This window comes from Lycium barbarum, chromosome 8 (genome assembly GCF_019175385.1).
Source record: "Lycium barbarum isolate Lr01 chromosome 8, ASM1917538v2, whole genome shotgun sequence".
NCBI lineage: Eukaryota > Viridiplantae > Streptophyta > Magnoliopsida > Solanales > Solanaceae > Lycium > Lycium barbarum.
The window spans coordinates 42,036,339-42,108,427 of NC_083344.1; positions in this window are offsets into that span (position 1 = coordinate 42,036,339).

Here is a 72,089-nt window from a genome sequence, read left to right on the forward strand (position 1 = left end):
GCCGTGTGGTGTTGTAATGGAGGGGAATGAACAATTTCAATTTATTATGTTAATTGTCTTGTAATGGCCTTTTGAATGCAAATGGAAGAATTTTAGTTTAAGTTAGTATGCAAAATTTGTGGTTAAGTTGTTGTTGGAAAGTATGTGATTTTATTATAAATTATGTAATTGAGGAAACGAAGTTGTAAGACGCAAATGGTGATGGTTGTAAGTGAAATTGGAAGAGAAAAATGTGTTGCGGATGATTATGTTGATAATTGGAGGCTTCGGATGAATTATGGTTTTGGTGGAATTCTTGTATATTTTGCAAATATTTGGTATAATGATATGGAATACTTCCGGATTGTGTTGGAACGATTTTGATTAGTAAATGAATATAGAAATGTTGATATTAGCTTGGAATTGTGAAGTTACAATGGAAGTTGTCGCCTTACGTAGAAAAGAAGACTATTTACGTTATAGTGTGTTTTGTGACGATTGTTGATGTTGTTGGTATTGTTGTGTTGTTGTTGTTGATATTCTGGGCCGAGTTAAATTCTCGGGGCGTTGTATTTACAGGGGAGGTGCTGCTGAAATTTCGGTAGACAAGTACTAATTCAAGATTGAATACCAAAAGCCTTATAGTTAACATTTGGTAAAAATGACCATTTGTAGATTCTGGGCGAAACGGGAATTGAATCTGGACGAGCGTAGGGCGCAACTAAGGTCTGTAAGGCTTACCCTCTCTTTTTCTTGGCATGTCCTAGATGTGATAGGCTATGATTTGAGCCTCGGGGATGACTCCACTCTTTGAAGTTCGAGCTTATATTTGACCCTTTTTCATTCAGTATCATTGAATTGATTATCTTATGTTTAGTTGAAAAGGTAGTTTGAACATACGCAACTTCCACCAACGGAACCGAATTACCCTGAACCTTTCGTAGATGACTTTCTAAGACCAAATGTTTATAATTTACGTATGTCGCCTCGACTTAACCCGAGGTGGGCCCACAACCCCTGAAACCTATTTGTATTGTTTTATTTGCCTTATTTCCGTATGATAATTAAGAGAAACTTTGGCTAATGTTCCGAGTTTGCTATAAGTACCTAGTAACTCAGATATAAGTATTCTGACTCGACTATTCTGATATAAACTGTTATAGCCCGTATCTTGTACATTTTGAAATCCCAAAGTCGTCGTGGGAAGTTAAGGACGAGATCATTTTCAAAAGTTATTCTAATAGACGAGTTGGTTATAAATATTATTTATGAATATTATTGCATGGAAATATTGAGAAAGGTTAAGGGTAAAAAGGGGAATTCGCAAAATGACCGATGGAAATAATGTGGAAGCCTAGAGGCAAAATGGTAATTTTACAAAGTTCAAGAAAAATTCATGAAGGGGCCATGTTGGTCGTGCACTATATGCCCTTATTTTAATTAAAGGGGGCTATTTGTAAACTATAAAAATAAGGTAGGGACCAAAACTTGTTTAAGAAGACATTAGTCTTCTTTTAAATTCAAGCAAATCCTAGAGAAAAAGAGAAGAATTCTCTAGAGAAGTGAAGAGGGGCATGTGCCCCTCACATGCTCATAATATATATATATATATATATATATATATGACTAAGTCATGAAAGGAAGGCCAATTCATTATTTGCCAAGTCTAGAAAAATTAAGAGAGATGAAAAACAAAGAGAGAAGGCAACCGGCCAAGAGGGCTGGCCGAAACTTGCCCCTCAATTTTGATCATGAAAAATTCTTTTCTTTTAGTTTTCATACTAATTGGGAGACCCTCATCGACGTGGAGTAGTTGTTGGAACAAGAAAATCACTCGTTGTTGCTATGACCACTTCTAGCCGAGAAGGGGAATTGAAAGGAAAAGGTAAGGATTCCATCTTCTTTCATGTGTTGTGGGTAATTGGTACATGTTTTGATATGTAGAAATGAATGAAAAATATGGAAATGTTGTGTGTTTGTGTTGGCCGAATGCATGGGTGTTGTGTAGAAAGATGAAATGATTTTTATTTAGTAGTTTTATTGTTGTTGTGTGTAGGGTAGAGAAATGGATGAAATATATGGAAGTATATATATAGATAGTTGTGGCCGTGTGGTTGTGGTATGGTGTGGAAGAGGTGAGACTTGATCTTTTCTTTATGCGTTGTAGATGGGTTGTGAGGGTTGTAATGTGTAAAGGTGAATAAAAATTCATGAAAATATGATATGGTTGTGTTGGCCGTGTAGGGGCTGCTTGGTATGCAAGAAATGAATCAATGTTCCTTATTATTTTAGTCGTCATTGCTAAGAATTATGTGATGAAAATGGAAATTATGAAATCATCCATGTTGAAGTTGTAGTTGTATATACATGGTGTTGGCCGTGTGTGTGAGTTGTGTCATGTGGAAAGCGGAGGAGTGAATTTCATGTAGCATGTTGTTGTTGTTGTAATGAGTAGAGATGGATGAAATTGTATGAAAAATGTGTAAGAAGTCATTGTGGTCAAGAATGGTGCTGTTTGGTAAGTTAAGGTAAATTGATGTAATTGGATATTCTAGTTGTTGCCGTTATGAATTATGTGATATCGAATAAAGGGTGTGGTTGAAGTAAATGTATACTAATGATAAGTAAATGTATGGTTGAGGTTGAAGTTGAAGGTCTCGGAATAAATAGTATGTTGATTAAGTTGTTGGAACATTGTGTGAATTGAATTGAATTGAATTGAATCAAGTTGAATTGAATTGAATGTTGGAATATTGCTAGGATGAATTGTTAGCATTGTTGTTGGTTTGGCCGGGTTAAATTCCCGGATGGTTGTTGTTGATTTGGGGCCGAGCCGTATTCTCGGGGTTGGTATATTTACAGGGGAGGTGCTGCCGAAATTCCGGCAGAATATAAGTGAATGTGTTTGGAAGAATAAGGCAAGTATATGATAATGAAACTAATGAATGGATGAATTCTCTTGCATGTAGACAAACAAGTTGGATGCATAAGCGTAGCTGGTAAGGCGCGGCACAGGTATGTAAGGCTTACCCTTTCTTTCTTTTGGCATGTCTTAGAGCCAAGTAAGGTATGATATTGATATGTTGGGACTATTCCATTCTGTGATTCCGAGTATGTTTATGATTTGTATGTCCTCCCTAGTTTAAGTATCTAATAATCCTGATAGGCGGATCCTGACTTAAGTATTCTGACATCTGTAATTTGACATAAGTGTTCTGGTCTGAAAATTCTGATATAAATAGTCTGATGTAAGTATATGGCATAAGTGTTCTGATATGAAAAGATCTGCTATAAATAAGTATTCCGAAGTAAGTATTCTGACATAAGTATGGTGAGATAAGTATGCTGACATAAGCAATCTGATATAAGAATTCTGGTATAAGTAATCTGTTAGGAGTAATCTGTTACGGATATTCGGATAATACGTTAGGTTAATCCCTTGAGTCTTGATTATGTGCATTTAGTTTCTCATTTTCTGCTCGTGCATAGAGTCTGCTTCCTTCACCGAGTCCCGGGCCGGTTTATATCGTGCGCACGGTTCCCGAGTTCCTCGCCTGAGGGCCGGGCGCCGTATATGAATTCCGAAGTATGATGTGTTACGAAGTATGATGTGTTTGGTTCGCTGAACCGCCTGTATGCATATGTACATTCTGATATTATGATGTGTGTCGGAGACAGGAGCAAATCTTCTGAAGTATGATATGTGTGGTGCCTAAGGCCAGGAGGCGCCACGTTTTCCCCGGGTCCTGTAAAGGACCGGATACCGTTCTTGGCATGCATGGTCTGTGTTCCAATAAGCTATTTCTACTATTTTGTATATCATCTGTATATCTGAGTCTGATTATGATTCCGTCTGTTATACTTCTGTACTTTTGATTCTGATTATGATTCTGTTTGCTGTACTTCTTGCCTTACATACTCAGTACATATTCCGTACTGACCCCCTTTCTTCGGGGGCTGCGTTTCATGCCACGCAGGTACACCCAGATGAGCAGAAGACTATGCTAGGAGATGTGTCAGCGGGATTGGCGAGCTCCACCGTCCTCCGGAGTGTCGCTGAGTCCGAGCGTATATAAGTTGTTATTTCTGATCTGTGTTAGAGACTTTGCAGACAGAGTCGTGGGTACAAATAGTCAGTTCGTAAGATGCTTCATATGTCTACAGATTCTGTTTGGTCTGATCTAAGATTTGTGTCCTAAGCGGCCTTGTCTGCTATGATGGCCTAAACGGCCCATATGTTTGGTATATGTGTATGTGTTCAAGCGATGTACATTCCGCCTGCCTACTGATTTTGATACGATATGTCTGGTATGTTCGATACATGTGGCCGCTTAAGACAATGTCGGTTCACAACTTTTGTTATAAGTCTTATTGTATGTTTCGTGTGATCAGATTCTGGAAATTTGGAAAGAGTATGTGTGAAATCAGAGTCTGAGGGTTCGCTCGGCTCCGTATGTGGAGTCGGGTGCCCATCACACCCTAATAAGGTTAGGGTGTGACAAAGTGGTATCAGAGCAAGGTCTGTCCGTGGGGTTGTCTGCAAAGTCGTGTCCAGTAGAGTCCTGTTTATGGTGTGAAGCCGGCCACATCTATAAACAGGAAGCTACAGGGCATTTGGGGATTGTCGACCTTCCTTCTGTCCTAGATCGTGCGATAGAGCCAAGCCGTAGGAACTGAAATCCTTATGTAAGCCTTACATATGACGGAAGAGGTAAGTGGTGACACGGAAAGTCACAGGGGTAAGTATTGACGTATTTGACCTGCTACCTGGAATTGGCAGTCCCGGATGGCCAGAATATGATATGGCGGTATGCTCTGTAAGGTGTTGTTGATATTTGTTGTGTACAGGGGAAATGGTACAAGAGCAACAAGGTCTGATGGAGGGCTCAGAAAGTTTACAATTAATTTTGCTACAGATTATTATGTAAAGGCAGTAAGTAGGAAATTCGAACGGACTGATATCAGGGCATCCATAAATAATAGCAACGAAGGTGTATCTGTTATCATCAGGGGTCTGGGGACCTAGGATGAAAAGTAGTTACACACGAAAGTGAAAGGTGAGCACTGAGGGCCGAAAAGGGTAAAATGGTAATTGTGGAAGAAAAGACGTGTCACGAAGGTGACCCGGGACCTGTAAGACCTCGACTAGTCCCGAATCATGTAGTAAAGGTCATGCGCGGAAGCGGACCTGAAAATATCAACATTAAGGCATCGGATTCCACTAAAGTTTCAAGGTTAAGCGTGCTCAGGTGGGAGCAATCCTAGGATGGGTGACCCCCTGGGAAGTTTACAAGGAATTCTACATATTCTGACATAAAAGACAAATGGAAAACTAGAATAGCCTGAGTGAAACCAGATTATATGGGATGGTTGGAAACCTTAAGAATACGCATAGAACGAGGCAAATTAGCTCGGTAAAGAGACAAAGAGTGCGCCACAGCTCGGGAATCAATACAGGCTTGAATAGCGTTCGGAGATATTTTGTGGGTTAGTTGATAGTAAAAATATATATGGGTATATGTGAATGTGTGGGATATTCCACATATGATGACATCGATGGCGTATGTGCCCTAGCAACCGGAGCTATGGTAAAAGAAGGCATTGATCGTGTAAGGGTACCGCAGTTCGAGGGACGGCAAGAGTAAATGGTACAAGTGTGGCGAAGTAAGATGTTATTATGTTACCATAGGGCAAGGTTGGGAGTTCCAGTATAATGGTGTTTGAAGAAGGAAGAGAGTGAGCAGATAGGAAACAGAGAGATCGGAATATCGGAAGGAGGTTCGAGGACCAATGTGGATAAGTGAGGATAAAGGAATAGTGAATAAGGATAGGGGGATACGAAAGAGGAATGCTTAGGTCTGTAATAATGATAAGATGAGAGATTCATAGAAGAACAAGTATGTAGCTATGATGATGTATAAGTAAGGATAAAGAGAGTAAGGATTCTGTGCCGAGGGCAAGAATAGCGGAACGCCGGAGAAATATGGATGTACAGTTATAGCACAAAAGCGCAATTAAGGAAGAATCACGGGTAGGTGGACCAAGCAAGTAAAAGGACGAGTTGTGGATGGAAAAGTATACGAAATGTGGACAAAATGACGACGTAGACAGAAAGCAAAGGAAGAATGTACGATAAGAAGTTTTCGATATGCAGGCATAAAGTTGGAGGAAGGTAAGGGATAATGTATAAATGGAGACTTCATGAGAGGACTGTTGGCGTATGAGGAACCCCTTAAAGGGGTGGAGACCATATCATCTTAAGACAACAAGGGGTCGAAATATTTTCAAGTACTAGAAAAAGAGACCCATAACATGGAATGAGGACTCGTGTAAGGATTCAGGGGTTTGATAATGAGGAAAGTAGGATAAAAAGATATGGAATGGGCATGAAGAAAAGGGCAACTATAAAGGAACCCCCTCCCGAAGTGCTACAAGACCCCATAAGGACAGTTGAACATTCGAGGACGAATGTTCTAAAGGGGGGGAGGATGTTATAGCCCGTATCTTGTACATTTGGAAATCCCAAAGTCGTCGTGGGAAGTCAAGGACGAGATCATTTTCAAAAGTTATTCTAATAGACGAGTTGGTTATAAATATTATTTATGAATATTATTGCATGGAAATATTGAGAAAGGTTAAGGGTAAAAAGGGGAATTCGCAAAATGACCGATGGAAATAATGTGGAAGCCTAGAGGCAAAATGGTAATTTTAAAAAGTTCAAGAAAAATTCATGAAGGGGCCATGTTGGCCGTGCACTATATGCCCTTATTTTAATTAAAGGGGGCTATTTGTAAACTATAAAAATAAGGTAGGGACCAAAACTTGTTTAAGACGACATTAGTCTTCTTTTAAATTCATGAAAATCCTAGAGAAAAAGAGAAGAATTCTCTAGAGAAGTGAAGAGGGGCATGTGCCCCTCACATGCTCATAATATATATATATATATGACTAAGTCATGAAAGGAAGACCAATTCATTATTTGCCAAGTCTAGAAAAATTAAGAGAGATGAAAAACAAAGAGAGAAGGCAACCGGCCAAGAGGGCTGGCCGAAACTTGCCCCTCAATTTTGATCATGAAAAAATCTTTTCTTTTAGTTTTCATACTAATTGGGAGACCCTCGTCGACGTGGAGTAGTTGTTGGAACAAGAAAATCACTCGTTGTTGCTATGACCACTTCTAGCCGAGAAGGGGAATTGAAAGGAAAAGGTAAGGATTCCATCTTCTATCATGTGTTGTGGGTAATTGGTACATGTTTTGATGTGTAGAAATGAATGAAAAATATGGAAATGTTGTGTGTTTGTGTTGGCCGAATGCATGGGTGTTGTGTAGAAAGATGAAATGATTTTTATTTAGTAGTTTGATTGTTGTTGTGTGTAGGGTAGAGAAATGGATGAAATATATGGAAGTATATATATAGATAGTTGTGGCCGTGTGGTTGTGGTATGGTGTGGAAGAGGTGAGACTTGATCTTTTCTTTATGTGTTGTAGATGGGTTGTGAAGGGTTGTAATGTGTAAAGGTGAATAAAAATTCATGAAAATATGATATGGTTGTGTTGGCCGTGTAGGGGCTGCTTGGTATGCAAGAAATGAATCAATGTTCCTTATTATTTTAGTCGTCATTGCTAAGAATTATGTGATGAAAATGGAAATTATGAAATCATCCATGTTGAAGTTGTAGTTGTATATACATGGTGTTGGCCGTGTGTGTGAGTTGTGTCATGTGGAAAGCGGAGGAGTGAATTTCATGTAGCATGTTGTTGTTGTAATGTGTAGAGATGGATGAAATTGTATGAAAAATGTGTAAGAAGTCATTGTGGTCAAGAATGGTGCTGTTTGGTAAGTTAAGGTAAATTGATGTAATTGGATATTCTAGTTGTTGCCGTTATGAATTATGTGATATCAAATAAAGGGTGTGGTTGAAGTAAATGTATACTAATGATAAGTAAATGTATGGTTGAGGTTGAAGTTGAAGGTCTCGGAAGAAATAGTATGTTGATTAAGTTGTTGGAACATTGTGTGAATTGAATTGAATTGAATTGAATCAAGTTGAATTGAATTGAATGTTGGAATATTGCTAGGATGAATTGTTAGCATTGTTGTTGGGTTGGCCGGGTTAAATTCTCGGATGGTTGTTGTTGATTTGGGGCCGAGCCGTATTCTCGGGGTTGGTATATTTACAGGGGAGGTGCTGCCGAAATTCCGGCAGAATATAAGTGAATGTGTTTGGAAGGTTAAGGCAAGTATATGATAATGAAACTAATGGATGGATGAATTCTCTTGCATGTAGACAAACAAGTTGGATGCATAAGCGTAGCTGGTAAGGCGCGGCACAGGTATGTAAGGCTTCCCCTTTCTTTCTTTTGGCATGTCTTAGAGCCAAGTAAGGTATGATATTGATATGTTGGGACTATTCCATTCTGTGATTCCGAGTCTGTTTATGATTTGTATGTCCTCCCTAGTTTAAGTATCTAATAATCCTGATAGGCGGATCCTGACTTAAGTATTCTGACATCCGTAATTTGACATAAGTGTTCTGGTCTGAAAATTCTGATATAAATAGTCTGATGTAAGTATATGGCATAAGCGTTCTGATATGAAAAGCTCTGCTATAAATAAGTATTCCGAAGTAAGTATTCTGACATAAGTATGGTGAGATAAGTATGCTGACATAAGCAATCTGATATAAGAATTCTGGTATAAGTAATCTGTTAGGAGTAATCTGTTACGGATATTCGGATAATACGTTAGGTTAATCCCTTGAGTCTTGATTATGTGCATTTAGTTTCTCATTTTCTGCTCGTGCATAGAGTCTGCTTCCTTCACCGAGTCCCAAGCCGGTTTATATCGTGCGCACGGTTCCCGAGTTCCTCGCCTGAGGGCCGGGCGCCGTATATGAATTCCGAAGTATGATGTGTTACGAAGTATGATGTGTTTGGTTCGCTGAACCGCCTGTATGCATATGTACATTCTGATATTATGATGTGTGTCGGAGACAGGAGCAAATCTTCTGAAGTATGATGTGTGTGGTGCCTAAGGCCGGGAGGCGCCACGTTTTCCCCGGGTCCTGTAAAGGACCGGATACCGTTCTTGGCATGCACGGTCTGTGTTCCAGTAAGCTATTTCTACTATTTTGTATATCATCTGTATATCTGAGTCTGATTATGATTCCGTCTGTTATACTTCTGTACTTTTGATTTTGATTATGATTCTGTTTACTGTACTTCTTGCCTTACATACTCAGTACATATTCCGTACTGACCCCCTTTCTTCGGGGGCTGCGTTTCATGCCACGCAGGTACACCCAGATGAGCAGAAGACTATGCTAGGAGATGTGTCAGCGGGATTGGCGAGCTCCACCCTCCTCCGGAGTGTCGCTGAGTCAGAGCGTATATAAGTTGTTATTTCTGATCTGTGTTAGAGACTTTGCCGACAGAGTCGTGGGTACAAAGAGTCAGTTCGTCAGATGCTTCATATGTCTACAGATTCTGTTTGGTCTGATCTAAGATTTGTGTCCTAAGCGGCCTTGTCTGCTATGATGGCCTAAACGGCCCATATGTTTGGTATATGTGTATGTGTTCAAGCGATGTACATTCCGCCTGCCTACTGATTTTGATACGATATGTCTGGTATGTTCGATACATGTGGCCGCTTAAGACAATGTCGGTTCACAACTTTTGTTATAAGTCTTATTGTATGTTTCGTGTGATCAGATTCTGGAAATTTGGAAAGAGTATGTGTGAAATCAGAGTCTGAGGGTTCGCTCGGCTCCGTATGTGGGGTCGGGTTCCCATCACACCCTAATAAGGTTAGGGTGTGACATAAACACTCCGAGACGAACGATCTGATTCGAATATTATGATATAAGCATTCTGATGTAAATATTCCGACATAACTATTTTGATATAAGCATTCTGATGTAAATATTCCGACATAAGTATTTTGATATAAGCATTCCTATATAAATAATCCGATATAAATATTTTGATATAAGTATTCTGAGTTAGGTATACTGGTACGAGTGTCTAGTATAAGTGTTCTGATACGGGTATTCCAATATGTGTGTTCCGATATAAGTATTCGGCTAAGAAATCTGGATATGAGACTTCTGACCCGAGTATTCTGACATGAGTATCCTCTGTAAGCCTTAATGTTCTCTATGTACGATCTCGGATCGCTTAAAAGTCCGAAGAGGTTTCTGTATTTCAAATGCTCATAACTTCCCGATACTAACTTGGAAGAACCCGAAACTCGTTTCTGAACCTTCGAATGTCGGCAAGTGTAACTATCCATCGAGTCTGGATTTATGTGCATATGGTTTCTCATGACTCTGCTCGTGCATGACTCAATGTCTCTTTCACTGCGTCCCGGGCCAGGTTCTATTATCGTGCCCTTCTTCTGCTTTGTTCACTGCGTCCCGGGCCAGGTTCTGTTATCGTGCATTTCCTCTGCATTGTTCACCGCGCCCCTCGGTGGGAGAGCCGGGTTCTGTTATCTGTATATGATGATATGGGGATGGCGGCCAGGATGGCATATGATTCTGTTCACCGCGTCTCTTCCCAGAGGCCCGGGTTCTGTTACTGCGCCCCTCGCTATGAGGGCCGGGATCTGTTATCAGCTATCTGCATATGCATATATTGACACATGATTTTGACATATGATGATTCTGTTTACCGCGTCCCTTATCACAGGGCCGGTATCTGTTATCTGTGGAAATATTATATGATTCCGATATGCATAATTTGTGTCCGGAAAGTAAGCATTCTGGTATTTTGTATGTTCTGTATTCCGTCCGATATATGACATCATCTGAGCATTTTGTACGTTCTGTATTCTGTCCGATATATGACGTCATCTGAGCATTTTGTACGTTCTGTACCCCGTCTGGCGTGTGACATCACTTCTGTACGTTATGTACTCCGTTCTGTACTCCGTATTGTCTGCACCTCTTCGGACATGCGATCTGTAATTGTAAAATAAGCATTTTGGTACTCTGGTTAACACACTTACTTTCTGTATATTCACTGATATGTGAGACAGGTATGTATGCTTTGTGTCTGAAAAGTAGTAAGCGTCTGGTACTCTGAATACCGTACTTGGTTGTTAGTTCTGTCTGTTTCAGTTATGGTTCTGATTCTTGGTGATGCATGCTTTACATACTCAGTACATATTCCGTACTGACCCCCTTTCTTCGGGGGCTGCGTTTCATGCCGCGCAGGTACTCCCAGATGAGCTGAAGATCTTATAGAAGATGTTCCAGAGGAGATGGCACGCCCCATTCTCTTGAAGAGCTGCCAAGTCTGAGTTTGTTTGTTATGATTTCTGGATTTGTTTTAGAGACTTTGCAGACAGCGTCGTGGGTACTGGTTGTCAGTCTGTAAGCGGCTCCGTAAGCCGATCTTTCGGTCTGTGTTATGTACCGAATTTTGTATGACTATAGATTTGTTCGGCTTGAAAGCTACGAGAAAGAATACTTCTGAAAAAAAAATTAATATGTGCTTTATCTTATTTGTTTTAAAAAGTTTGACGTGGCTTTAAGTGCAGTAAGAGTCTGAGGGTTCGCTCGGCCCCAAGTAAGGGTCGGGTGCCCATCACACCCTAGCAAGGCCGGGGTGTGACAAAATGGTATCAGAGCAGGTTTGTCCTAGGAGTTGTCTGCAAAGTCGTGTCCGGTAGAGTCCTGTTTATGGTGTGTAGCGCGCCACACCTATAAGCAGGAGGCTACAGGGCATCTAGGGATTGTTGACCTTCTTTCTGTCATAAGATCGTGCGATAGATCCAAGTCATAGGACATGAGATTCCTTATATGCAAGCCTTACATACTACGAAAGAAGATGGGAAATGATACGGAAAGGTCACAAGGGCAAGTCTGGAAATATGCATTCTGTTACCTGAAACAGAAAGTTCTGGGCGGCTAGGATGAGATATATATAGCCGTATGCTCTGTAAGGTATTGTTGGTATTTGCTGCGTACAGATTTCAAATGATAAGAATTTGTAAAGGTGGTATGGAAGACCAAAAAGGGTAAAATAGTAATTGCACAAGAAAGGACGTGTTACGAATATGTCTCGGAATCTGTAAAACCTTGACTTGCTCCAGATTATGTAGTAAAGGACATATGAGAAAGCGGACGCGATTATATCGGCATTAAGGCACTGAATTCCACCAAAGTTTCGAGGTTAAGCGTGCTAAGCCGGGAGCAATTTCAAGATGGGTGACCCCCTGGGAAGTATGCAAGAATTCCATATATTCTGCTACAAGAGACAAATGAAAGGTTAGAATAGTCTGAGTGAAACTAGACTATACGAGATGATTGGAAACCACAAAAGCCTACGCAGCACGTGACAGGCTCGATTAAAGAAGAAATGGAAAGTATGTCACGATTCTAAAATTTGGATAGGCTTGAATAGTGTCTGGAAGTATTTTGTGGACTAGTTAATATTAATTATGTATATGCATATGAATGTGTATGACGTCTCATCTGTGATTGTATTAGTGGACACGTGTGCCCCAGCGACCGGTGCTACGATATGGGAGGAATCAATTGAATAAGGATACCGAACTCCAAGAAACAACAAAGGTAAATGGTGCAAATGTTATAAGGTAAGTATTTGGAACGAAGGATTAAAGAGGGACCCTCCCGGAGTATTATAACACCCCATAAGGTCAGTTGAACATTCGAGGACGAATGTTCTAAAGGGGAGAAAAATGTTATGTCCCGTGTTTTTTGCGCATTCGAAAAATTTTGAAATAAATTTTTATTTGTAAGAAATAAGGTCACATGTTGACCTTAATTTACATATGTGTGATGCTCATGAAATGGTGATGAGGAAATATGGAGAAAGGCCGAGGGCAAAAATTTGAAATTTCGAAAATTAGTTTCGGGAACTACAAAATTAACCAAAACCAATTGGGCTCAAAAAAAAAGGGGAAAACAAAGGCCCAAAATGAAGGGGGTGGCCAGCCATAGCTCCATATGGACCAAGCCCATGTTGAATTAAACCCATGTGAATAAATAAGATGACCACCCCTAGTTTTCTTCATAATTCAAGAACCTTCAAGAAAGAACTTGGAGGAGAAAGACCAAGCCATATTCGGCTATGGCTATGAAAATTCCAAGTCTTCCAATCTTGTCCCAAAAATTTATTTCTTGTTATATTCCTACTAATTCAAAGGTCCTCTACAACGTGGTGTAATTATTTCGGAAGATAAGTCGTTCGTTTCATCAATTTAACATTTGAGCCAAGTGAAGAAGTTGGGAGAAAAAGGTATGATTCAATCCCTTTTTATATGTTATAAAGGTCTTGTTGATGTTGTAGAATGTAGAAAGGAGTAGACTTGGTGGAAATATGGAAGTTGCATGAATATATATATATATATATATATATATATATATATATATATATATATATATATATATATATATATATATATGTGTGTGTGTGTGTGTGTGTGTGTGTGTGTGTATCTAGTCGTGTGGTGTTGTAATGGAGGGGAATGAACAATTTCAATTTATTATGTTAATTGTCTTGTAATGGCCTTTTGAATGCAAATGGAAGAATTTTAGTTTAAGTTAGTATGCAAAATTTGTGGTTAAGTTGTTGTTGGAAAGTATGTGATTTTATTATAAATTATGTAATTGAGGAAATGAAGTTGTAAGACGCAAATGGTGATGGTTGTAAGTGAAATTGGAAGAGAAAAAATGTGTTGCGGATGATTATGTTGATAATTGGAGGTTTCGGATGAATTATGGTTTTGGTGGAATTCTTGTATATTTTGCAAATATTTGGTATAATGATATGGAATACTTTCGGATTGTGTTGGAACGATTTTGATTAGTAAATGAATATAGAAATGTTGATATTAGCTTGGAATTGTGAAGTTACAATGGAAGTTGTCGCCTTACGTAGAAAAGAAGACTATTTACGTTATAGTGTGTTTTGTGACGATTGTTGATGTTGTTGGTATTGTTGTGTTGTTGTTGTTGATATTCTGGGCCGAGTTAAATTCTCGGGGCGTTGTATTTACAGGGGAGGTGCTGCCGAAATTTCGGTAGACAAGTACTAATTCAAGATTGAATACCAAAAGCCTTATAGTTAACATTTGGTAAAAATGACCATTTGTAGATTCCGGGCGAAACGGGAATTGAATCTGGACGAGCGTAGGGCGCAACTAAGGTCTGTAAGGCTTACCCTCTCTTTTTCTTGGCATGTCCTAGATGTGATAGGCTATGATTTGAGCCTCGGAGATGACTCCACTCTTTGAAGTTCGAGCTTATATTTGACCCTTTTTCATTCAGTATCATTGAATTGATTATCTTATGTTTAGTTGAAAAGGTAGTTTGAACATACGCAACTTCCACCAACGGAACCGAATTACCATGAACCTTTCGTAGATGACTTTATAAGACCAAATGTTTATAATTTACGTATGCCGCCTCGACTTAACCCGAGGTGGGCCCACAACCCCTGAAACCTATTTGTATTGTTTTATTTGCCTTATTTCCGTATGATAATTAAGAGAAACTTTGGCTAATGTTCCGAGTTTGCTATAAGTATCTAGTAACTCAGATATAAGTATTCTGACTCGACTATTCTGATATAAACACTCCGATACGAACGATCTGATTCGAATATTATGATATAAGCATTCTGATGTAAATATTTCGACATAAGTATTTTGATATAAGCATTCTGATGTAAATATTCCGACATAAGTATTTTGATATAAGCATTCCTATATAAATAATCCGATATAAATATTCTGATATAAGTATTCTGAGTTAGGTATACTGGTACGAGTGTCTGGTATAAGTGTTCTGATACGGGTATTCCGATATGAGTGTTCCGATATAAGTATTCGGCAAAGAAATCTGGATATGAGTCTTCTGACCCGAGTATTCTGACATGAGTATCCTCTGTAAGCCTTAATGTTCTCTATGTACGATCTCGGATCGCTTAAAAGTCCGAAGAGGTTTCTGTATTTCAAATGCTCATAACTTCCCGATACTAACTTGGAAGAACCCGAAACTCGTTTCTGAGCCTTCGAATGTCGGCAAGTGTAACTATCCATCGAGTCTGGATTTATGTGCATATGGTTTCTCATGACTCTGCTCGTGCATGACTCAATGTCTCTTTCACTGCGTCCCGGGCCAGGTTCTGTTATCGTGCCCTTCTTCTGCTTTGTTCACTGCGTCCCGGGCCAGGTTCTGTTATCGTGCATTTCCTCTGCATTGTTCACCGCGCCCCTCGGTGGGAGAGCCGGGTTCTGTTATCTGTATATGATGATATGGGGATGGCGGCCAGGATGGCATATGATTATGTTCACCGCGTCTCTTCCCAGAGGGCCGGGTTCTGTTACCGCGCCCCTCCCTATGAGGGCCAGGATCTGTTATCAGCTATCTGCATATGCATATATTGACACATGATTTTGACATATGATGATTCTGTTTACCGCGTCCCTTATCACAGGGCCGGTATCTGTTATCTGTGGAAATATTATATGATTCCGATATGCATAATTTGTGTCCGGAAAGTAAGCATTCTGGTATTTTGTATGTTCTGTATTCCGTCCGATATATGACATCATCTGAGCATTTTGTACGTTCTGTATTCTGTCCGATATATGACGTCATCTGAGCATTTTGTACGTTCTGTACCCCGTCTGGCGTGTGACATCACTTCTGTACGTTATGTACTCCGTTCTGTACTCCGTATTGTCTGCACCTCTTCGGACATGCGATCTGTAATTGTAAAATAAGCATTTTGGTACTCTGGTTAACACACTTACTTTCTGTATATTCACTGATATGTGAGACAGGTATGTATGCTTTGTGTCTGAAAAGTAGTAAGCGTCTGGTACTCTGAATACCGTACTTGGTTGTTAGTTCTGTCTGTTTCAGTTATGGTTCTGTTTCTTGGTGATGCATGCTTTACATACTCAGTACATATTCCGTACTGACCCCCTTTCTTCGGGGGCTGCGTTTCATGCCGCGCAAGTACTCCCAGATGAGTTGAAGATCTTATAGAAGATGTTCCAGAGGAGATGGCACGCCCCATTCTCTTGAAGAGCTGCCAAGTCTGAGTTTGTTTGTTATGATTTCTGGATTTGTTTTAGAGACTTTGCAGACAGCGTCGTGGGTACTGGTTGTCAGTCTGTAAGCGGCTCCGTCAGCCGATCTGTCGGTCTGTGTTATGTACCGAATTTTGTATGACTATAGATTTGTTCGGCTTGAAAGCTACGAGAAAGAATACTTCTGAAAAAAAAATTACTATGTGCTTTATCTTATTTGTTTTAAAAAGTTTGACGTGGCTTTAAGTGCAGTAAGAGTCTGAGGGTTCGCTCGGCCCCAAGTAAGGGTCGGGTGCCCATCACACCCTAGCAAGGCCGGGGTGTGACAATATCAACTCCCAAACATTCATAACAACATTCACAATATCGCAAACAAGAATCATCATACATCTACATCGCCCGCATTTCACCATTTAATTCCAATTTCTCAATAATCATGGGCATAGTCCATTATTGCATTTTCTCACATATAAGACTTATTCCATGTTCTAAATGTCATTCGTAACACATTTACAATCACAACATATCAATAATCATTACTCAATCCAAACCCTTACCCAACAATGACACTATTCACATCTTCATGACCCATTTCCTATACCTTTCTACAATCCAAGTGTTTTTAACTTCCAACACCTTAAACAACAAGGAATGATCATAAAGCTCACCTTAGATAGTGGAAGAATAAGCCTTGAGTGGAACTTCTCTTCTTTCACCAAAACCCTAGCTCACTTCCTTTGAGATTTCTTGGTATAGATGAACTTTGATAGGTTTCGTACACTTGATTTTGTGGGTTTGATGTGGTTGATCATAGATGTCTCTTGGTTCCTTGTGGGTGGAATGTTCTAGAGAGTTCTAGAGAGAAGGGGAGTGAAAGGGAAAAATGAAATGAATTGAACTTAGCCCCTTATTAAATAGACAAAACCTGTCCCGACACAAACATGCGGACCAACATACGGTCCGTACATTTTATATGGGCCGTATGTCTGGTTGTATGTTTGGTCCAGTGAACATTGCCCCTCTTGGCCAAACATACGGCCAGTATAATTTATACGGCCAGTAAGTTGGACCGTATAATGCCCAGTTGTTCCGATTTCATTCTCGTCGACTCGTTTGATCTCCAATCCTTATGGAACCTTCTTAGCACTTGTTTAATACTTCAATACCAATCTAAGGGACGTTATCACTCTTCTTCAAGACATCATTATGCAATCCTTAACTTGTCACTCGAAATTCTTACCCGACACATAACTTATCCCTTGCTTTCCTTGACAACCTTCCTCCCTCACTTCTAATGTCTTTCAAATTTCGATTAGGATTGCCAAACACTATTTCTTACTGGTCAAAACATTGTATACGTCATGCCTTTCATTAGTCTATTCACTGTACGTTAACGAAAAAATTTCAAGGTATAACATTCTTCCCCCCTTTTGGAACATTCGTCCTCGAATGTTAAACACTCGGGAATTCTACGAAACTTTTGCCATAGTTTCCCCTGTAATATGGCACTACCATCCTGTCACAACAGCCCACAAATTACATTGCCTCACAAGGCTACAACATAATAACAATAGAGTTTGTCCACACACGACCCCAAAGCATAAAAGAAAACGTACATACCTTTATCAAGCTTGCATTTTTAAGTTCTTAACTTACATCCTGGGCTATTTGGGGGGGGGGGGGGGTGGCATTTTCATAACTGCCTACACCTCCCCCGTTCCTTTCCTATCATACAGTAAATCCTTCTTGGGCATCTCTCATGTCCTTCATTGATTATACAGCCTCGTACTACTAACTCAGTAATCCTGTAACGATAAACATATAGGGTGCTATAACTTATGTCTCGCATATCTTCTTTATACTCACATCTTCATAAAGCAAATGATATAGTCTGCACGATAAGGAAGCTTTCATTAATAACTAGCTTACTCAGGTAGTGTACGTCACTCTCTTACATTTCTAACTGACCCTATCTTTTCTCTATCATTTAGCAACTACTATCTTGGAAGTTCTACTCTTCATACATTACTTCCTTAAAACTTGAGTACCATCTTCCGTACAATCCCCTTTAAGTCTCATCGGTAATACTTTTAAAAAGGTATTTCATGAAGATTACAGGTGATGGATCAATACTGTCCTCAAGAATATATATAAAAATTGTTAATACCACATATCATACTTTACTGAATTCCATCGCCAAATAGCATAAAACCTCTCAATTAATACTTGCTTAATATTACAAATATTTATTTCTCCTTTCACACATTATCAAAGGTGCAGATATACCTATGACGGCATCGGGGAATGACTCTAGATCCTGTCGCTCAGCTAAAGCATATATACGGGGCTGACTGGCGCCTGAAGTAGATGCTCCCCCTCTGCCTCTACCTCGGCTTGCTGGAACCGGGGAAGTCTGCCCTCCCGAAAGAACCGAAGAAGGACCAGCCGCTGATCTTGCGGGCTGAACCGCACACCTACCGCCTCAAAATGGGCACTCTCTCATAATATGACCTGTCTGGCCGCAAACATAACAAACATCTGAACCCACTCGTCACGATCCCCCATGTATCTTACCGCACTAGGTACATTGTGGTATAGATGATCTCCTCTGGCCTGAATCACTCCTATACCGAGAGCCTGACTCTGTGAAACTCTAATCCGGTCTAGGATGACTAGAGAAATCGGACCCCTAGCCCGCAACTCGTGGAGGTACACTAGTCGCCGACTGGCCTGAGTGCCTAGGATATGTCTGCCTCGATCCCCCTCTATAGTCACTATCAGCACCTACGGATCTAGCCCTCTTACTTTGCCCCTGATCCATATCACGCTCGCCCTTTTGCGGATGTCGTTGCTCTTCTAGATTTTGGACATGAGCTTGAATGCGGGAAATATCCATCCCATCTTGTAATGAAGCCTTTAATCAATCTTTAAATAAATGTGGCCCTAAGCCACGCACAAACCTATGCACCCTATCTCCCATGTCGGCCACCATGGTTGGAGCGTATCTAGCCAAAGAATTAAACTGAAGGCTATACTCCCGAGCACTCATATTTCCTTGCTTCAAATTTAAGAACCTATCCGCTCTAGCTCGGCAGACCTCGGGTGGCAAATAGTGGCGGATAAAAGCATCTACAAATTCTTGCCATACGGGAGGAGGCGCATTTTCTTTTCTTGATGCTACCCAGTTATTATACCATAAACTGCCACATCCCGGAGTCTATAAGACGCTAACTCCACCGATTCGGTTTTGGAGGCATAAATAATACTTAATGTTCTCAACATTTCATCAATAAAACCTTGAGGGTCTTCATCCAACTTTGACCCGAAAAACTCCGGAGGATTCAAACTCATAAAATCATGGGCTTTAGTACTAACGGCCCTTTCACTTGAACCCGAGCCCTGCCGCTGTGCCTGGGCGGCAACTAGTTGTGTCAATAGATGGATGGCCACGGTCACTTGTTGACCCGAAGCAACCGGTGGAGGAACTGGAGCTGAAGCTCCTCCTTGTTCTTCTACATTGGGAGGGGTGGATGAAGTATTAGATAGGGCCTCATTATGTGATTCGCCCTCTTCTACGTTCACCAGAGGCTCTCTTTCTACCCGCCTTTTCATTGTAGTCTTGCCCTTCTGGAAGGCTATAGCTTTTCCTTTTGGCGGCATTTCTGAAATCACAACACACTATTAAGAGGGGAAAATCTTATAATACACCTCTATCGCACGATCTCTTAAGATGAAAGATGGTCATTTTTCCTAAATGCCCTGTAGCCTCCTGTTTATTAGTGTGGCACGCAACACACAATAAATAAGACTCTACTAGACACGGCTCGTAGACTAGGGGCCGTGACGGGTGCCCGGGGCTAACCACCGAGCACCACTCATTTCCTTACTCGTCATGGTCATTATGCAATTCTTTACCATTCATATACTCATAATCATATGGCAACCATTTTTTTTAATTTGGAAAGACATAAATAATTTTATATACATAAGCCCTTCGACTATCAAAATAACAATATATATATATATATATATATATATATATATATATATATATATATATATATACACCATAGTAGCATTGTGACACCATACTACCCACACGTATGTATCTACGAGCCTCTACTAGAGTACTAGAGATATGGACGGGACAAGACCCCGTCGTGCCCCAAAATACATATGCATATATGTACACAAAAGAATAAACCCAACTAGCACCTCCGGAATAATGGAGTGCTCCTGTAAATCTGCTGCTAGCTCCTATAGGTCTGCGCCATCTCCCTGTCTACCTGTGGGCATGAACACAGCGTCCAAAGAAAACGGACGTTAGTACGAATATTGTACTGAGTATGTATGGCATGAATGAAATAAACATGATAGAGAAATCATAAGTCATAAGGTGAAGGAAAAACCTGTGTAACCTTTAGGGATGAATACATGTCATACATGTGTCATATATACATAATCGTAGTACATGGGTCATCATAGCGTATACATCATTGTGTCAAATAATTCATCGTCGTAGTACCGTATCTGATCATACACACAAAACATTATCCGTATTCGGCCACGTAGTGGCCCAAAAATATCTGTATTCGGCCACGTAGTGGCTCGACAATATCACATACATATCTTCCGTATTCGGCCACGTCATCGCTCGACAGCATCACATACATCATAACCATCACATACCTCTTATAAGCTTATCGTAACCTTTCATAAGGCGTACATTTGAATTAAAAGACAATCTATGAAAATCGTATTATATTCGTAGCGTGAACTTCACATAAGTATCGTATGATAGACTTTATGATCTTTAGACTCAAGCTCATCATTACCATTATCATTACTATAGCATATCTCTTACCTTTAACTCATATGAAATCCTCTATGAACATAGACTCGTAATTTTTCGGAACATTGGTCATAGGACATGAACTTGTCATCATTATGATCGTATTCATGACATATTCCTCATCTTTACTTTATGAGAAGATCTCTGTCAATGTTGACTCATAGTTCCTGGAATGTGAGAAAGTCATGGAGAGGTAGGGGAAATACTATCATAAGAATCGTATAAGGATTTCCATCTTCGTAGGAAGGTCATTCATGAGCTTTAGGGCTCTTAGACTTTGATTCATCATCACTATCGCCATGCTCGTAACGTGTCTCTTTTGTTTATCTTGTATGAAGTTCTTTATGATCGTAGACTCATAGTTTTCGATACATAGGAATATCATGAAGAAGAAGGGAATATCATATCATAGGATTCATGCCTTAGAAAGAAGGGACTAGCCTTACATACCTTTTCCTTTGGCTATTCTACTGCTTGGTCGTTCTCCTTCAATGCTCACGTCCGCACCTTCAAAGGAGTTCGTATTAACATTAGTTAGATGATTATAAGAATGTGCTACCATTTCTAGGGAAAATTGGGCAGCATTTCCTTTGTTTGTACAACTTTCCCCATGTTCTATATCAACTCCCAAACATTCATAACAACATTCACAATATCACAAACAAGAATCATCATACATCTACATCGCCCGCATTTCACTATTTCATTCGAATTTCTCCATAATCATGGGCATAGTCCATTATTGCATTTTCTCACATATAACACTTATTCCATGTTCTAAATGTCATTCGTAACACATTTACAATCACAACATATCAATAATCATGACTCAATCCAAACCCGTACACAACAATGACACCATTCACATCTTCATGACCCATTTTCTATACCTTTCTACAATCCAAGTGTTTTTAACTTCCAACACCTTAAACAACAAGGAATGATCATAAAACTCACCTTAGATAGTGGAAGAATAAACCTTGAGTGGAAATTCTCTTCTTTCACCAAAACCCTAGCTCACTTCCTTTGAGATTTCTTGGTATGGATGAACTTTGATAGGTTTCGTACACTTGATTTTGTGGGTTTGATGTGGTTGATCATAGATTTCTCTTGGTTTCTTATGAGTGGAATGTTCTAGAGAGTTATAGAGAGAAGGGGAGTGAAAGGGAAAAATGAAATGAATTGAACTTGGCCCCTGATTAAATACACAAAACCTGTCCCGACACAAACATACGGACCAACATACGGTCCGTACATTTTATACGGGCCGTATGTCTGGCCGTATGTTTGGTCCAGTGAACATTGCCGCTCTTGGCCAAATATACGGCCTAACATATGGCCAGTATAATTTATACGGCCAGTATGTTGGGCCATATAATGCCCAGATGTTCCGATTTCGTTCTCGTCGACTCGTTTGACCTCCAATCCTTATGGAACCTTCTTAGCACTTGTTTAATACTTCAATACCAATCTAAGGGACGTTATCACTCTTCTTCAAGACATCATTATGCCATCCTTAACTTGTCACTTGAATTTCTTACCCGGCACACAACTTACCCCTTGCTTTCCTTGACAACATTCCTCCCTCACTTCTAATGTCTTTCAAATTTCGATTAGGATCGCCAAACGCTATTTCTTACTGGTCAAAACATTGTATACGTCGTGCCCTTCGTTAGTCTATTCACTGTACGTTAACAAAAAAAATTCAAGGTGTAACAACTTGGTTGATCAACATGGTGCCAGTAACCAAGAAGAATGAAAAAATCAGAATCTGTGTAGACTATCGAGATGTCAACTGGGCTAGTCCAAAAGATAAATTTCCCCTTCCGAACATCCACATTCTCATAGACAGCTGTGCTAAGCACTAGCTGCAGTCGTTTGTAGATTATTTTGCCGGGTACCCTTCAGATACTCATGAGCGAAGAAGACGCTGAAAAAATAGCCTTTATCACCCCTTGAGGAGTCTACCATTACCGAGTAATGCCGTTTGGCCTCAAGAATGTCAGTGCCACATGTATAAGAGCCATGACTACCCTATTTCATGACATGATGCATCGAGAGATCGAAGTCTATGTGTCACGACCCAGCCCCGTGGGCCATGACTAGTGCCCGAGCTGGACACTCGTATACGTACCTGCTAGACATAATCAGACTGAAACTATAAACAATATGGGAATTGGCAAAGACCCAAAGGTTCACAACGTCACATATCATGATAACCTGTCTCTTGAGGAGTCACAACCAATCACAATTAAATAAGATACGCAAGCCGACAAGGCTGCCACTATATACCATCATGATACGCAAGCCGACAAGGCTGCCACTACATGTCAATATACTACGCAAGCCGACAAAGCTGCCACTACATATCGATACAATATGCGAGCCGGCAAGGCTGCCACAATAAACAGAAATATCCACAACAAACCATATAGACACAGCTGATCATAATCTATATACAACCCACACATATGTCTACAGACCTCTAAGAGTATCAACAGTGAAACATGACGGGACAGGGCCCCGCCGTACCCCTGGACAAACATATATATACATCAAAAGATCTGTACCAAAAGTCTAGGCTCCCGAACAACGAAGCTCTCCAAGACAGCTGAGTGGGAATCCTAAGCTGGAGGATCACCGAATCGAGTATCTGTACCTGCGGGCATGAAACGCAGCCCCCCAAAGAAAGGGGGTCAGTACGAGATATGTACTGAGTATATAAAGCATGAAATACAATAAAGAGGATCATGACTGAATAGGGATTACAGCTGACAAGTATAATATCCAGAATACCAAAACACTTGCCTTATGAAACATAAATCATGCATGTCAATATCATATATCATACATCATACCCGGCCCATTACGAGACTCGGTGAATAAAGTCATCATATGCCATCCTTGGCGCCATAATCACATCATCATATCATCTTATATATATATACCGTACCCGACCCTCTAGTGAGGGACTCGATGAACAATGCAGTGAAACTGTGCACGATAACATACCCGGCCCGGGATTCGGTGAAAGACATATTGAGGCATGCACGAGCAGAGTAGTGAGAAACCACATACAAACTAAATCATCATCAGAGACTCGATAGAATAAGTAGAATGAATTAACACTTGAGTATCAATGGCGACAGTCATATCAAGTATCCCTCGAATGTCATTATGAATTATGTCAAAGGGAACTTCAGGAATCATAGACACGTACCAAAACCATATGAAATAGCTTATGGAAATCAAGATCATTAACCATCCTAGTGTCTCTAAGAATAGGAACTTATACATTCGTCGTTTGTTCGTTTCATATGAATCATGCCAAAAGGAAGAAAGGATAACTTTACATACCTGTTATAGGTTAACCGTAACCAAGTTCGCTTCGTCGCCCCTTTAGCCTATTTAATATAAAAGTATCGCTATCGTTAGTAAACTATACTTTCTAGCTTATAAATCTACAACCAATCGCTTATAGGTATCATTCTTTAGTTCATACTTTCCTGATTAGGATTTTCGTTAGTTAAGAACTTAACGGAATTCGGGCAGCATTTCCCCTATATAACTCGCCTAACCTGAACTTCTAATTAATCTCCTGTTATCACAACAATACCAACAACAACAGTAATAGAAATATTCATATCGAATCCTTACAATCCAGCCCATAAATAACTCAAACAACCCAATAACCTTTCTTAATCCTTTTCCAATCCAAATCATTAACATTTAAGATTATACACCAAACAGACCAACATACGCTTTGTATACGTTATACACTTCTTTTTCCAAAGGTAGAGGCCATATCAACGACAACACGACAACAACACGAACAACAACATATGAACATAAACCACACATTTAATCTTTCAACTCAACAATTCTATATTGTTATACCCCGTATATTTATACGTCAAATTATTCACGAGCAAGTCGACTCAAGTTAAAGGCGGAGTCATTTTCGGACACGAGATAGAAACAGTTAAATTTCAATTTTAAATTAGAACATAAATTATTTATAAATTTTAATTGGTGTAAAATATTATTGGAGATTAGGAATTAATTAATAGTGATTATATTATTAAGTAAGGGTTAAGGATATATTAAATTAATTAATTTAATTATATAAAAAGTGGGCCCCACCCGAATAAAAAAAATAAAAAAATAAAAAAACTTGGATGAGTCACTAGGAGAGGAAATGAGTCCTATAGCTAAGAAACAAATAAATGTTCAAAATTGTGAACAATACTTGGCCGTACACTTCATTGAAGTGTAATTCATGAAAACTTTGATGAAATCAAAAAAAAAAAAAAAAAAAAGCATAGCCATGGCTGCTGCTCACGGCAGCCATGGAAAAGAAAAAAAATTTGTTTTTGTGTACTTTGGTTTAATCCCAAAGTGATTTACAAGTTCAAGGAGGTGATAGCAACATTGGATATTGAATCGAGGAAGAAGAAATTGCGAAATTGGAGCAATTAAGAGTAGAAATTCCTCCGAGAAAAATTTGGTAAGATTTTCATATTTTATGGTGTAATTACGTTAATGGTGTTGTAATGGAAGGATTAAAATTGGATTGGACGAAATTGGAATTAAGGAAGTGCATGAAATTGATATTATAGGAAATTGTGGGCTGAAATGAATTTAAAAAAAAGTTGTTGGGTCGTGAGGAATATTATGGGCTCAGTTGTGAGAATTCTATGTGTATGTCATTGTTGTTGGTATTTTTGTGTTGACAGGAGGACAATTAGAAATTCGGGTTAGGCGAATTTATAGGGGAAATGCTGCCTGATTTTCGTTAAGTCCTTAAATAAGGAAAAACCCTAAAGGAGAATATATAAGCTGAAATATAGGTTCTATAAGAAATGGGCTATAGATTGGTGAACTAGAAAATATAGTTACTAACGATAACGTTACTCTTATATTAAATAGGCTAAAAGAGCGACGAGACGAACGGGTTATGAATAGCCGCTAACAGGTATGTAAAGATGTCCTTTCTTTCTTTAGGCATGTCCTAGACGTAAGTGATGAATGACATGAGCTTTGGGGTAATTCCATTCATAAGTTCCGAATATGATTCATGATTCTTATTAACTTCTTGATGTTAGAGCTTTTAATGTAGTTAAGCTACTGCCCTCGAGCTTTCTATATGTTGGATAGTATAATCGTATGTATACGTTTCTATTCCTAAAGGCTCTATAATGACTAATTTCCTTAACTTTCATGAGCTGTCTCATATTGATTTGGTACCCGTCCATGATCCCTGAGACTTTATTTGATATAGTTCATAATGATATTCAAAGAGCACTAAATATGACTATCATCCTGAACTCGAGCGTTGATTAGTCTACTTATCTATTGAGTCTCAAAAGATGATTTAAATGCATATGATTACTCACTACTCTACTCATGCATACTGTTGTTACATCATTCACCGAGTCCCGGGCCGGGTATGTTATCGTGCACAGTGTCACTGCATTATTCACCGAGTCCCTTACTAAAGGGTCGGGTACGGTATATGATGATATGATTATGACACCGAGTCCCATGATGGGCCGGGTACGGCATATGTGTACACGAATTTATCCACCGAGTCCCATGATGGGCCGGGTACGGCATACGTGTACACGACTTTATCCACCGAGTCCCTTACTAGAGGGTCGGGTACGGTATATGTATATGATGATATGATGGCATATGATGACTTTATTCACCGAGTCCCTCACTAGAGGGTCGGGTACGGTATACATATGATGATATGATTAGGGCACCGAGTCCCATAATTGGCCGGGTACGGTATATGATAATGATATGTATGATTTGGTTTCGTAAGGCACAGGTACAGTGATTTCTTGATTATCATACTTGTCTCCTGGAATCTCTATTTCAGTTATGATCCTTTTTACTGTATTTCATGCTTTGTATACTCAGTACATATTCCGTACTGACCCCCTTTCCTCGGGGGGCTGCGTTTCATGCCCGCAGGTACAGATAGTCGGTTGGTGACTCCTCAGCATAGGACTACTACTCAGCTGTTTTGGGAGAGCTCCGTTGTTCCGGAGCCCAGATTTTTGGTACAGAACCTTTTGTTGTATATATGTTTTTTGTCCAGGGGTACGGCAGGGCCCTGTCCCGTCATATGCTACTGTTGTTACTCTTAGAGGTTTCTAGACATGTGTGTGGGTTATATGTATATATGTTGTCCAGCTGTGTTAGTAAGACTTATGTTTTGGGACGTTCCCACTCATAGTGGCAGCCTCGTCGGCTTGCGTATATATATATATATATGTTTTGGGATGTTGTGTGTAGTGGCAGCCTTGCCGGCTTGCATATATATATAGTTTGGATGTTCCCACATGCTATGACATCCTTGTCGGCTTATATACTATGTTATCTGTTGATAGTTGTCACTCCTCAGGAGATAGGTTGCTTGATATATATATATATATATATATATATATATATATATATATATTTGTGCGACAGTTCTGAGACTATGTGTTGGCCCTATGGGTTTCATATTATGTTGTGTTGTGGATTTATCACATAGCTAACAGGGGTGTGTACGAGTGTCCAGCTCGGGCACTAGTCACGGCCTACGGGGTTGGGTCGTGACAAAAGTGGTATCAGAGCAGTTCGTCCTCGGAGTGTCTACAGACCGTGTCTGGTAGAATCTTGTTTATCGGTGTGTTGTGCACCACATCTATAAACAGGAAGCTACAAGGAATTTAGGATGTTACCTTTCTTTCATATCTAAGATCGTGCGATAGAGCTAAACCATAGGAAATGAGTTTCCTTATACTAACCCTTAATTTCAGCAGAAGACTTGTATTAACAGAGGGAAGTGACTGATGATATTGGAAGTTACAAGTACACAGGTAAGCAGCGATGCGAAAGATATATCTTGGGCAAGGTATTTGAAGCACGATTGAAAGGTAAAGTTGAAGATTGAAAGGGAAGTAAATAGGAAAGTGTAACAGGTGCAGTTTGAGTTGGACATACGAGGTAAGTTCATTAGTTTCGTATTGTAGTCGATATTGGGAGCCCTGTGTGGCTGTGATATGATATGATATGATATATATATATATACTGGCCCTGTGAGGCACTGTTGGTATTTCCTGCGTGCAGGTTCTGGGATAGTAAGAAGTACAGAGGGAACTCTGCCCAAATTTTCCCAGAAATAGGAAAAAGAAAAAGAATGAGATATAAGTTCATAATATGTCTTGAAAATCGATACTGATAGGGTAAATTGTTATGTTGGATTAAAGATTTAAGAAATACCCCCACGTCATCCATAAGAGGCATCATTCTTATTTGGAAGACCTTGTTTTGAAGAAGCAGATATGAGCAGCGAATTCGCGATTCATTTGAACGGACCAGAATATGTTCCAACAACATTTTGCCTTAGAAAAAGCTCATGTTGTAGGGCAAAAACGTCCAGCAATTACGTTGCACTTTATTGGGAGAGTACAAAGCATACAACAACTAGTTTGTGAACTAAATGGTTCGCTCGCGACCCAAGGACAAATATGGAGGTGAACTATGTGAATCAAGCATTAAGAAGTCTTGTGGTGCTTGTCGGATTCTAGTTTTCTTCTGCTGGTGGATGGAGAATGCTCCATAGTAACCTTTTATTAGTTCTCAATCAACTAATTGGAGATGGAATCTGTGGAAGGAAAACTTAAACTTGTGGGCTGTCTAGGGTCATGTATTTCATATGTTGTTGGTGAAATGCAAGGATGATTCGGAAGGGCTTGTGATACTGAGGAATGATTTAGAAAAAGGTGGCAACCCTTAACAAAATATTTTATTGGGATATTGAGTGAACCGATAAGTAGGGATAAATTACGACGACTTTACAGTTAAGAAGGAGTGGTAGTATGATTGAGAAAAGAGTACGGAGGAGGAAGAATTATGACAAGTGATGACGATATTGATAGTACAGCTTGTGAGACATTAAGGGTAAGATTGATCAGAGAGGGTGAAGGGTTAAGTACGCCTAGTGCATAGAGTGTAATTAAGACATAACGAGAATCGTTAAAAAAGTTAAAAAGTATTACGTTATAGGATAGATTACGAAAAGGATGTAATGTGAAAACTATAAGGATTGCTATAGAAAGGAGTAAAGCCTAGCAAGGAAAAGAATACGATGTGATTAGTGTGAAACGAAAAAGTAAATGTAGAACGAACAAGAAGGACTTCCAAAGTTCAATAGGGAAAGTTCAGAACAAAAGTCAAGTGGTAACAAAAGTGAAAGGGAGCACAGGAAGCGAAGGAGTTAATAGAAAGAGGAAGACAAGAATAAAGCGAGTGGGATTACAATGCAGCGATGTATTATGACGTGTATAGTTAGGAAAACGAGCAATACAAGTGACAGATCTGTGAAAGACCAACCTGAAGAAAGATCAGCAACGAGACAGAATAAATGCCAGAAATGACTGGTTTGATGAGAATAAAAAGAGATAAACAGAATATGATTTGAAAATGAGAAAGGGCTTATGTAGAAGTTGTGTTTTCTGAAAGATACGGGAATAGCATGAGATTCCTCGTGCACAAAATAAAAGATGGACATAGGCTGGAGAAATGAAAGGAATACTAAAGGAAGCGCTCAAGACGGACGTAATAAATTGAGTACGAGTATAGGATAAAAGGGAAATATATAGCTATGAACGTAAGATATAGTAAGACGAGAAGGTGATAAGATAAGACCATTACTAAGATGAATTTGATATGATTTCGAGCAAGTTAGAAGTTAGCGCTGAGTATACGACAAGGATGAAAGAGCATGAAGCATAAAGAAGTACTACGTGTATGTGACCTCACCTCGAAAATAGTGAAATCCTTCAAGGACAAGGATTGTGGATTTGCGAAACGGCTGAGGTATTGTGAATTTATTAGAAGAAACAGATGATATCCGTTGGGATAAACATGGTATTATAGGAAAGCTTGGGACACTTATCATTAGAATACAAGTGCTACCAAATGGAGAATTTGAAATGACTATAAGTACTAGCTAATTGTTGCTTGGAATGAATGGAATGTGGCTTTGGATAAATTAGTACACTAATTACAATACTCGAGTACCAACCATCAGATTAGATGTTGTACTATATATCGAGGGTTCTCATCACCTCGTGATTATGTTAAGGGTTCGTACACGGGCAATCTAAGTTATAGATGGTATAAAGGAAGACATGAATATGGCACAGTACACCAAATGTATGGACAAAGAATCGTAGGAATTTGAAATTTGAAATGGAGACGTAGAGTGGAATATAAATAGATAATGATGCAAGTACACCCAAAAGGGGGGAAGCGAATGAGAGAAATGCAAGTGTAAGATGAAATCAACTGGCACTGCAACACGTTTAATATGGATACTCAAATCTCAAGTGAAACCTTATGCTGGAATAAGTTGGTAAGATCTGAAGGCTAGCGATAAAACGAACAAGTAGTCAAAATAGTATTTGAGACAGTGCTGAGAATTATTAGTAAAGGCCTTGGATAATCTGACATCAGAAGGTGGATGCTTATAAAAAGGAAGAATATGACAAGAGAATGGTAACAAGTAACTTAAAAGGATATTATAAAAGATAGCAAGGCTATACTGGATTAGAGATTAAGATGTTGACAACGGAGTTATTGGCTAATAATATTGCGACACATAAGTAGCAAAGGAGAAAGAATAGGAAATCTCTCCTATAGTAGGATATGAGAAGTCGAATGGTGAATAGAGAAAGGGGGAAAGAGGATGGCGAAATAGACAGCAAGTGAGTTTTAGTACAATAAGATATGTAGAGCAGAATACACCAGGAGAAGGAAAGACTATGGCTAAGATTGGATGCACTTGTACGAATTGTACAGGAATAGTTATGCAACCTACGAATACTTGTATACTAAAAACGAGGCCAAGCGAACACTTGATAAGAAGAGTAAGAATTCAGTAACAACAATGTGATTGCGATATTTCGGATACATTGAAGAAAGGTATAAGATGGTCTGAGGCAAAACTATGGAGATATATTTAGTACTGAGGGCAAAAACCATAGTTGAGCCTTGATATCAGTTGAAAGATATAAGAGAAGGATATAGGGTCTGCATAAAGACAAGCGAGACAACGCTAAGGTAATTACTAGGTTGATTCGAGCACCTACACATACTTGTGTAAAGATTGCAATAAAATGCATGAAAGGAGAGCTAAGAGCAAATTTGAGCAAAGGGGCAATAGAAGAATTTGAGTCAAAAATAAAGAACCGACACGAAATAATATGCCTAAAGTATTATCAGTCACGTTAAGAGAAATTACTAAATGAGTTAACCAAGACAATCAGAACAAGTGGGCTACTGGTTACTGGACGACAGTAAAGCTGTAGTATGGGGGAGCCCTAGCACTAAGTGATAGTCAACCCTAAAGATCGAAATCAAGAAGCAAAAGAAAATGATAGTTAAAGACCTTTAAAGGAAAGTCAGAAAGTGACATGTGACGCCGAGGAGTCCAGAATACAGACTGTTGCAGCAGAGTAAAACAAGGGTATTGGAGTACAAGAATGTTACCCTCTGGGAAAGTTCGTTTTACTCGTAGAACTTGCGAAGAGTCCACGGGTTACCAGAGGCATGCGATACCCCAGGGATACTGAAGTCTAATGGACCAACGAGAGACGTCTACGCGTTATAAAAATCATATTTAAAGATGGAGATGTAAGATAAAGGAAACGATACCCTAAGGCAGTAACTATAAAGAGAAAAAGAGTCGATTCATGACTACGTGTACCGTGAATACAAATCTGAATCAATCGATGACTGTACAACTAACAGTATGCAAATAAGAGAGACAGTAACACTTCAGCAGAACAGCTCGAAATGCAGCTGATAACCAACGGTGAAACAAAGAGAAAAGCAAAGACAACGGCATGGAATAATTACCTCGAGAAGCAATAGAAGGAGGATATATTACAGGAATGACTATGTAAAGACCTGGAATGCGCTATAATGAACTAAAGCGAGTCGACAAACGAAAGAGGTATAAAAAGGGCGTAATTAGGTAAGAGACCACTTGAGAATTATTGGGAGTTCAGAATCAGTTCAACATTCGAGGACGAATGTTCTAAATGGGGGAAGGATGTTATACCCCGTATATTTATACGTCAAATTATTCACAAGGAAGTCGACTCAAGTTAAAGGCAGAGTCATTTTCGGACACGAGATAGAAACAATTAAATTTCAATTTTAAATTAGAACATAAATTATTTATAAATTTTAATTGGTGTAAAATATTATTGGAGATTAGGAATTAATTAATTGGGATTAGATTATTAAGTAAGGTTTAAGGATTTATTAAATTAATTAATTTAATTATATAAAGAGTGGGCCCCACCCGAATAAAAAAAAACTTGGATGAGTCACTACGAGAGGACATGTGTCCTATAGTTAAGAAACAAATAAATGTTCACAATTGTGAACAATACTTGGCCGTACACTTCATTGAAGTGTAATTCATGAAAACTTTGATGAAATCAAAAAAAAAAAAAAAAGCATAGCCATGGCTGCTGCTCACGGCAGCCATGGACAAGAAAAAAAAAATTGTTTTTGTGTACTTTGGTTTAATCCCAAAGTGATTTACAAGTTCAAGGAGGTGATAGCAACATTGGATATTGAATCGAGAAAGAAGAAATTGCGAAATTGGAGCAATTAAGAATAGAAATTCCTCCGAGAAAAATTTGGTAAGATTTTCATATTTTATGGTGTAATTACGTTAATGGTATTGTAATGGAAAGATTAAAATTGGATTGGACGAAATTGGAATTAAGGAAGTGCATGAAATTGATATTATAGGAAATTGTGGGCTGAAATGAATTTAAAAAAAAGTTGTTGGGTCGTTAGGAATATTATGGGCTGAGTTGTGAGAATTCTATGTGTATGTCGTTGTTGTTGGTATTTCTGTGTTGACAGGAGGACAATTAGAAATTCGGGTTAGGCGAATTTATAGGGGAAATGTTGCCCGATTTTCGTTAAGTCCTTAAATAAGGAAAAACCCTACAGGAGAATATATAAGCTGAAATATAGGTTCTATAAGAAATGGGCTATAGATTGGTGAACTAGAAAATATAGTTACTAACGATAACGTTACTCTTATATTAAATAGGCTAAAAGAGCGACGAGACGAACGGGTTACGAATAGCCGCTAACAGGTATGTAAAGCTGTCATTTCTTTCTTTTGGCATGTCCTAGACGTAAGTGATGAATGACATGAGCTTTGGGCTCATTCCATTCATAAGTTCCGAATATGATTCATGATTCTTATTCACTTCTTGATGTTAGAGCTTTTAAAGTAGTTAAGCTACTGCCCTCGAACTTTCTATATGTTGGATAGTATAATCGTATGTATAAGTTTCTATTCCTAAAGGCTCTATAATGACTAATTTCCTTAACTTTCATGAGCTGTCTCATATTGATTTGATACCCGTCCATGATCCCTGAGACTTTATTTGATATAGTTCATAATGATATTCAAAGAGCACTGAATATGACTATCATCCAGAACTCGAGCGTTGAATAGTCTACTTATCTATTGAGTCTCAAAAGATGATTTATATGCATATGGTTACTCACTACTCTACTCGTGCATACTGTTGTTACATCATTCACCGAGTCCCGGGTCGGGTATGTTATCGTGCACAGTGTCACTACATTATTCACCGAGTCCCTTACTAAAGGACCGGGTACGGTATATGATGATATGATGATATGATTATGACACCGAGTCCCATGATGGGCCGGGTACGGCATACGTGTACACGACTTTATCCACCGAGTCCCTTACTAGAGGGCCGGGTACAGTATATGTATATGATGATATGATGGCATATGATGACTTTATTCACCGAGTCCCTCACTAGAGGGTCGGGTACGGTATACATATGTATATGATGATTTCATGATTTCATTAGGGCACCGAGTCCCATAATGGGCCGGGTACGGTACATGATATTGATATGTATGATTTGGTTTCGTAAGGCACAGGTAAAGTGATTTCTTGATTATCATACTTATCTCCTGGAATCTCTATTTCGGTTATGATCCTTTTTACTGTATTTCATGCTTTGTATACTCAGTACATATTCCGTACTGACCCCCTTTCCTCGGGGGGTTGTGTTTCATGCCCGCAGGTACAGATAGCTGGTTGGTGACCCCTCAGCATAAGACTCCTACTCAGCTATTTTGGGAGAGCTCCGTTGTTCCGGAGCGCAAATTTTTGGTACAGAACCTTTTGTTGTATATATGTGTTTTGTCCAGGGGTACGGCGGGGCCCTGTCCCGTCATATGCTACTGTTGTTACTCTTAGAGGTCTGTAGACATGTGTGTGGGTTATATGTATATATGTTGTCCAGCTGTGTTAGTAAGACTTATGTTTTGGGACGTTCCCACTCATAGTGGCAGCTTCGTCGGCTTGCGTATATATATATGTTTTGGCATGTTGTGTGTAGTGGCATCCTTGCCGGCTTGCGTATATATATAGTTGGGACGTTCCAACATGCTATGACAACCTTGTCGGCTTATATACTGTGTTATCTGTTGATAGTTGTCACTCCTCAGGAGACAGGTTGCTTGATATATACATATATATATATATATATATATATATATATATATATATATATATATATATTTGTGCGACAGTTCTGAGACTATGTATTGGCCCTATGGGTTCCATATTATGTTGTGTTGTGGATTGATCACATAGCTAACAGGGTTGTGTATGAGTGTCCAGCTCGGGCACTAGTCACGGCCTACGGGGTTGGGTCGTGACATATATAAAAACTACAACTCCTAATACCAACGAATTCATGCAATTTCTTACTCCCAATTTCATCTAATACAATTTTAAATAACAAGCTGGCCGTGAGCAGTGGCTGCCATGGTTGCTCAAGCTCTAGCTTCAATTGAGCAAAATTTGCAAATGAAATCAAAATAGCCAACATTAGTCATCTATATGACTATATATATTTTGTCCACCAATAGGACACGTGCCCCCCCCCCCCCTAATGACTCATCAATTTTTATTGTTTTGTATTATATTTTTTTTAAAAGTCGTTGGGGCCCACTTAATTATCTAATTAGCTAACTTAGTTAATCTTAATTAATCACTAATCTCCACTTAATAATCTAATCATAGTTAATTAATCCCTAATCTCCATTAATATTTCTATACTAATTGAAATTAATAAACAAATCGTGCACTTATTAAAATCGAGGATTAAAAGTCCTTATTTCATATCCCAAAAGTAATTTCGTCCTTAACTTATGTCAATTGGCTTACGAATAATCCAATGTACAAAAAGACGGGATATAACATCCTGCCCCCCTTTGGAACATTCGTCCTCGAATGTTAAACTAGTTATGCGCGCCCAATACTTCCTTAAATGTTCTTTTATTGAATTATGCCCTTCACACGCCTCTTTCATTGGTCGATTCCCTTCAATTTTTTTAATGCATTCCAGATCTCTATGTAACCATTCCCGTAATATTTCTTCTTGCTCTTGCCTCTCGAGGTGGTAATTCCACGTCGTTGTCTTTACTCTCCTCGACTTCTTCTTCTTCTATAATTACTCCCTTAAGCTGTATCATTAACTTCATCTATCTTTTAATCCTTAAATGAGATTTTATAACGCCCAGACGTCCCTCGTCGATTCATTAGACTTTACAATCCTTGGAGTATTTCATGCCTCTGGTAACTTGTAGACCCTTCGGCACTCTATGAATAAAACGACATTTCCCAAGGTGTAACATTATTTTACTTCAATAACCTTACATCGCCCTACTGTACAGTCTATATTCTGGAATCTTCGGCCTCATGTATTACTCTTTAACTTCTTTAGAAGACTTTAACTATCATTCTACTTTTTAGCTCTTAATCTCAATCCTTAGAGTTGGCTATCAAGTAGCGTGGGAGTTTCCTCATATAACAGCTTTACATAGCTGCTCTGTGATTTGCCTATCATTAACTGGTAAAATTCTGAAAGAAGTTTTAATTTGACATCCAAATTCACTGTCATCCCGTAACCCGCTTGTTCTGATCGTCGCGCTTAACCCATTTCCCTTAATCTAGCTTATAACACTTTAGGCGTATTATCCCGTGTCGTTTCTTTATCTTTAAGTCAAACTCTTCTATTGCCTCTTTACCCAGATTTTGCTCTTAATTTTCCCATCAAGCATCAGAATATGCGAAGTGCTCAATTAAGTCCGAGAAATACCTTAGCGTCGTCTCACCAGCCTTCATGCAGACCTTACATTCTTCTTTTGTATCTTTCAATTGATATCGGGCTCAACTATGGCTTTTGCTCTCAGTACTAATCCTATCTCAGTACTTTGGTTCATACCATCTTACACCTTTCCTTAATATATCCAAAATATCGCAACCGCATGGTTATTACTGAATCCTTGCTCTTCTTATCAAGTACCCGCTTGGTGTCGTTCTTAGCATACAAATATTCGTAAGTTATATAACTATTCTTGTACAACTTGTATAAAATAGATCCAATCTTAGTCACAATCTTTCCTTCTTCTGGTTCATTCCGCTTTACATATCTCATCCGTACTAAAACTCACTCGTAGCCTATCTTATCATACTCCTTTCCCTTCCTTTATTCACCCTTTGATTTTCTCGTATTCCACTATAGGAGATTCTCTATCCCTTCGCTTTACTACTTATACGTCGCAATATCATTAGCGAACAACTCTATTGCCAATATCTTAGCCTTTAACCCATTATAGTGTAGCTATCCTTTGTAATATCTCTTAAGTTACTCGTTACCATTCTCTTGTCGTACTCTTTCTTTTTACCATTCACCCACTTCCTAATGTCATATCATACAAGATCTTTACAAACGATCCTTGGTCTTATCTCAAATACCATCCTGACTGCTATTCGTTTATTGCTGGCCTTCAGATCTTACTAACTTGTTTTAGCAAGGGATGTCACTTGAATTTTAAGCATCCATATCAAATATATTACAGCGTCAATCATTTCCATCTTACACTTGCACTTCTCTCGCCTGCTTCCCCCCTTAACGGTGTACTGATACCATTATCTATTTATGTCCCGCTCTATGTCCCTATTTCCAATCTCAAATCCACCCGATCCCTTTTCCAATTCACTTGGTATACTTCACCATACCTATGTCTTTCTTTATAATTTATAACTTGATTATCCACGTACGAAACCTTTTCAAAATCTCGAAGTGACGAGAACCTTTCTATGTATAGTACAAAATCTCATCTGATAATCCGTAATCGACTAATCCAACCATTGTAGCAACTCATCCAGGGCCACATTCCATTTACTCCATTCAATAATTATTTAGTACTAGTAGTCGTCCCAATTTCTTAATTAGGTAGCACTTATCCTGATGATAAGTGTCCAAAGCTCTCTTGTAACCTTATCTTTACCCCTACGGTCCTTGTCCTTTAAGGGTTTCACTGTTTCTAAGGTGAAGTCGTACACACGCAGTACTCCTGTATGCCTTATACTCTCTTTACCCTTGTTGTGCACACAGTACCGACTTCTAACCTACTCAAAATCATATCGAGTTCATCTTAATGACAATCTTATCTTATCACCTTGTCGTCCTACTACACCTTTAAGTCTATAGTTATATTTTTCCCTTTTGTTCGATACTCGTACCCAATTAATCACGTCTATCTTAGGTGTTTCCTTTAGAATTCCTTTTATTATGTGCCGAAGAATCTTATGCTACCTCTGTATCCTTCGGAACCACTACTCCTGCATAATCCCTTTCTCTTTTTCAGAGTGTATTCTGTTCATCCCTATTTGTTCTTATCATCCAGTCATTCTCTGGCATTCATTCTGCTTCGTTTCTCATCTCTTTATAGTTTGATCCTTCACCGTTCTGTCACTCATATTACTCGTGTCCTCGTGTTCGTTGCTCATCTCTTTATAGTTTGATCCTTCATCATATATGTCATAACCTATTACTGCACTATTATCTCGTTTTCTTCTTATTTCCTTCTTTTAATTAACTCCTTCTTTTCTTGTGCGCTCTTTCATTTCCGTTATCGCATAATCTTTATTTCGAACTTTCCCTATAGAACTTTATAAGTCTTTCCCATTCGTTCTATACCTTTCCTTTCCATTTCACATTTGCCTTTATACCTTAGTCACATAGATTACGTTATATCTTTTAGTCACTTCCTCGCTAGGCCTTACTCATTTTCATAACAATCCTTATTATATTCACATTATATCCTGTTCGTAATCAATCCTATAGTATAACACTTCTTAACCTTTTTCCATTCTGGTCAATCTTATCCTTAATACCTTACAAGCTATCTTATCAATACATTCGTATTCGTCACGATTCTTCCTCCTCCGTACTCTTGTCTCAATCATACCATTATTCCTTTTAACTATAACTCGTCGTAATTTGTCCCTGCCGATCAATTCAGTTGATACCTCAATATAACACTCTATTAAGATTTGCCAGCCCTTTCTAAATCATCTTTTATTATCACAAGCCCTTCCAAATTTTCCTAACATTTCCTTTTTACCATATTGATCTCGACCTCATAATTACCATTGACATGACCTTTCAAGAATGTTACGAACTTATATCTCATTCTCTTTTTATTTCTAGAAAAATTTTGGCTGAGTTTCTGTTATATCTCGCATTTTGTACGTCGGAATATTTTTGAGCTGGTTGTGACGAGTTAAGAGCAAGGCTACTCTTTCAACTTTGTGTTAAGGAATAAGTCACTTATGAATTTATGGGATGGAGATACTAAGGAAAATTTGGGGTTAAAAGTGGAATTACGGAAAATAATATTTCATGAAAAATGGGACCAAAAATGTATTATGGGAAGCAAGGTATTTCATGAGAAATTTGGGGGCCAAAAGTGAAGTTTTGGAAGTTTTATTTCATGAAAAAAATGGTCATGTGGCCTTGCATGTGACATGTGGGCCATGGCCACATGGATGGCTAATACATGATATTTAAAAGATGACTTAGTCATCTTATGTTCATTCCAACACTTGAGAGAAATCAAGAAAGATCAAGAAGCTTTGAGAGAACAAAAAAATAAGGGCCAATTTCGGCCAAGAACAAGAGAGAACAAGACCAATATTTGGCCATCAAAAGAATTGTTTCTCCAAGCAAACCTACTAATTGAAGGGTGCTCATTAGCGTGGAAGTGTTATTGGAAGCGTTAGATTATCCGTTTTTGTCCGTGGCCAACTGTAGGCAAGTTGAGAAGTTGAAGAAGAAAGGTGAGTTCTAATCTTGTTTTATGTGTTATGAATGGTTTATATGTGTTGTAGCATGATAAAAAGGAAGAAAGTTATGATAGAAACCAAGTTGGAGTTGAGGCCGTGTATATGGGTTTGGCCGAGTGAGTGTGTATTGTGTCAAAAACAATGAATTAATTCTAATTTGCATGTTTTGAATACTGTAGTGTGAAGAAAAGAATGAAAACCATCTTTGTGTGTATGTATGATGTTGGCCGAATGGCCCCCCTTTGTGTAGTTGAGAATGAATAAATCGTCGTTAGTATTTTAGTTGTCGTCGTTGTGGATTCTAGGAAAAAAAAATGCAAGCTTAATGACTCAAAGTGATGTTGTGGTGGTTATGGGTTGTTTTGGAAGTTAATGTGAATTTTATGTAATTTTTGTATTTATGAGAATTTCATTGTTAATGTGCGGATTAATGATATAAGTTACGAATTTGGAAGGAAAGAAGGTGTTTGGTGTTGTTCTTGGGTTTGGGAAGGAATTCGGGTAAGTTGGAGCCTTGTTTGGGTTGTTCGGAAAATTGTGTGAATTGCTTAAAATGTTCTTGAATATCGTTTAAATGGTTTTGGATTAGTAATCAAGTGTATAAACGTTGATATTAGTTGGAATGTAAGTAGTTAAAGTGTGTATGTTGGAATATTGGGAATGTTGTTGGATTATGTAGAAAGAACGCTTAATGCTAGAATGTATTTTTGAATTGATTATTGATGTTATAGCTTGGTTGTTGGTCGGGTTGTTGTGTTGGTATTTTGAGCCGAGTTATATTCTCGGGGCGGCGAAGTTATAGGGGAAATGCTGCCCAAATTTTTGTAGACAAGTAATGAACTAAAGATTTGAATACTAAAAGTCTTACTTTTGACAATTGGCAAATATGACCATTTGTAGATTTTGGGCGAAACGGGAATTGAATCTGGACGAGCGTAAGGCGCAACCAAGGTATGTAAAGCCTTCCCCTTCATTCTTTGGCATGTTCTAAACATGATAGGCTCGGCCGCGAGCTTTAGATACGACTCTGTTCTTCGAAATCCGAGATTGAAATCGGCCCAATTTCATTCTGTAAGATTGAACTAGTTTCTTATAAATTGCCGTTAAAGTAAGCTATATGTATGAAATTTTCCTAAACGGAGTCGGAATGCCTCCAAATGATCATGGACGACCTCATAAGGTCTATTATCTGTAATTTATGTACGCCACCTCGAGTTGGTCCGAGGTGGGCCCACAAGGCCCCGATACTTTTGTATAACTTTAATTGCCTTGTTTCTGTCCGATCTTCACAGGCAACATCTGGGCTATTATTCCGTTCATTATATGACAAGTGTTATGACTATTTTTATAAGTCTTATAAAATGATTTTGACATCTGGAACGCTTCTGGAAATCTTATTCTAGTAAAATCTTTCGTGCCATCCCAAGTGACATATATGCGTATATTATGAATATTGTCCGAATACTTTGATTTGACCCACTGTTTGGCCTACTTCAGTTTCATTGAGTCTGTATAATGATCTGTATGCATATGGTTTCGCATTAGTCTGTTCGTGGACGCCTCAATGCTTCTTTCACTGCGCCCGGGCCAGGTTCTGTTATTCGTGCACATTCCACTGCATTGTTCACCGCATCCCTCGGTGTGCGGGCCGGGATCTGTTTACATCTGTATATGATCTGATGATGTGATGTATGGGGATGGCGGCCAGGATGGCATATGATCTGATCTGTCTGTCCACCGCATCCCGTACTAAGAGGGCCGGGTTCTGTTACCGCGTCCCTCACTAGAGGGCCGGGATCTGATATATGTATGTATATGCTATCTGTATCTGTATAAGCTTATGACTCTGCATGCATGATTCTGTCTGTCTGATTGGATTATGACTCTGTCCGCTACATTTCCGTCTGTCTGATTGGATAATGACTCTGTCCGCTACATTTCCGTCTTTCTAATTGGATAATTACTCTGTCCGATACATTTCTGTCTGTCTGATTGAATTATGACTCTGTCCGTTACACTTCTGTCTGTCTGATTGGACTACGATCCTGTCCATTACACTTCTGTCTGTCTGACTGGATTACGACTCTGTCTATTACACTTCTGGTAATCTGATTCGGAAAATGATGCTGTCTGCGTCACTTTTGTATGTCTGATCCGGACCATGACTCAGTCTGTTACACTTTTGTACCTCTGGTTCTGATTACGATTATGTCAGTCGCATTCTATGCCCCTGATCCGTACGATGATTCTACCTGCTAAACTCTGTATTTCTGTTTCGGATTCGGGTTTGATTCTGTCCGCTATATTTCTGTACTCCTGGTCCGGATTATGATTATATTTGTTACATTTTCGCTTTACATACTCGGTACATTATCCGTACTGACCCCCTGTTCTTCGGGGGCTGCGTTTCATGTCGCGCAGGTACTCCTAGATGAGCTGAAGTTATTATAGAAGATGTTCCAGCGGAGTTGGCGAACTCCATTTGCTCCTGGAGTGCTGCCGAGTCAGAGTTTGTATGTTATGGTTTCTGGACTTATGTTAGAGACTTTGCAGACAGTGTAGTGGGTATTTATTGTCAGTTTGTAAGCGGATCCGTCAGTCGATATGTCGGTGTTTGTTATATACTGAATTTTGTATTATTATAGATTTGTTCGGCTTGGAAGCTCCGAGAAAGAATATTTCTGGAAAAAAAAATTACTATGTATTCTATCTTAGTCGAGTTAAAAAGTTTGATGTGATTTTATGTGCAGCAGTTGTCTGAGGGTTCGCTCGGCCCTAAGTAAGGGTCGGGTGCCCATCACACCCTAGTAAGGTCGGGGTGTGACAGAGTGGTATCAGAGCAGGCCTGTCCTAGGGGTTGTCTGCAAAGTCATGTCCGGTGGAGTTCTGTTTATGGTGTGTAGCGCGCCACATTTATAAACAGGAGGCTACGGGGCATTTAGGGATTGTTGACCTTCTTTCTGTCTCAGATCGTGCGATAGAGCCAAGTCATAGGCGAATGAAATTCCATCTGTAAGCCTGACCTACAACGGTAAGAGGCAAATGACGATATGGAAATGTCAGAAGGGCAAGTCTGGAAATATTAGTTCTGTTACCTGAAACCGAAAGTCCTGGGCGGTTAGGATGTGACATATAGCCGTATGCTCTGTAAGGTACTGTTGGTATGTTCTGCGTACAGATTTCGAATGATAAGAATTCATAAAGGTGGTACGGAAGACCGAAAAGGGTAAAATAGTAATTACACGAGAAAGAACGTGTTACGAATATGTCTCGGAATCTATAAAACTTTGACTTGCTCCAGATTATGTAGTAAATGACATACGAGGAAGTGGACGTGATTATATCAACGTTAAGGCACCGAAACGCACCAAGGTTTCGAGGTTAAGCGTGCTCAGGTGGAAGCAATCTCAGGATGGGTGACCCCCCTGGGAAGTATGCAAGAATTTTACATATATTCCGGTATAAGAGACGAAAGGAAAGTTAAAGTAGCCGGAGTGAAATTAGAGTATGCGAGATGGTTGGAGACCATAAAAGGCCACACAGCACGCAATCGGTTAGATTAGAGAAGAGGCAGAAAGGACGCCACAACTTTGTTATTAGAATAGGCTCGAACGATGTTTGGAGATAATGTGTGGCCTAGTTGAAAATAATTATGTATACACATATGAATGCGTATGATGCTTTATCTGTGATTGTACTAGTGAACACGTGTGTCCCCACGACCGGTGCTAGAATGCGAAAGGTACCAATCGAATAAGGGTGCCGGACTCCAAGTAACAATAGCAAAGGTAAATGGTGCAAATGTTATGGGGTAGGCTGCTATTATTTTCTCTATTTGTTAAGACTGGAAAGTTCCAGTACAATGATATTTGGAAAGGAAAGAGAGTAAGTAAAGGAAAAGCAAAAAGGTCAAACATTGGAAGGAAGCGAAATGTAGGAAACATGACCGAGCAGAACCTCCAGAAAAGGAACGACGATTAACGCACAGGACTATTTGGGTAACTGCAAGCATGGACACGTGAAAAATGATAAGTGTGGTTACATGAAATGAGGGAAAGGTGTTTGAGGTTTAAAAATTGACTTAAGCAAGCGACGCCAAAGGAATCGTGACCACGACAAGAAATATGAAGTAAGAAATGGAATGATAAAGCTCTGTGACAATGCTGGGAGATTTAAACTCCCGAAAGGGTATATAAGGAAAATAGATGGCGTGGTTAAGAAGAATCATGAGAAAGTAAGCCAAATAAGTGAAAAGGTTAATAGTGGACGAAAAGGTGTAGGAATATTGATAAGAACGATGGGGTAGACAAAACCTATGGTAAGAAGTTTCGGTATGTTATGCGTAGAGTTCGGAAGTAAGACGAGAAATGAAATATAATCGAAAATGAGGATACTCGAAGATTGTGACATATAAAGAACCCCTTAACATGTCGGCACACTAAAAGAATAATGGAGAGAATGATAAGGACTAAAAGGGATATTTCGGATGATGGCGACTATTGTATCTATGTTTGGTTTAGAATTTCTTTTGGAAGGAAGAAGGAACACAGCGTCTGTGAAAGAGCGAAAAGGATTCGTCGGTTACAAGAAGATAGTTCATGGCCCAGTGACTGTGGGGAATATGAGAAAATACGCTATGAAAGTATACGAATCAGTGACGTGAAGAATTACTCAATCATATTTGTAAAGAACCCATATCGGAAGGTCAACAAAGGATAACTGTAGGAAGAACTCCCCGGGCATGTTACAAGACCCTATGTGACTAGTTGAACATTCGAGGACGAATGTTCTAAAAAGGGGAAGAATGTTATATCTCGCATTTTGTACGTCAGAATATTTTTGAGCTGGTTGTGACGAGTTAAGAGGAAGGCTACTCTTTCAACTTTGTGTTAAGGCATAAGTCACTTATGAATTTATGGGATGGAGATACTAAGGAAAATTTGGGGTTAAAAGTGGAATTACGGAAAATAATATTTCATGAAAAATGGGACCAAAAATGTATTATGGGAAGCTAGGTATTTCATGAGAAATTTGGGGGCCAAAAGTGAAGTTTTGGAAGTTTTATTTCATGAAAACAATGGTCATGTGGCCTTGCATGTGACATGTGGCCCATGGCCACATGGATGGCTAATACATGATATTTAAAAGATGACTTAGTCATCTTATGTTCATTCCAACACTTGAGAGAAATCAAGAAAGATCAAGAAGCTTTGAGAGAACAAAATAATAAGGGCCAATTTCGGCCAAGAACAAGAGAGAACAAGACCAAGATTTGGCCATCAAAAAAATTGTTTCTCCAAGCAAACCTACTAATTGAAGGGTGCTCATTAACGTGGAAGTGTTATTGGAAGCGTTAGATTATCCGTTTTTGTCCGTGGCCAACTGTAGGCAAGTTGAGAAGTTGAAGAAGAAAGGTGAGTTCTAATCTTGTTTTATGTGTTATGAATGGTTTATATGTGTTGTAGCATGATAAAAAGTAAGAAATTTATGATAGAAACCAAGTTGGAGTTGAGGCCGTGTATATGGGTTTGGCCGAGTGAGTGTGTATTGTGTCAAAAACAATGAATTAATTCTAATTTGCATGTTTTGAATACTGTAGTGTGAAGAAAAGAATGAAAACCATCTTTGTGTGTATCTATGATGTTGGCCGAATGGCCCCCCTTTATGTAGTTGAGAATGAATAAATCATCGTTAGTATTTTAGTTGTCGTCGTTGTGGATTCTAGGAAAAAAATGCAAGCTTAATGACTCAAAGTGATGTTGTGGTGGTTATGGGTTGTTTTGGAAGTTAATGTGAATTTTATGTAATTTTTGTATTTATGAGAATTTCATTGTTAATGTGCGGATTAATGATATAAGTTACGAATTTGGAAGGAAAGAAGGTGTTTGGTGTTGTTCTTGGGTTTGGGAAGGAATTCGGGTAAGTTGGAGCTTTGTTTGGGTTGTTCGGAAAATTGTGTGAATTGCTTAAAATGTTCTTGAATATCGTTTAAATGGTTTTGGATTAGTAATCAAGTGTATAAACGTTGATATTAGTTGGAATGTAAGTAGTTAAAGTGTGTATGTTGGAATATTGGGAATGTTGTTGGATTATGTAGAAAGAGCGCTTAATGCTAGAATGTATTTTTGAATTGATTATTGATGTTATAGCTTGGTTGTTGGTCGGGTTGTTGTGTTGGTATTTTGAGCCGCGTTATATTCTCGGGGCGGCGAAGTTATAGGGGAAATGCTGCCCAAATTTTTGTAGACAAGTAATGAACTAAAGATTTGAATACTAAAAGTCTTACTTTTGACAATTGGCAAATATGACCATTTGTAGATTTTGGGCGAAACGGAAATTGAATCTGGACGAGCGTAAGGCGCAACCAAGGTATGTAAAGCCTTCCCCTTCATTCTTTGGCATGTTCTAAACATGATAGGCTCGGCCGCGAGCTTTAGATACGACTCTGTTCTTCGAAATCCGAGATTGAAATCGGCCCCATTTCATTTAGTAAGATTGAACTAGTTTCTTATAAATTGTCGTTAAAGTAAGCTATATGTATCAAATTTTCCTAAACGGAGTCGGAATGCCTCCAAATGATCATGGACGACCTCATAAGGTCTATTATCTATAATTTACGTACGCCACCTCGAGTTGGTCCGAGGTGGGCCCACAAGGCCCCGATACTTTTGTATAACTTTAATTGCCTTGTTTTTGTCTGATCTTCACAGGAAACATCTGGGCTATTATTCCGTTCATTATATGACAAGTGTTATGACTATTTTTATAAGTCTTATAAAATGATTTTGACATCTGGAACGCTTCTGGAAATCTTATTCTGGTAAAATCTGTCGTGCCATCCCAAGTGACATATATGCGTATATTATGAATATTGTCCGAATACTTTGATTTGACCCACCGTTTGGCCTACTTCAGTTTCATTGAGTCTGTATAATGATCTGTATGCATATGGTTTCGCATTAGTCTGTTCGTGGACGCCTCAATGCTTCCTTCACTGCGCCCGGGCCAGGTTCTGTTATTCGTGCACATTCCACTGCATTGTTCACCGCGTCCCTCGGTGTGCGGGCCGGGATCTGTTTACATCTGTATATGATCTGATGATGTGATGTATGGGGATGGCGGCCAGGATGGCATATGATCTGATCTGTCTGTCCACCGCATCCCGTACTAAGAGGGCCGGGTTCTGTTACCGCGTCCCTCACTAGAGGGCCGGGATCTGATATATGTATGTATATGCTATCTGTATCTGTATAAGCTTATGACTCTGCATGCATGATTCTGTCTGTCTGATTGGATTATGACTCTGTCCGCTACATTTCCGTCTGTCTGATTGGATAATGACTCTGTCCGCTACATTTCCGTCTTTCTGATTTGATAATTACTCTGTCCGATACATTTCTGTCTGTCTGATTGGATTATGACTCTGTCCGTTACACTTCTGTCTGTCTGATTGGACTACGATCCTGTCCATTACACTTCTGTCTGTCTGACTGGATTACGACTCTGTCTGTTACACTTCTGGTAATCTGATTCGGAAAATGATGCTGTCTGCGTCACTTTTGTATGTCTGATCCGGACCATGACTCAGTCTGTTACACTTTTGTACCTCTGGTTCTGATTACGATTATGTCAGTCGCATTCTGTGCCCCTGATCCATACGATGATTCTGCCAGCTAAACTCTGTATTTCTGTTTCGGATTCGGGTTTGATTATGTCCGCTATATTTCTGTACTCCTGGTCCGGATTATGATTATATTTGTTACATTTTCGCTTTACATACTCGGTACATTATCCATACTGACCCCCTGTTCTTCGGGGGCTGCGTTTCATGCCGCGCAGGTACTCCCAGATGAGCTGAAGTTATTATAGAAGATGTTCCAGCGGAGTTGGCGAACTCCATTTGCTCGTGGAGTGCTGCCGAGTCAGAGTTTGTATGTTATGGTTTCTGGACTTATGTTAGAGTTTGCAGACAGTGTAGTGGGTATTGATTGTCAATTTGTAAGCTGCTCCGTCAGTCGATATGTCGGTCTTTGTTATATACTGAATTTTGTATTATTATAGATTTGTTCGGCTTGGAAGCTCCGAGAAAGAATATTTCTGGAAAAAAACAATTTACTATGTATTCTATCTTAGTCGACTTAAAAGGTTTGATGTGATTTTATGTGCAGCAATTGTCTGAGGGATCGCTCGGCCCTAAGTAAGGGTCGGGTGCCCATCACACCCTAGTAAGGTCGGGGTGTGACAGTTTCCTCTGCATTTCTTACTATCCCAAAACCTGCACGCAGGAAATACCAACAATGCCTCACAGGGCCAACATATACATATATATTATATCGTATCATAGCCGCACAGGGCTCCCCATATCAATAACAGTATGAAAATGATGAACTTACCTCGTATGTCCAACTCAAACTGTACCTATTACACTTTCCTGTTTATTTTCCCTTTCAATCTTTAACTGCATTTCAATCATACCTGCAACATTCATACCATATCTAACATATACCGTTCTTACCGTCACTTATCTTTTTACTGATTTCTTCAGCTCCCCCTGTTCACACTTTATAACTGAACTTATCAACATCATTTATACATTCGATCCATTCTCCTATTATACTTACCATTACTTACCTTGATGATGGCCACTTTGTCATTCTGTATATACAAATTCTTATAACGTAACCTCAATATCAAACTTTCACCTGTATGTATAACTACTTTCCATCCTAAATTCCAAAATTCTCATGGTGATGGGAACACCTTGGTCGTTGTTACTCATAAATACTTGGTTGTCGGCCCCTGTGATTTCCGCTCGCCGCTATTAGGTAATAATCTATAGCAAATGCACATACATAGGAAATTTCAATAAAGTCTCATATACCTGTAGTCGATCGGTCTCTAGTCTAATCTGGTGATCTATAAGGTGAGGTGTGCTCCTCGTCATCATCTGCCCGCCATCTACCCGTCTGGCCTTCATCATCTTCCTCATCTGAGTACGGGGAATGTAGATAACCGGGCAACTCCTGGTTTACCGACGACCAGGATAGGGGCTGGAGTAATCTTTAACACTTACCGGGGTAGCCGGTCTAATGTGGTGCTCTCCCATAGGAGCAACTGGTACGGCCTCGGGGACCGCCTCCCTAGATATCAAAAACTCTGGAGGAATTGTCACTGGGTCCTCCGAGGGGTCAGTCTCGATAGAATAACTGAGGCTCCTCCTGCTCAGTCCTGGAGCCTGGGGTCCTGAACTTACCCTAGGGGCCTTCTTAGCATCCCCACTATCTGAAGCTGGCCTTTTCATCTCTCGCCAATCTGCACCTACCTACAGGAAAAGAGGTCAGAAACAATCCTTCCTAGGTTCTGGCTCTATCGCACGATCTAGATTAGGAAAGAAAGACAACATCCTAAATGTCTTGTAGCTTCCTGCTTATAGATGTGGTGCACAACGCACCGATAAACAAGACTCTACTAGACACGGTCTATAGACACTCCAAGGATGAACTGCTCTGATACCACTTTTATCACGACCCAGCCCCGTGGGCCATGACTAGTTCCCGAGCTGGACACTCGTATACGTACCTGCTAGACATAATTAGACTGAAACTATAAACAATATGGGAATTGGCAAAGACCTAAAGCTTCACGACGTCACATATCATGATAGCCTGTCTCCTGAGGAGTCAGAACCAATCACAACGAAAAAAGATACGCAAGTCGACAAGGCTGCCACTATATACCATTATGATACGCAAGCCGATAAGGCTACCACTACATGTCAATATACTACGCAAGCCGACAAGGCTGCCACTACATATCGATACAATATGCGAGCCGGCAAGGCTGCCACAACAAACAGAAATATCCACAACAAACCATATAGACACAGCTGATCATAATCTATATACAACCCACACATATGTCTACAGACCTCTAAGAGTATCAACAGTGAAACATGACGGGACAGGGTCCCGCCGTACCTCTGGACAAACATATATATATACATCAAAAGATCTGTACCAAAAGTCTAGGCTCTGGAACAACGGAGCTCTCCAAGACAGATGAGTGGGAATCCTAGGCTGGAGGATCACCGAATCGAGTATCTGTACCTGCGGGCATGAAACGCAGCCCCCCGAAGAAAGGGGGTCAGTACGAGATATGTACTGAGTATGTAAAGCATGAAATATAATAAAGAGGATCATGACTGAATAGAGATTACAGCAGACAAGTATAATATCCAGAATACCAAAAAACTTGCCTTATGAAACATAAATCATGCATGTCAATATCATATATCATACCCGGTCCATTACGGGACTCGGTGAATAAAGTCATCATATGCCATCCTTGGCGCCATAATCACATCATCATATCATTATATCATCATATCATCATATCATCATATCATCATCATATATATATATATACCGTACCCGGCCCTCTAGTGAGGAACTCGGTGAACAATGCAGTGAAACTGTGCACGATAACATACCGGGCCCGGGACTCGGTGAAAGACATATTGAGGCATACACGAGCAGAGTAGTGAGAAACCATATACAAACTAAATCATCATCAGAGACTCGATAGAATATGTAGAATGAATTAACACTTGAGTATCAATGGCGACAGTCATATCAAGTATCCCTCGAACGTCATTATGAATTATGTCAAAGGGAACTTCAGGAATCATAGACACATACCAAAACCATATGAAATAGCTTATGGAAATCAAGAACATTAACCATCCTAGTGTCTCTAAGAATAGGAACTTATACATTCGTCGTTTGTTCGTTTCATATGAATCATGCCAAAAGGAAGAAAGGATAACTTTACATACCTGTTATAGGTTAACCGTAACCAAGTTCGCTTCGTCGCCCCTTTAGCCTATTTAATATAAAAGTAACGCTATCGTTAGTAAACTATACTTTCTAGCTTATAAATCTACAACCAATCGCTTATAGGTATCATTCTTTAGTTCATACTTTCCTGATTAGGATTTTCGTTAGTTAAGAACTTAACGGAATTCGGGCAGCATTTCCCCTATATAACTCGCCTAACCTGAACTTCTAATTAATCTCCTGTTATCACAGCAATACCAACAACAACAGTAATAGAAATATTCATATCAAATCCTTACAATCCAGCCCATAAACAACTCAAACAACCCAATAACCTTTCTTAATCCTTTTCCAATCCAAATCATTAACATTTAAGATTATACACCAAACAGACCAACATACGTTTTGTATACGTTATACACTTCTTTTTCCAAATTTAGAGGCCATATCAACGACAACACGACAACAACACGAACAACAACATATGAACATAAAACACACTTTTAATCTTTCAACTCAAAAATTCTATATAACAACTACAACTCCTAATACTAACGAATTCATGCAATTTTGTCACGACCCAACCCCGTAGGCCGCGACTCGTGTCCGAGTAGGATACCATACGTACCCGATAACCCCAAACCAGCATATAAATGAAATGCACAGATATATAAGTCAAACGACATCGCAAGCTATCGTATATAAGCAGATGTAGCGCACGGAAGCCGATAAGGTTATCACAAAAATACATAATCCCAGAACATATACGCAACCCACATATGTGTCTACAGACCTCTACGAACAATAACAGAACCATAAGACGAGACAGGGCCCCGTCATACCCCTGAATAAACATATTCATATACAATAGAGAAGTCTATACCAAAATGTGGCTCCGGACAAAGGAGCACTCCAAGATAGCAGAGTAAGATCCTAAGCGGGCGGGTCAGCAAATCGAGCGTCTGTACCTGCGCGGCATGAAACGCAGCCCCCGAAGAAAAGGGGGTCAGTACGGAAAATGTACTGAGTATGTAAAGCATAGAGTACAGTAAACAGAATCATAACCGGAACAGAAAGTAGAGAAAATGAGTACAATGTCCAGAATATCAAAATGCATATGTACAAAACATAAATAATGCATGCAGAAACATATGCCATGTCCGGCCCCATTAGGGGACTCGGGGAACAGAACGTGGTCGCCACCCGTCACTGGCGCCACAACACATCATACTCTAGAGTAGGGAATAACTCCGTAACATATCAAAGCATATCAGATGGCCATATCAAATCATATCATCAACATCAGAACATAGATGTACATGGCACATCATACTCCGGACCCATGTACATGTCATACCTGCCCCCTCACATCGAGGCACGGCGAACAATGCAGTGGAATACGCTTGATAACATATCCTGGCCCGGGCTCAGTGAAAGAAGCATTGAGGCATCCACGAGTGGAGTAGTGAGAAACTAAATGCAATATAAAACACAACACATTTACAAAGACTCGATGAGACATCTCAAATGACAGATCATAACAAAGGGATCAGACGGTAATCATAGTGCTTGTCTTTCGGATGTCACAATGGGTCACGTCAAAATAATCTTTCTAGGATCGTTTCCATGCTTCAGAATAGTTTATAAGACTCAATGGAATATTTGAAACAGTTATCGTTCAGTAGTTAGAAGAGTAGCTAAAACGTTTCCTTTAAATATTTCTTGAATACAAATCAATAGCACAATAGGAGAGGATTTGGAAATAGTGGGCCCATCTCGGGTCAACTGAGGTGACGCACACAAATTACGTACATTAAGCTTTATGGAGTCACTTATGAAGGTTTTAGTGTAATCCGGTTTCATTTGGGAAGTTATAGATATTGGAGCAATCGTTTCAATAAGATATGAAGTACTTAATTCAATTCTATTGAATGAAAAAGAGTCAAAACTAAGCTCGGATTTCTAAGAGTGGAGTCGTCCCCGAGGCTCATATCTTAACCTATCATACCTAGGACATGCCAAGAGAATGAAAAGAAAAGCTTTACATACCTTATTTTCCTTTTACGCTTGTCCAAATTCAAGTCCCGTTTCCTCCAAAATCTACAATTGGTTACATTTACCAAATATTAATTATTAGGCTTTAGGAATTTAATCTCAAACCAATACTTGTCTACAAAAATTTGGGCAGCATCTCCCCTATACATACCACATCCCCGAGATTTAACTCGGCCCAAATGTCAACAACCATACCAACAACAATACCAATAACATCAAAAACCGAATTGAAACGCATTCTAACACAAATAGTCATCTTTTCTACATGGTGCAATAGCTTCCATTCCAACTTCACATTTTCAAGTCAATATCAAGATTTCCATATTCATGTACTAATTTAAGATCATTCAAACATAGGTCAAGAACATTCCAAGCAATCTATACAATATTCGAACAATTCCATCAATTCCACATTCCACCCGAAATCCCTACATATGCAACAAAACTACCACGACGCATTTTCTACTTTCAATTTCATTATCAACAACAACATTCCACACTTTAACAACTTCATTCCCATAATATCATATACTCATACTAAAATGACATAATTTCCTACAATCAATTTAATGCCAACTTAAACTATTTAACCCTCATTTACATTATAAGGGACACAACAACACAACTAACATACTAAACAAAATTAATTCATTTCCATCTTACCTCCCCACACCACACGGCCCCCTACTCCATTTTACAACTTCAACCAAATCATCAAACTTCCATTTCCAATATAGAGTTTACAACAACCACAACTAGAATACTACATAAAATTTTACTCATCTTGCCTATACAACAATACATACACACGACCACATACACATATACACACCCACCATGCAAACTTCCATATTTCCATAAATTCTACTCATTTCTACACATTACAACATAAACAAAGCCTTCACAACATATAAAAGAGGATGAAATCTTACCTTTCTTCACAACTTCCCAACTTAGCTAGAGTTGCGATTTCGCAACAAAGAGCGATTTTCTTGTTTCAACGATTAGACCACGTTAGAGAGGACCCTTGAATTAGTAGGAATACTAGAAGAAATAAATTTTTGGGGCAAGATTTTTGATCTTCAATTTTTTTGGTAGCTTGGCCGAATGGTTGGCCTTGTTGCTCTTCATGTTTTTGTTTCTTGAAGTTTCTTGAATTATGAAGAGAAATAAGAGTAGTCTTCCATTTTAAATGACATGGATTAAATCCCACATGAGCCTTGGGCCTATACCATGGCCGGCCACCCCTCCTTGGGCCTTTTCATCATTATATTTTTTTTTCAAGCCCAACTATCTCATGACTAATTGTCATTCATGAAAACTAATTTTTTTCAATTTCCAATTTTGCCCTTAGTCTGCCTCAATATTTCCATATCCATAACCCTTATAAACAACTTGTGTGCTAATCAAGGTTGAAATATAGTCTTGCACTCAACCTCCCGCAATTGTCTTGAATTATCCGATTGCTCAAAATGCGGGCTGAGCAGCCATCACCAGACAACTATCAATTAAATAATGGTCCAACCCCATTGTATACCGGTGCATCCTGTCAGTCATATCAGCTACCATAGCGGGTGCATATCTGGCCAATGAGTCGAACTCTAGGATATACTCTCGGACGCTCCTGCCCCTCTGTCTCAGTAGTAAAAATCTGTCGGCCCTAGTTCGCCGCTGCTCCGGAGGCAGAAAGTGGCCAAGAAAGGCCTCAGTAAACTCGTCCCACACTGCTGGGGGAGCGCCGTCGCCTCTGGACAACTCCCATGACTCATACCAATTAGCTGCTACATCGTGCAACCGATATGAAGCCAACTCAACAGACTCGGTCGCAGAAGCCTTAATCAACCGTAACATACGCTGCATCTGTCTGATAAACTCCTGGGGGTCCTCCTCGGGCTTTGTCCCGAAAAACTCTGGAGGATTACACGTCAAGAACTCACGGGCCCTCGAACTATCATGTCTGTCCGCACGATCACCTCCAAATCCATGCCTATGAACCTACCCCGCCACCAATCTGGTCAGCAACTGGACCGCATCTCTCATGGCCCTATCCTCCGCCCTTGGCTGTGGAGCTGGAGGCTCGGGCACTGGAACCTCGGGAGCTGGCGGCGGAGCCGCCCCCCTGATCTGCAGCTGCTGCTGCTCCAACCCCCTCTGGTAGTTGCGGTGTGGCAGAACTGGCCGACGGGGGCATAACCTCGGGCCCTAGTAACTCTCAGGGCCTGGCTCGTCTCTCCCGCTGCTGTTGACTTGCCCTTCTGGGCAGCTGTCGCCTTTTTCGGAGGCATCACTGTAAACATAACAATCGGTCAGAAAGAAATCATCCTAATAGCACAGCTCTATCGCACGATCTAAGGTAAGAAGGAAGGGTAACATCCTAAATGTCCTGTAGCCTCCTGTTTATAGATGTGGTGCACAACACACCGATAAACAGGACTCTACTAGATACGGTCTGTAGACACTCCGAGGACGAACCGCTCTGATACCACTTCTATCACGACCCAACCCCGTAGGCCGCGACTCGTGTCCGAGTAGGACACCGTACGTACTCGATAACCCCAAACCAACATATAAATGAAATGCACAGATATAGAAGTCAAACGACATCGCAAGCTATCGTATATAAGCAGATGTAGCGCACGGAAGCCGATAAGGCTATCACAAAAATACATAATCCCAGAACATATACACAACCCACATATGTGTCTACAGACCTCTACGAACAATAACAGAACCATAAGACGGGACAGGGCCCCGTCATACCCCTGAATAAACATATAGATATACAATAGAGAAGTCTGTACCAAAATGTGGCTCCGGACAAAGGAGCACTCCAAGATAGCAGAGTAAGATCCTAAGCGGGCGGGTCAGCAAATCGAGCGTCTGTACCTGCGCGGCATGAAACGCAGCCCCCGAAGAAAAGGGGGTCAGTACGGAAAATGTACTGAGTATGTAAAGCATAGAGGACAGTAAACAGAATCATAACCGGAACAGAAAGTAGAGAAAATGAGTACAATGTCCAGAATATCAAAATGCATATGTACAAAACATAAATAATGCATGCAGAAACATATGCCATGTCCGGCCCCATTAGGGGACTCGGGGAACAGAACGTGGTCGCCACCCGTCACTGGCGCCACAACACATCATACTCTAGAGTAGGGAATAACTCCGTAACATATCAAAGCATATCAGATGGCCATATCTAATCATATCATCAACATCAGAACATAGATGTACATGGCACATCATACTCCGGACCCATGTACATGTCATACCTGCCCCCTCACATCGAGGCACGGCGAACAATGCAGTGGAATACGCTTGATAACATATCCTGGCCCGGGCTCAGTGAAAGAAGCATTGAGGCATCCACGAGTGGAGTAGTGAGAAACTAAATGCAATATAAAACACAACACATTTACAAAGACTCGATGAGACATCTCAAATGACAGATCATAACAAAGGGATCAGACGGTAATCATAGTGCTTGTCTTTCGGATGTCACAATGGGTCACGTCAAAATAATCTTTCTAGGATCGTTTCCATGCTTCAGAATAGTTTATAAAACTCAATGGAATATTTGAAACAGTTATCGTTCAGTAGTTAGAAGAGTAGCTAAAACGTTTCCTTTAAATATTTCTTGAATACAAATCAATAGCACAATAGGAGAGGATTTGGAAATAGTGGGCCCATCTCGGGTCAACTGAGGTGACGCACACAAATTACGTACATTAAGATTTATGGAGTCACTTATGAAGGTTTTAGTGTAATCCGGTTTCATTTGGCAAGTTATAGATATTGGAGCAATCGTTTCAATAAGATATGAAGTACTTAATTCAATTCTATTGAATGAAAAAGAGTCAAAACTAAGCTCGGATTTCTAAGAGTGGAGTCGTCCCCGAGGCTCGTATCTTAACCTATCATACCTAGGACATGCCAAGAGAATGAAAAGAAAAGCTTTACATACCTTATTTTCCTTTTACGCTTGTCCAAATTCAAGTCCCGTTTCCTCCAAAATCTACAATTGGTTACATTTACCAAATATTAATTATTAGGCTTTAGGAATTTAATCTCAAACCAATACTTGTCTACAAAAATTTGGGCAGCATCTCCCCTATACATACCACATCCCCGAGATTTAACTCGGCCCAAATGTCAACAACCATACCAACAACAATACCAATAACATCAAAAACCGAATTGAAACGCATTCTAACACAAATAGTCTTCTTTTCTACATAGTGCAATAGCTTCCATTCCAACTTCACATTTTCAAGTCAATATCAAGATTTCCATATTCATGTACTAATTTAAGATCATTCAAACATAGGTCAAGAACATTCCAAGCAATCTATACAATATTCGAACAATTCCACCAATTCCACATTCCACCCGAAATCCCTATATATGCAACAAAACTACCACGACGCATTTTCTACTTTCAATTTCATTATCAACAACAACATTCCACACTTTAACAACTTCATTCCCATAATATCATAAACACATACTAAAATGACATAATTTCCTACAATCAATTTAATGCCAACTTAAACCATTTAACCCTCATTTACATTAGAAGGGTCACAACAACACAACTAACATACTAAACAAAATTAATTCATTTCCATCTTACCTACCCACACCACACGGCCCCCTACTCCATTTTACAACTTCAACCAAATCATCAAACTTCCATTTCCAATATAGAGTTTACAACAACCACAACTAGAATACTACATAAAATTTTACTCATCTTGCCTATACAACAATACATACACACGGCCACATACACATATACACACCCACCATGCAAACTTTCATATTTCCATAAATTCTACTCATTTCTACACATTAAAACATAAAAAAAGCCTTCACAACATATAAAAGAGGATGAAATCTTACCTTTCTTCACAACTTCCCAACTTAGCTAGAGTTGCGATTTCGCAACAAAGAGCGGTTTTCTTGTTTCAACGATTATACCACGTTAGAGAGGACCCTTGAATTAGTAGGAATACTAGAAAAAATAAACTTTTGGGGCAAGATTTTTTATCTTTAATTTTTTTGGTAGCTTGGCCGAATGGTTGGCCTTGTTGCTCTTCAAGTTTTTGTTTCTTGAAGTTTCTTGAATTATGAAGAGAAATAAGAGTAGTCTTCCATTTTAAATCACATGGATTAAATCCCACATGGGCCTTGGGCCTATACCATGGCCGGCCACCCCTCCTTGGGCCTTTTCATCATTATATTTTTTTTTCAAGCCCAACTATCTCATGACTAATTGTCATTCATGAAAACTAATTTTTCTCAATTTCCAATTTTCCCTTAGTCTCCCTCAATATTTCCATATCCATAACCCTTATAAACAACTTGTGTGCTAATCAAGGTTGAAATATAGTCTTGCACTCAACCTCCCGCAATTGTCTTGAATTATCCGATTGCTCAAAATGCGGGATATAACAAATTTCTTACTCCCAATTTCATCTAATACAATTTTAATCTTTCCATTACAACACCATTAATCCAATTATACCATAAAACGAGAAGATCTTATCTTAATTTAAGCGGAACAAATTCTACACTCACTTGCACCAATTGCACTATTTCTTCTTCCTCAATTCGATCCCTTATGTTGCTATCACTTTTTTGGACGTGTAAACTATCTTGGAATTTAATCTAAGCAAGAAAAAAAATTAAATAACAAGCTGGCCATGAGCAGTGGCTGCCATGGCTGCTCAAGTTCTAGCTTCAATTGAGCAAAATTTGCAAATGAAATGAAAATAGCCAACATTAGTCATCTATATGACTATATATATTTTTGCCACCTATAAGACACGTCCCCCCCCCCCCCCCCCTAATGACTCATCAATTTTTATTGTTTTGTATTATTTTTTTTAAGTCGGTGGGGCCCACTTAATTATCTAATTAGCTAACTTAATTAATCTTAATTAATCACTAATCTCCACTTAATAATCTAATCATAGTTAATTAATCCCTAATCTCCATTAATATTTCTATACTAATTGAAATTAATAAACAAATCGTGCACTAATTAAAATCGAGGATTAAAAGTCCTTATTTCATATCCCAAAAGTAATTTCGTCCTTAACTTATGTCAATTGGCTTACGAATAATCCAATGTACAAAAAGACGGGATATAACACTATGTGGACGATATTATCATAAAGTCGGAGGAAAGTTCGGAGCATACCACACAGCAGCGTAAGTTCTTCGGCAGGCTTCGCAAGTTTAACCTAAAGCTAAACCCGAAAAAGTGCATATTTGGAGTGCCTGCGGGTAAGCTGTTGGGGTTCATAGTCAGTCGGAGAGGCATTGAACTAGACCTTGTGAAAAACAAGCAATTTAGGAACTACCATCTCCCCAAACCATGAAAGAAGTCATGAGTTTCGTGGGAAGGCTGAATTACATCGGGCGATTCATAACCCAATCAACGGTGATTGTGGAACCTATCCTCAAATTTCTCAAGAAAGACGCTCCTACAAACTAGACGGAGGAATGCCAACAAGCAGTCGACAAAATCAATAAATACCTTTCCAACCCTCCCGTCTTAGTGGTACCCAGGCAAAGGAGCCCATTGCTGCTGTACCTGTCAGTATCAGAAAATGCTTTTGGGTGTATGCTGGCCCAATATGATAAAGAAAGCAAAAAGGATCATGCCATCTACTACCTGAGCAAGAAGCTCACATCCTGCGAGTCGAGGTACACACTCATAGAGAAGACACGTTGCGCCCTAACGTGGGTCGCCCAAAAGTTGAGGCATTACTTGTCGGTGTTTACCACTCACCTCATCTCCAGAATGGATCCGTTAAGGTATATCTTTCAGCAACTGATGCTCGTGGGAAAGTTATCCAATTGGAAGATGCTACTAAGTGAATTCGACATCTTGTATATGGCACAGAAAGCAGTAAAAGGACAGGCACTGGCTGACCTGCTAGCAGAAAGTCCCGTTAAGGATGAACTCGAATCATTACGAACTTTCTTCCCAGATGAAGAATTAATGGCTATAAAGGAAGAGGTGACTGAGCCCTGCTCGAGATGGAGATTGTTCTTCGATGGAGCAGTCAACTACAAAATATCAGGCATAGGAGTAGTGTTGATATCAGAAAAAGGACAACACTATCCGATGGCCACAAAACTCAACTTCAAGTGTACCAACAACATGGTGGAATACGAAGCATGTATTCTCGGCCTCAGAATGGCATTGGACATAAACATACAAGAGTTGTTGGTAATCGGGGATTTCTACTTGCTCATCAATCAAGTGAAAGGAAATCGGGCAACCAATAATGACAAAATACTGCCATATGTGAATCGGGCACAGAGACTGTGTGGAAGATTCAAAAGAATTGACTTCAGGCATACTCCGAGGGCTCAGAACGAGTTCGCTGACACTTTGTCTATAATATCCTCCATGATTCAGCACCTCGAGAGTCCCTACATTGATCCGGTAGAGATCCATATGAAGGAAGAATAGGATCACTGCACCCATGTCTAAACCGAGCCAGATGGCAAACCATGGTACGCTGACATCAAGGCATACTTGAAGAAAGGAGAGTATTGTAACATCCCGTAAATCCGAGTTAGGTGTGAATGTGTAAACATCTAGTGTTAACATGATATTATATCTATATGAATCCATTCTTGATGAATTCGGGTGGAAGATGGTCGTTTTGAAGTCAAACAAACAATTGAAGTTCTTAAGGGCTCTTAACTTCGCCTAAGTTTTGGTAGGTCTGTCTTCTGGGAGTTTTCATGAACATGTGTTGCGAATTTGGAAAAACCTCTTTGATAAAACTTGTAGATAATTGAAATATCTTTCCAACGGTAGGTTGCCCAGCCCGAGAAAAGCTATGTACAAAAAGTTATGTATGTTTTACTGAAGGGCACAAAAGTTGGAGATTTCGCTCAAAGTACGCCAAGAAAGTACGGGACATCCTTTTGGATGTACTTCTTCTGTTATTCACTGGTTTTGGAAGCCTAAGTACGGGCTACAAGTACGGGACGTACTTTCACCGTTTCTGGCAGAAAATTTGGGTTTAAAATGGGTATGGTCTTATTTTGTTCCCATTTTTTTTCATCCTTCCAAACCCTAAGCACGAAAATCATCCCTCCAAGTCTTCAAATCAAAGGTAAGAACACCCTTAACATAACTAATCTATTCTAACATCAAACCCATGATTCTTGTGATCAACACCTAGGGTTTGCAGCATAATTCCTCCTAAAGTGATTCAAGTTAGGTTTTGGGTGTTCTTCATTAGAAAAGTGAATTGTTAAACTTTTTTTAACATATTAAGGTATGTCTCTTTTAAAAATCATTTTCTATAAGGATGATTTGTATGTCTCTCTTTTTGAAACGTTATTTTGAATGAAAATCACTTTTGAACCTATTATTGGGAGTATAAATTTTATTCAAGATTCTTTAACGAATGAAAGGAAAAATAATCTTTTCATGTTTCTTGAACTCTAATTCATCTCTAAATAGTGATTAATGTGTGTGAGGGGACAAACCCACATTAAACCTAGATTGTAACAAACCCTATATATGTATAAGATATTATGAATGTTTTCCTCTTTGAGAGATGCTTAATAATGATGGTTAAGAGTGGGTAATGACATTCTCCTTGATGAATTGGGACATGGAAATCTTTTCTAAAGAGGTTATAAGTTTTTAAAACATTGATTGAAATGACTTAATCTTTACGATATGGCATAATGAATCTTAATGTTAATTGATGGTGTGACATACCTTGAGACAAATTGTGAATCAGCTTCTATGCTATGAACTAAGTTGTTGTGTTTGGCCTAGCTACTTGGGAGGAAGGGTAGCCACTATGGATCCTAGTGTGGTAATTGCCTAGCCATTCGGCAAGAAGAGTGGCCACTACTGGATTCGCTACCTGGAGTGCGGTTAATGCCTAGCTAATCGGGAGGAAGGATAGCCACCGAGAATTCCATATTCCTGTGTGGTGCGCTGTGACAAGGGAACCTCTACTGTCACCCTTTCAATGTGCTTGATTCTTGGGCCTATATTGGCATGTGTGAAATTCTTATTTTCTCATGAATTTGTTATCGTTAATTATGATCAATTGAAAGGCATATTTGAAGTTGTACCTTGGCAAGAGGCCTTATAATCGCTTTTAATAATTCTTATTGAGATACACAAACTGAATAACTGCTCTTACATTGGTTTCACATGATTTTCAGGACTGATTTCTTTATGTATTATTTTACTTTATTTTCGTATTACTTATTGTCCCCGAGGCACTCACTGAGTACGAAGTACTCAGGCATACCATTGTTGTTTTTGATGGTATGTTAGGTAACGGAGAAGAGCGGGTTCTTGATACTCCAGGCGTTTAGGAAGGACTTGCTATTGCGGCTAATTTGGTGAGCCCACACATTCATTCGTAGGACACCCTATTGATTTATTTATTCATTACATTAGTTTTTTGGGCTGCGTCCCGTGAGTCAGATTATTATTCCTTTATCTTAGAATCTCCCTAGTATACATTTGTGGGTAGTTGTTGAGTTATTGATTAACTCTTGGGCACATTGTTATGTTTGAAAATTATAGATAACTATAGACTTCCGCTGATTTAATTCTTATATGCATGATTTGTTTACCTTTGTTTTATAAACTATTAGAGGCGAATGTTGAACCTGGCGGGTTCAAGTGTTATTACTGTATCGTTTAGGTTCTTCCGATGTTGTTCATGACGTCGGATGCCGGTCACGTATAGGGTGGGTTTTGGGGCATGACAAGCTTGGTATCAGAGCCTAGGTTTAAATACGTCCTAGGATTATTGTCGGTGTCTGTGGAGCTGTGTTTAGTGGAGTTTTCCTCGTGCAGCCTGATCACTTGCATGACCGAGAAACTCCCAAGACATTTATAGGTGTTTCCTATTCTTCTTGATTCTATATTGTGCTATAGAGCTTAAAGTCCTTTTAGGATCGCTCTAATTCGCTCGTTAATTAGTGCCTTGTAGAAATGGCTCTGACGTGATCCAAAAATGGTAACTGAGGATGTCTTGCGGGAGTTGGATGACCCCCAACACTTTTTAGATGAGACCTTCAAGGCATTGAGGACAATGGTTGCCCGGGATTTCGAAGCTGTAAGGCTTGCTTCTTATCAGTTGAAGGATGTTGCTCACGTATGGTTTGAGATGTGGAAATCTGAGAGGGGTGACACTGCTTTAGATCTGACATGGGCTGAATTTGAAGAGGCATTCATGGAAAGGTTCTTGTCTGATGAGGAAAGAATTGCTATGGCTACGAAGTTTGAAAAGCTAGCGCAAGGTAACAAGTCTGTTCGTGAGTATATTTTAGAGTTCACCTATATGTTAAGGTATGCTTTATACATGATCCCGACTGAAAAGCATAAGTTGACTCGTTTTGTGAAAGGCTTGGTACCACGTATCAAGTCTGCATGTGCTGCTGTTGCTATGTCTTCTACTTGCACTTTCTCATCTCTGGTTGGGTTTGCTGAACAACAAGAGATTTGAAAAAATGAAGAGAGGATGGATCGAGATCAGAACAAGAAGGACCGATGGGCGGGTGGTTTCAGTGGTAATAATTATAAGGGAGGGCAGAGTAAAGGGTATTCTGCACCTGCTTTGTCTGGCGCTTATTCCCATGCTAGTGTGCCTTCTGGTAGGCAAGGCTAGAAAAATAATAATAATAATAATAATAATAATAATAATAATAATAATAATAATAATAATAATAATAATAATAATAATAATAATAATAATAATAATAATGGTAAGTTTTCGCAGGGAAGTAGTCATCCGCCAGTGTGGGAAGATCGTATCTGCCATCACTGTGGTATTAGGGGGCATCTTAAAAGGGAATGCAGAAAGTGACTACGCGAGATGGCTGTTGTGTCTAATCAAAAGAATGATTCATCTACTTCTGCATCTGCTAAAAATCCGCCTGCTGGTAATGCTATCAATAATTATCAGAATGCTCATAATAATGGCAAAGGAAAGGAAGTTGCTAATACTTCTGGTGGCGGGACAGCTCGACTTTATGGGCTGACTCGTAGAGAGGCAACTGAGGCTTCTGATGCTGTGGTTATAGGTATCCTTACCATCTGTTCTCATGATGCTTACTCATTGATTGATCCGGGTTCAAATTTATCCTATGTGACCCCTTATTTTGCTCTTGATTTAGGTATGAAACCCGAACATTTGTGTGAACCTTTTGTTGTTAATACGCCTTCTGGTGTTCCTGTTATTGCTTCTAGAGTGTATAGAAATTGTGCTGTTGTGATCAAGGGACGTGAGACCATGGCTGAGTTGTATGAACTTGAGATGGTGGATTTTGATGTAATTATGGGGATGGACTAGTAGTCCGCATGTTATGCTAATGTGGATTGTCACTATAAGCAAGTTCGTTTCGCCTTTCCCGATGAACCTGTTATTGCATGGGAGGGTGAAATTTTTAAGCCCAAGGGTAGATTTATTTCCTATCTTAAGGCTCATAAGAAGATTACTAAGAGGTGTGTTTACCATTTGGTTGTTGTTAATGATACAAAAGTCGTAGTACCCGAATTTGCATATGTTCCCATAGTCAGTGATTATCCCAAAGTATTCCCCGAAGATCTTCTTGGTATTCCTCCTGATAGAGTTATTGATTTTGGGATTGATGTTATCCTCGACCCCAACCTATTTCTATTCCACCTTATCGTATGGCTCCAGCGGAACGAAAGGAATTAAAGGATCAATTGAAGGACTTATTGGATAAGGGTTTCATCCGACCAAGTTCCTCACCTTGGGGTGCTCTGGTCTTGTTTGTTAGGAAGAAGGATGGTTCCCTTAGAATGTGTGTTGACTACCGTCAGCTTAATAAAGTGACCATTAAGAATAAGTATCCCTTGCCTAGGATAGATGATCTGTTTGACCAACTTCAGGGTGCTAAGTTCTTTTCAAAGATTGACCTGAGATCTGGGTATTATCAATTGAAGATAAAGGAGGAGGATATCCCGAAAACTGCTTTCCGTACCGGTTATGGGCACTTTGAGTTTCTAATCATGTCCTTTGGGTTGACTAATGCACCTACTGCATTCATGGATTTGATGAACCATGTGTTTAAGCCGCATCTAGACCGCTTCATTATTGTGTTTATTGATGACATTTTGGTATACTCTAAGAATCGTGAGGATCATGCTAACCATTTGAGGATAACTGTGACAACACTTGAGGAGAACAAGCTGTAAGCAAAATTCTCTAAGTGTGAATTCTGGCTTGATTCTGTGGCTTTCTTGGGTCATGTGGTGACTGTTGACGGCATTAAAGTAGACCCTCAGAAAATTTCTGCGGTGAAGGATTGGCCTAGACCCACTAGTTCGACTGAAATTCGTAGTTTCTTGGGTTTGGCAAATTATTATCGAAAGTTTGTGGAAGGTTTTTCGTCAATAGCCTCTCCACTGACTAAATTAACACAGAAGACTGCTAAGTTTCAGTGGTCCAAAGCTTGTGAAAAGAGTTTCCAAGAGCTTAAGACGAGGTTGACTTCGGCTCCTATTTTGACGTTACCTTCTGGGTCTGGTGGATATGTGGTGTATTGGGATGCTTCTAGAATTGGTTTGGGTTGTGTATTGATGCAGAACGGTAAGGTGATTGCTTATGCTTCGCGTCAGTTGAAAAAGCATGAGAAGAATTATCCGACTAATGACTTGGAGTTGGCTGCTGTGGTATTTGCTTTCAAAATTTGGCGTCATTATCTGTATGGTGAGCATTGTGATGTTTTTACTGATTATAAGAGTCTGCAATATATCTTCAAGCAGCGAGAGTTGAACTTCAAGCAGAGGAGGTGGTTGGAGTTGTTAAAAGACTACGACTTGAATATTCTGTATCATTCTGGTAAGGCTAATGTGGTTGCTGATGCTTTGAGTAGGAAGTCTATGGGCACGTTGGCTTATTTGCGTGCTCTTAACATGCCCATGGGGAAGGAGATTCGAAGGCTTGCCAGTCTTGGGGTTAGGCTTGATGAAATTGAAGATGGAGAGTTAGTAGGAATCACTCCATCACGGTCTGACATTAAAGAAAGGATTAAATCCAAGCAATATGATGATGAACTTTTGGAAAAGCTGAGAGATGGAGTGGAAAGGGGTGAGTACACTTCCTTTACTGTGGGTACTGGTGATAGTTTTTTGCGGTTGCAAGGACGATTGCGTGTTCCGGATGTTGATGGTCTTGGACAAGAATTAATGATGGAAGCTCATAGTTCCAAGTATTCGGTTCATCCGGAATCCACCAAAATGTATAAGGATTTGAAACAACACTACTGATGGAAGAGTATGAAGGTTGATATTTCTAACTTTGTGGCTAAGTGTTTGAACTGTCAACAGGTGAAGGATAAACATCAAAGGCCTAGAGGTCTGGCTCAGAATATTAGGATTCCGCAGTAGAAGTGGGAGAAGATCAACATGTATTTCGTTGTGGGGTTACCCCGCACAAATGCTAAGTTTGACTCGATTTGGGTTATCGTGGATAGACTCACAAAGTCTGCCCATTTTCTTCCTGTGAAGACGTCATATACCGCGGTGGAGTACGCCAAGTTATATCTAAAAGAGATAGTTAGATTTCATAGTGTTCCGACATCAATTATATCTGACAAAGGTACGCAATTTACTGCTCATTTTTTGACATCCTTTCATGAAGGGTTGGGAACTAGAGTGAAATTGAGCACTGCCTTTCATCCTCAAACTGACGGGCAGGCGGAGAGAACTATTCAAACTTTGGAAGATATGTTACGAGCCTGTGCAGTCAATTTTGGAGGAAGTTGGGATGAACACCTACCTTTGGTTGAATTCACTTACAACAATAGCTATCAAGCGAGTATTCAGATGGCTCCTTATGAGGATCTTTATGGGAGGCGTTGTCGGTTTCCAATTTGTTGGTTTGAACCAACGGAAGTAGAGTTGTTGGGCCCTGATTCAGTTCATAAGGTGATTGAGAAGGTAAATCTTATTGTGCAGCGGCTGAAGACCGCACAGAGTAGAAAAAGGTCTTATACAGACATAAGGCATAGGGAATTGGAATTTGCTGTTGGTGACAAATTTTTCTTGAAAGTGTCACCTATGAAGGGGGTAATGCGTTTTGGCAGAAAGGGCAAGCTTCGTCCTCGCTATATTGGTCCTTAGGAGATTACGAAAAGGGTTGGGAAGGTAGCGTATGAGTTGAGATTACCGGCTGAGATTTCCATGGTTCATCTGGTGTTTCACATTTCGATGTTGAGATTGTACAAACCTGATCCTTCCCATGTGTTGAATCATGAACAGATTGAAATTACTGAGGCATTGTCTTATGAAGAAGAGCCAGTTCAGATTTTAGATCATCAAATTAGAAGGTTGAGAACAAAGGATGTAGCGTCGGTTAAGGTGTTATGGCGAAACCATAACACTGAGGAAGCTACTTGAGAAGCGGAGGAGGACATGAAGAAAAGATATCGTTACTTGTTCCCTACTACAGGTATGTGTTGAACCTTTCGGATGTATTTTCTTGTAAGTCTCACATTTGTGTTTAGGCATGAATGATGCATTCGTTGTATGTTTAGTCGTATGTTATCTCTGAGGATGTTTCACCGCGCTAGAGGAACTCTTGAAATTCTCAAATTTGAAGTTTAGTAAAGAATCCTAGGCCATGACTTTCATTCGGGGACGAATGATCTTAATGGAGGATAATGTAACATCCCGTAAATCCGAGTTAGGTGTGAATGTGTAAAAATCTAGTGTTAACATGATATTATATCTATATGAATCCATTCTTGATGAATTCGGGTGGAAGATGGTCGTTTTGAAGTCAAACCAACAATTGAAGTTCTTAAGGGCTCTTAACTTCACCTAAGTTTTGGTAGGTCTGTCTTCTGGGCGATTTTCAGGAACATTTATTGCGAATTTGGAAAAGCCTCCTTGCTGAAAGTTGTATATCTTTGAAATAGCTTTCCAACGGTAGGTCGTCCAGCCTGAGCAAAGCTGTCACGACCCGACTAGGGGGCCGCGACGAGCACCCGGTGCTACCCCACCCGGGCATCCCTTAACACATATTCACATAATATCTAGGCGATTCATAAATCAAGTCATGCATTCTAGTCATCAATCATATTAGTCCCGTTGGGCGACAATCATCTTGGATAACATCATAGGCATCTATGCCACATCAAATGTACAAGGCCGACGAGGCCAACAAAATGATATACAAAACATAGGCCGACAAGGCCAAACATATCTACCTACATACACATGTCTACGAGCCTCTAAGAAGAGTATACATATCACATGAGCGGGGCAGGACCCCGCTATGCCCATAACTATATACACAAACGAATAAGTAACCAAAATCTATGGTTCCGAATGAAATGGAGCTCTGCTATGTAATCTCTGAGAAAGCTGCTATGGATCAAGTCTGTCTCCCAGTGCACCTGCGGGCATGACGCAGCGTCCACAAACAAAAGGACGTCAGTACGAAGAATGTACTGAGTATGTAAAGAATGATCAACATCGATATAGAAGCATAATGAATAACATGTGAAGTTGCATAGGGGAGGAGTCAATAATATCATCATCATGGCACTTACTTACTTTCCATAGAGACATTCAGTTTCTACTGCGTATCCGCATACATATACCCATATTCGTACTTGGTTGCCCTCATGATCATGTACATCTCATATTTATAACATATTCGTACTCTTAATGATGTCATATACATAGCATATATATATATATACAGGCATACATAGCATACCCGACCATAGAGGTTCGGTGTTTCATACATACTTGGCCAACCAAGGCTCAAGGTTATATCTACCTGGCCCTACCAAGGCTTCAGGGTTATCCGTACCATCTGCAGATGTGTGCGCGCATTACGTAATCGTATACATACATATACATATATTCTACCCGGTGTTATAAGCTCGGGGTTTCATTATAGCCCTTCATAGGCACACATAAGTATAATAGCCCATAGGCACCTTTAGCATCATTATTATTATCATTAACATTTCTATCATCATTATTATCGTTACGTCTATCTTATAGGCTTACTCGTCACATGAGGAGCGTAGTACAATCGGAGTACATATCAAGGATTATGAGTTTACGATCTCGAAAGATCAATCATTTGAAGACAACATACTCGTATAGAGGATTTAAAAATTTGGCAAAAGAACCATGCCTTATGAAAGAAGGGTTAGCCTTACATACCTTTTCGTCGAACTATTCTACACTTGCACGTACTCCTTCGGTGCTCACGTTTCTACCTTCATTAAGGTCATACTATCATTAGAATCGATAACTAACACACATGGCCAAAGCTAGAGAAAATCGGACAGCATCTCCTTTATTTATACAACATTTATCCATATCGTAATTCAACTCCCAAACGTCAACAATACATTCATAATATCATATCAATGGCCATTAATCATCCACATTATCAAGGTTTCTCAATTTACTTTCATTTGTCCATGTTCATGGTCACAACACCCAACTTCGTCCATTCATATACAATGTCTATTTCATGGTCTTAACGTCATTTATAACATATTCATGTCACAACACAACAACAATCATGATTCAATTCAAACTATTTCTCAAAAACGTCACTATTCATCATTCATAACCCATTTTGCTATACTCTTCTAATGACCAAGCATTTTAACTCTCAAATACCTTAAACAACATATGAATATCATGAATCTTACCTTAGATGTTGTAGGAACAAGCTTTAGTTGATAATACTCCACTTTGAGCAAAACCCTAGTTTTCCTCCATTTGGATTTTTTGACTTGAATGGTCTTTAATGGGTTTCCTTACCCTTGATTCACTTGATTTATGTTGTTGATGGCTTATAATCCTTGAAAACTTGTGTAATAAATATAGAGAGATGTTTTAGAGAGAAGGGATAAAATGTGGAAATGATTTTATGGACTTGGTCCCTATTAAATAACCCATTCACTAATCTGTTAGGTCCATTATACGGTCCATTATACGGTCCGTATAATCGTTATACGGTCCGTATAATTGACCATAAAATGTGCCTTTCCTTCACCCTTCACTGTGACCATTTGACGGTTCATTATACGGGCCGTAAAAATTTATACGATCCGTATAATTGACCGTAAAATTGCACCAGTGAGTAACCTTCGCTGTGATGGTTTTACGGTCCATTATACGGTCCGTAAAACATTATACGGTCCGTATAATGTGTCGTAAAACTCACCAGTCCACTGAACTTGTTCTCGTCACTTCATTGATATCCAATCGTTATGGAACCTTCTTAACACTTGTTTAACACTTCATTAGCAATCTAAGGGACGTTATAACTCTTTCCCAAAATGCCCTTAAGTCATCATTAACCCGATACTCGTATTTCACTAGTTCATTCACTTGCGTACCAACGGAATATTTTCCGAGGTGTAACAAAAGCAATGTACAAAAAGTTATGTCCGTTTTACTGAAGGGCACAAAAGCTGGAGATTTCGCCCAAAGTACGGGCCGTACTTCAAAGTACGAGACGTCCTTTTGGACGTACTTCTTCCGTTCTTCACTGGTTTTGGCAGCCTAAGTACGGGCTACAAGTACGGGATGTTCTTCAAAGTACGGGATGTACTTGTAGGCCGTACTTTCACCGTTTCTGGCAGAAAATTTGGGTTTTAAATGGGTATGTCTTATTTTGTTCCCATTTTTTTTTTCATTCTTCCAAACCGTAAGCACGAAAATCATCCCTCCAAGTCTTCACATCAAAGGTAAGAACACCCTTAATATTACTAATATATTCTAACATCAAACCCATGATCCTTACCATGATTCTCGTGATCAAAACCTAGGGTTTGTAGCATAATTCTTCCTAAAGTGATTCAAGTTAGGGTTTCGGTGTTCTTCATTAGAAAAGTGAATTGTTAAACTTTGGTTAATTAAGGTATGTCTCTTTTAAAAATCATTTTTGACTATAAGGATGATTTGTATGTCTCTCTTTTTGAAAAGTTATTTTGAATGAAAATCACTTTTGAACCTATTGTTGGGAGTATAAATTTTATTCAAGATTCTTTAATGGAAAAAAGGAAAAATAATCTTTTCATGTTTCTTGAACTCTAATTCATGTCCATATAGTGATTAATGTGTCTGAGGGAATAAACCAACATTAAACCTAGATTGTAACAAACCCTATATATGTATAAGATATTATGAATGTTTTCCTCTATGAGAGATGCTTAATAATGATGGTTATGAGTTGTTAATGACATTCTCCTTGATGAATTGGGACATGGAAATCTTTTCTAAAGAGGTTATAAGTTTTTAAAACATTGATTGAAATGACTTAATCTTTACGATATGGCATAATGAATCTTAATGTTAATTGATGGTGTGACATACCTTGAGACAAATTGTGAATCAGCTTCTATGCTATGAACTTTGTTGTTGTGTTTGTCCTAGCTACTTGGGAGGAAGGGTAGCCACTATGGATCCTAGTGTGGTAATTGCCTAGCCATTTGGGAGGAAGAGTGGCCACTATCGGATTCGCTACCCGGAGTGCGGTTAATGCCTAGCTATTCGAGAGGAAGGATAGCCACCGAGAATTCCATATTCCGGTGTGGTGCGCTGTGACAAGGGAACCTCTACGGTCACCCCTTCGATGTGCTTGATTCTTGGGCCTGTATTGGCATGTGTGACATTCATATTTTCTCATGAATTTGTTGTCGTTAATTATGATCAATTGAAATTCATATTTGAAGTTGTACCTTGGCAAGTGTCACAACCCGTCTAGAGGGCCGCGACGAGCACCCGGCGCTAGCCCACCCGGGCGCCCCTTAACTTACACTTGTGCTTACATCTAGGTGAGCCATACAATTAAACATATAAATCTATTCGTTCATCATACTAGTCCCATTGGACGACAATGCCCTTATATCATAATTGGCATCTATGCCACATCAACGTACATGAGCCGACGAGGCTATCAAAATGATATACAAAATATAGGCCGACAAGGCCAGACATATCTAACCCTATACACGTGGCTACGAGCCTCTAAGAAGAGTATAACATATCACATGAGTGGGACAGGACCCCGCTATGCCCATAATTATGTACACAAAAGAATGAGTACCCAAAAGCTATGGCTCCGAATGAATTGGAGCGCTGCTATGTAATCTCTGAGAAAGCAGCTATGGATCTAGTCTGTCTCCCTGTGCACCTGCGGGCATGACGCAGCGTCCACAAACAAAAGGACATCAGTACGAAGAATGTACTGAGTATGTAAAGCATGATCAATATCAATATAGAAGCATAAATAGCAACATAAGAAATAACATAGAATGGGAGATGGCAGTATCATCGTCATATGCACTTACTTGCCTTTCATAGGAACTTTCCATTGCTAATACGTATTTGTGTACATACATCATTATCCGTATTCATAATAGTACCCGTACCATATTTGTGATCGTATTCGTATACATGCCCTTATTCACATTCATATACATAGTCATATCATATACATAGCATTTACATAGCATACCCGACCACGTAGGATCGGTGTTTCATACGTACTTGGACAACCAAGGCTCAAGGTTACACATACCTGGCCCTACCAAGGCTTCAGGGTTACATCTACCTGGCCCTACCAAGGCGTCAGGGTTATCCGTACCATCGGCAGAGGTGTGCGCGCGTTTCGTAATCGTATACATACTTATTTACATATCATACCCGGCCTCATAAGCTCGGGGTTCCATAATAGTCATACATAGATACATATACATACTAGCTCATAAGCATCATTACTATTAACATTGTTATCATCATCGTCATCATTATCGTCATCGATATCATTATCACTATTATCGTCATTCGTCACATTTATCTTTATAGGCTTACTCGTTATACGAGGAACTAGTACGATCGTAGCGTATCAAGAATCGTGAGCTTACTAGCTCGGAAGATCAAATCACTTGAAAGACATCATAGACTTAAGGAAGATTTAGACGTTTGGCCA